General features: G+C 39.9%; 2 protein-coding genes across 3 annotated transcripts in view; both read left to right on the forward strand.

Annotated features, from left to right (window-relative positions):
* cacng3b (calcium channel, voltage-dependent, gamma subunit 3b) overlaps nucleotides 1–1,154 on the forward strand; it is a 51,688-nt gene extending 50,534 nt beyond the window's left edge. Inside the window, exon 4 of the mRNA XM_017485323.3 lies at nucleotides 1–1,154. This exon is cut by the window's left edge and continues 4,166 nt beyond it. The gene's annotated coding sequence lies outside the window, so the exon portion shown is untranslated.
* Nucleotides 1,155–27,775: 26,621 nt separating this feature from the next.
* Nucleotides 27,776–48,479, forward strand: rbbp6 (retinoblastoma binding protein 6). Of its 2 annotated transcripts, none has more exons than XM_017492322.3 (17): nucleotides 27,776–28,693; nucleotides 30,134–30,233; nucleotides 30,987–31,023; nucleotides 36,277–36,318; nucleotides 38,942–39,030; nucleotides 39,290–39,386; nucleotides 39,705–39,847; nucleotides 40,073–40,245; nucleotides 40,501–40,604; nucleotides 40,741–41,096; nucleotides 41,368–41,437; nucleotides 41,538–41,604; nucleotides 41,946–42,000; nucleotides 42,662–43,033; nucleotides 43,261–43,356; nucleotides 43,447–45,285; nucleotides 46,445–48,479. In XM_017492322.3, the coding sequence occupies exons 1-17, from the start codon at nucleotides 28,528–28,530 to the stop codon at nucleotides 47,910–47,912; spliced, it is 5,274 nt and encodes a 1,757-aa protein (XP_017347811.1). In that variant the 5' UTR covers nucleotides 27,776–28,527; the 3' UTR covers nucleotides 47,913–48,479. The 2 variants fall into 2 exon arrangements, with proteins under 2 accessions (XP_017347811.1, XP_017347820.1); XM_017492331.3 differs by having other exon boundaries at nucleotides 39,708–39,847.
* Nucleotides 48,480–60,948: the final 12,469 nt, after the last annotated feature.

A 60,948-nucleotide genomic window follows, 5' to 3' on the forward strand; every position in this document is an offset into this window, starting at 1 on the left:
TGTTCTTCTTCTATTTTTATATGTCAACCAGTAATTTGCAGGTAGGAACTAAAGTTATGAGTGAGGGATTGAATAAATTTTGGACCACACAAGCCATAGGGTGCGGAATCATTCAAGGTAATCATTTGGATTTTTTCTCTTCGCAGCATCTAACCTAATTTGCATAGAATTCAGAAAGTTGCACTATCACTTGTCACTGAAATCACAGGTGCATGTTGTGCACGTATATAGAAATAAATGGGCACATGTTGCTTTGTCACTTCCTAGTGTGAACGCAGGGTAATAAATATTATTACCCTGAGTTGTTTTAGAAATTTTCAACGTTCAGTTGAGTGTGAAATGAAAAGATTGCTAAGATATCTGTAAGGTAGAGCTAAAGGCCATATATTGTATGTTTAGTGAACCTATAGGTACACTGAGAGTGCTATCTCATGTTAATCTTTAATTACCCTATTAGCTAGCTATTACAGTATAGGAACATTAAAGCATTCTCTTTTCTAGCAACTCTTTTTGTGTAGTAGTGTTTGTGTACACCATCTAAACCCATACATTCTTTTTATTTATTTTTTCCACAAAATCCTTTAGGTACTGGGGTTCTGTTAAGTAATCTGATACTCCAAAAATGACTGCGGGTATACAACCCTGTTCTAAAGCTTGCCATGACTATTTGGGTTATTGTTGTGCACTGTTATACACTGATGATATGATTTCGTTTATGTTCTTATAGTTGTGCTGTTCAATATGTAACCTAATGAGTGTGTAATGAGTGTGTTAAAACCTTCCTGTAGTGTGCACTTCGTAGCAAAAAAAAATATTTAACTTGACACTTTTAAATTGTTATTTTGAACTGAACAAAACAGGTTAACACATCTCTTCATCATGTCTAAACCTGTAATTGGACTGTTATTACTCCTGTAAGCCCCACCTCCACTCCCCTGGCTCTACCAATCAGGAGTTTGTGCCATGCATGTGACCCTTTCAATGACTTTTCGGTCTCCATTTAAACATGCTGTAGAAAAAGCACACCTTTTGAATACTGTAGTTGAAATAAAATTATAGCCAGAGATATTTAAAAATAGATAATAAAGTACATTTAAAAAATTGCACTTTTATTATCTCTGCTTCTTTTAAATGAAGATCCGGAAGGTGTATACTGTACGTCTAACACAGTAGGAAGTTGTGAAACCAGGGCCGTTTCTGGCCATTTTGGCACCATAAGTGAGATTCCTCTTGGTCAACCTCCCACCCCCATGGAAAAGCCTTCTAAATCTCTATCCAGCTAACAATTTTTAGCCAGGAACGTTTTCTTTATGGAAATAGAAAGATATTTTTAGGTTTGCAGAACGTTCCCCTTATGTTCTCTTAACGTTTCCCTAATGATTTCTTAACATTCATAATAATTTCATGAATAAGAGTTGAAAACTACTCAAAGTAACTGAGTAAATTTTCATAATCTGTTTGTAAAAACCTTGCTGATGGACCTATTTGATATGATCCACAATTCCCACCTCAATGGTACAGGTAGTAAAATGGTACAGGTAGTAAAACTTGAGAAAAATAATGGTCAGTTCTCCAGCTCAATGTTCTCAGCTAGCTAGTAGCCTAAAGTCGTTTTTTTTTTTTTTTTTTTTTTTTACAGAAGCTGTGGTAATTTACCTGTCAGTGTATGACATGATCAGACAAAAAGTTGGATTTATCATAAAACTTGCGTTGGGTGTTATCACTGTTTGCAGGACTACCAGAACGATAAAATATAAAAACCTTTTGGCTATCTAATATGAGACTAGGATAGTTTAGTGTCACTAGCCAAGGGGAGGCACAACTAAGCTATAATTATATGGATTTAGCTGCTACAGTGCCATGCAAAGTACATTATCTGTCCTTGTGCTCTGCTCATATCATGTTCACCTAACTTGGAATTCATATAGACACATACAGACTTTGTTTTCATGCTCAGCATGAGAGAATATTAGTGTTTCAGTTTCAACCCCTTTACTAGTCCAAAATAAATAAATACAAATCAGTGTATTTCCATTTTTCCATCACACTGACTGTGTGAGCTAATGTTTGGCAGACCCCGTCTGATTGGTCTTAACTCCGTTCACTGATGATAAAATACAGCACTTCATTCGCTGAAGATACAAAATTACAACACTTCAGTCTTCTTTTACTGACGTTCAGTTACTTGGTGACAAACTGCTCACTAAGTGGATTATTCACTACTAAATTATTCGGGACTAAAGAGAACATTTTTGGGACTACAGCCCCAAATGCCCAGGCCACGTACTGTCTGTCAGGTGGGGGCGTTGGCGTTTGGACGCTCATTGGTGCCCTCAAGCTGGCGGTGCCCTAGGTGGCCGCCTAGATCCCCTATACCTAGAAACGGCCCTGTCTGACCCTAAATGGTTCCATCTCAATCAAGGAATACCGAAACTTTATTATTATATACATACTATAACATAATAATAACCAAGTTGAAGAATACATATAAGTAATAAGATGGGCAGGGACCCTGGAGCACAAGAAATGGCCTGGTGGCCATTATCTCATCTGCTAATCTATTATTGCATCATGTAATACACTTTACATTTTATTTAATTTGATCAAACGCTTTCAAATCAATTCAGTCCGATGGCAAGGAATTGTCTGCAAAAATGTGATAGCTGTGAAGAAAACTGCAAAAACAATAGTCAGTGACATCACTAACAACCTCCACAGAGCAGGGGTAAAGATATCACAATTCACCACTTAGCAGAACTATAGAAACCATACCACAAGATGCAAACTACTCAACAGGAGTAAGAAACAGAAAGACTGCATGTCAGTTGTTTGTGTAAAGAAACAAAAAGAAGCTTAATTTCCTCGCTATCTTTTCTCAAAATCTCAGAACTTTTCTATCTCTTTAAAAAAAAAAGAGAGAGAGAGAAGAAAAAAAAGGAATGAACGAGAGAGAAAAATATGACTGAGTGAATTCAGAAAGTGCGTTACAGCTTGCTCCTGTTTCATCACGGGGAATAGTGCACACTTTCTGGGTGAAGTGTTTAGGAGTGTAGCATGCGATGGCGGCCTCGAGAGGCTGCGCATGGTAATGCCTACATTAAGCAGCTCGGCTCGCGGCTCTCGCTCTTCTCGGAAGCCGAAGCGAGTTGGGTTTCGGAGCTTCGCGGATTTGGGCCGGCTGCTGGCGAGGCAGCTAGCCATCTCAAGTTCGGGGGATCTCTTATGGATCCGGAAGAGGAGCCAGAGACGAGCGCTGCTCTATATCTTGCTCTGTCTTCCGGGTTCGGCTCTCTGCTGGATTTTGTAGCTCGCGTCGCGACTCCTCCTTCCGCTATGGAAAGCCAAAAGGGGGAAAAAAAGGTGGGAAAAAAACCACACACAAAAATAATAGTAATAATTCCTCTCTGACTCAGAGGAGCCAGAAGGATGTGCTAAAAACTGAGAGCAGCATATAAAGAGCTGCTTGAAGTGATTACTAAGGCTGGATGAGCCTTTTTCTCCCCAGTGAAAGTAAATCCCTCACTCTGCAGAAACTACCCTTTCTTCCAGAAGTGCATGACAAAATATCAGCCTTCTGGAGGAAAACCATGCATAAGCCATATTTATAACCCCAAGATATTGGATTATCCATTGTGGGGAATGAACGGCATGGCTATTTAGCTATGCTGAAGGTGGAGGAGGTGCTTGCGAGCTACCTCTCTGCATCGACGGCAGGTAATTTAGGGGGGCCGGCTTTGCCATTCAAACCACCGTGTAAGGCCACCGTGGCATTGGTGGGCAAGGCCTATGCAGTAGTAGTCTTGCTTGTGGGTCACTGCAGACAATGACAGTGTTGCAGGCCTACCAAGCAGACCTGCTGAGTGAGCTCGACATATGGCGGCATTCAGGCAGTTCCTTCCCTGTTGTCTCGAGCTCACCCAGGCATCCACGAGTGGAGCCCAGGCCAGCACTAGTACGAGGGAGGCCCAGAAGGTGAGTATGGCAGCCCTCCAACCCCCGCAGACAGCCAGGGGAACTAGGCAGCCACAGTCGCGGCCTGCTACTAGGCCTGATCTGAGAATGGTCATAAAGGCCAAGCAGGAAAAAAGAGCGGTCCTAAGGGGCCGTGGAGGGATGTATCAGGGGACATGAGGAGGTTAGGGCAGGTAGCCCCCAGTGGTACTGTAGGGCCTCCCCTAGCCAAGGCGGTCCCCAAGTTTCCAGTGTTCTCTGGTCAGCGAGCTGTCACAGGGCAACGAAAATCTGATGCCTTCCCTCCAATAGAATGTGGAATAGTTAATGTCACTAAAAGACCATCGGGCAGTGTGGAAATTACAGCCAAATGTGTCTCCATGGGTTCTGTCTACCGTAGAAAAGGGTTACCTGGTCCAGTTTATAGCTCGACCCCCCCCCCCCCCCCCCCCCCCCCCCCCGATTCAGAGATGTGCTCACCCCAGTAGTCAGCACAGACCAGAGCCTGAAGTTAGTGCAGGAAGTAAGATCTCTCTTGGAAAAGGGGGCCATGGAACATGTACCTCATTCCCTGAGGGAGGATGGTTTTTACAGCCGTTATTTCCTGGTCAACAAAAAATAGGAGTATGCGGCCAATTTTAGATCTGCGTGATCTGAACTGTACTATTCGTACATACAGGTTCAAGATGCTGACACCCAAACTTATCATTCCACAGATTCAGTTTGAGGACTGGTCTGTGATGATAGATCTAAAAGGTGCATATTTCCACAAAGAAATATCACTAGCTGTATCCCCTCGCACCTTCACAAAGTGCATGGATGTCACTCTGGCTCCATTGTGACTCCAGGGCACCCGTGTACTAAACTACCTGGACGATTAGTTAATTCTAGCATGATCCAGGGAACTGGCGGTTCAACATCGAGATGTTGTTCTCGCCCACATGAAGAGATTGGGGCTCAGGTTGAATCTCAGAAAAGTATGATTTCCCCAGTGCAGTGGACAACTGTTCTAGGGGTTATAAGGATTCTACTACGATGAGGGCGTTTCTATCCCCAACATGCATAGGGTCAATCCTATCAACACTGAGCAAGATAAAGCTGGATCTTGGGAGACTATTGGCGCTTATAGGCCTATTGTACAGGAGACCGTTCAGTGGTGGCTGAGAAGTTGGGGGTTTCGTCCAAGGACGAAACCTCGGAGAATAATCAGTGTCACGCAGTGATGCCTACGTGCTCTGAGAATTTGAGTGTCCCTGGGTTCTAGGCTTGGGTCACACTCTAGGGGTGTCTCCTTAGTGCAAGACGGTAATGGCAGACACCTACCTGTGACTGCGCAATAGCTACAGTCCTGGAGTTCTTACAAGAACGTTTCTCAGCGGGGTGGGCTCCTTCTACAATCAGGGTTTAGGTGGCCGCCATTTCGGCCAGCCATGCCCCTGTTGATGGAGCCTCTGTGGGGCAACATCCTCTAACTTTGAGGTTCATGCATGGTGTCAGGTGGCTGAGGCCCATCTGCAGGCCACGCATACCTTCCTGGGACCTTCTGTGGTCCTGGAAGGTCTGTCAGGGACCCCATTTGAGCCCTTAGGGTCAGCCTCTGAGAAGCTTCTGACTCTAAAAGTAGCTCTTCTGCTGGGCCTGACATCTCTCAAGCGAGTAGGAGACCTACCTCTCCGTTGCCCCTTCCTGCCTTCACTTTGCCCCTGGATTAGCCAAGGCCTTCCTGTATCCTATGCCGGATTATATTCCTAAAGTGCCTACATCGGCTGCCCACCCAGTGGTGTTGCAGGCTTTCTGCCCTCCTCCATTCCCCACATTGGAACAACAGAGAATGCACCTGCTGTGTCCAGTAAGGACTCTCTGTACTTATGTCCACTGCTCCGGCCAGTGGCGTAAGTTGGAGCAGCCGCTAGTCTGCTTTGGCGGCGACAGGGGAGGTGATGCTGTGTCAAAGCAGCGCATCTCTAATTGGATAGTGGAAGCAATCTCTATTGCTTATGAGGCGCACGATCCCGCTACGCCTCTGGGCATAAGGGCTCATTCTACTAGGTCGGTCGCCTCCGCGAAGGTTTTGTCCAAAGGGGTATCCTTACAGGATGTGTGTGCTGCTGCAGGGTGGTCTACGCCACACACATTCATTCATTATTACAGCCTGGATGTTCATTGGGTCTTGCAATGACCCTCGGGCTTGGGTCTTTTTGAACAGGCGGTACCCTCGGTATGACAGAGTGAGTATTCTCGTTCCCATAGTGTTATGCTAAATACAATGTCGAAGTTCCCTTTGAAAGGGAACGTCTGGATTACGCATGTAACCCTGTTCCCTGAGAAGGGAACGAGACATTGTGTAGCTTTGTCATACCAGGGCAGGCCTGTGATTTGCGTCTTCACTTCAGATAATAGTGGCTGATGGCGCGGTTCACAGGTGCTATATTTATATTACACAACGCGCTTAACTGCCATGTCACCTGATCATGGCAGGCCTATAAATAGGCATGATTTTACACAAGCTTCAGATACTGGTCACGCGCGAGAGGCGCTTCCCATAGTGTTAGCTAAATGCAACGTCTCGTTCCCTTCTCAGGGAACAGGGTTACATGCGTAACCCAGACGTTTCTATGCATCATTCTCTAAAAATTCTATAGTACTTCTGTTTGTACAAAGAGGGTGAGAGAGAAATGAGACAAAAAATGATGTGAAAATTACCCCATTTGTATTTTACAAAACTTGGAAGTCAAATGTTAGGATATCTCAAGTTCAAATCCTGACAGTACAATAGCCATCCATATCTAGGAGATTGAGAGAATTTGACTGGCTCTGGTTTTTATGGGGAAGAATAGCATTTCTCTCTTCAATCAGTGGCACTTGCTACTCGCAGACACCTGAGGTCATGGAATAGGGCAATCAGCACTATTTTCCACGTGCATTCAGCTGATCTATGACATTGCATGAACAGCAGCATGTTAACCCTCAGTCTCTCAATGGGAAGAACAAGCTAGTGTGTGAAAATTGGCAATGACTACATTGGCGAAAAGAAAAAAGTACAGTAGTAAAGAAAAGTAGTACTAGTAAAGTAGTATGTACAGCTTTCTGGATTTAAATGCATGCTTATAACCTGACATCCTCATATTACTAGAGCATTCTGACAATGTTCTTTAAAAGATTCTGACAATTGTCAGGACTGATTTTATTAACATGTACACGATAGCAGAGATGACAACACAACCAGGGGAGCCCCCTGAACCAATACATCTAGATTGTGGGGAGTGTTTTTGTTTTTACAGTGGAATGTGGAACATGGCCCAGCAAGACCCCATGTTTAAGTCTGCATTAACTGCACAGATTTGTTTGCATATGTTTAAAGTTTCAATCTGCCCAAACAAAAGAGAGATGTGTAATCTAGTAATCCAGCCGCTGCTCATCATCATGTAATTTCTATTATAGACCCAAGAGATTCATAAAATTCAGGACTATACTTTGTATTTGTTTGCCTTGTAGGTTATAAAACTTGGTATATGGGGCCACAAACACTTGTTGAGTCTGCTGAATTGCAGAGATTATAAAAAATGTCCTATGTGATCAAGGGGTTTGTACTATCTATAGTGTAATGTGGCTTAGTGGTTAGCACATTCGCCTCACACGTCCAGGGTCGGGGGTTCGATTCCCACCTGTGTGTGTGGAGTTTGCATGTTCTCCCTGTGCTGCTTCCTCCCGCAGCCCAAAAACCTGCATGATTGATTGTCTGTAGTGTATGATTGGGTGTATGTGAGTGTGCCCTGCCTTGTGCCCGATGCTCCCTGGGATAGGCTCCAGGTTTCCCTGTGACCCTGAAGGAAAGATAAGCGGTATAGAAGATGGATGGATAATGTAATGTTAGTTACCTAGGAAACCTAAGAAATAGGCTAGCGTGTGGAGTCTACAGTGATTGTATCAAGAGGAGACAGTTAGCAGAACTAGATTTAACTTTCAAGAAAATTATGTAAATGGCTATAGAATCTGGTAACCAAAATGGGAAAGTTTTGAGGCGAAATTAACCATAGCAAGCAGTAGTGTATGAAATGTAGTCTGAACACAAAAATGTGCAGATGTGCAGGAGAGTGATCCATCTGGCCCTAAAATTAAAACAATGATGTCCCAGTCAGATACGTCAATCATCAAGGTAATATCCTAGCAGCACTGTACAATGGTGCACCAGTCATGCTGTTGTCCCCTGGGAGAGTACTATCAAACACTGGCAAAGGCGCAGGTGGACTGTTTCGCTAATGGCAAGTCAACCCATTGACAACTGTGTTTGGTTTTCCTTAGCAGAGCTGGACAGACTGCTCAGACAGGATACACTGTCCCTTGACTGGCCCCTGCACCTACTGTTTGACTTTCCACCACTACCACTGATTCTTCTCAGGTTGCAAAGAATTTAGCAACTAGTACACAAATAGGAGTCCTATTTGTGATTTTGCGATGGCTGGGAAAGGCTTGACTTACACTGCTATGTTTTCTTGTGTTTGGTACACTATGGCAGCTTCTTCCCCAAGCAGATCTACTATGCCCAATGTATGGAAAGATATGGCAGCCCCAGCCAGGTCACCTGAACTTGTTATTTTATTTAGTTTGGCCACTCTGTATAAATCCCCTAGCAGTCCTGGAAACTTCCTCACGGAAACTTCTAAGGCCTTGTATGCCCTTAAGTAAAAACTGTTCTGCAAATAGTTTGTACTTCATCAGCTAGATCTGGTGTACTGTTCAATTCCAAAATAAAAACAAATAAAGGTGTAAGTGGTGGCCATTGTGACACATTACAGATATGTGGATGGGATTTCGCTGGGGACTTATAAACATATTACTATCTTTCTAAATGGGGACACCTCCATCAATCATGATTCCCCAAAAGCCTGGTGTGGATCTCCTATTTGTGCTGAAGTTCCTTAAGATCCCTCCTCATGGTCCTATATAAGATGTCTAATTGAAATGAGTCCCTTTAAAAAGTGCCTTTTTTAACTTCTCTCAGCTACAACTGGAGCAGAATCAGTGCTCAAGTAAGCCAACCAGTTTGACAGGGAGTACTCAGCACCCACGTCGACAACATAAACAAAGACAGGGTGAGGTGAGCTGTGGGCTAGGCTAAAGCTAAATCCTCACTGACCAACACTACCTGCCATCTTCCTCACCAAGGTATGGTCTCTGGAAAACAAAATAGAGAAGCTACTGCTTTGGATTATGTGGAAAATGCTCATGATATTTTATTTTTTTTGCAGGAACTTGGCTCAATGGTAACATTCCAATCAGTGCATTGTGTAGTGCACCTTCAAGGCTGGCAAACAGTTGTGTTTGCATCTTTATTAAGGCCTGGTGTATAGACACTGTTGTTACTGAGACTTACTGCCGATATACTGTCAAGTTCTACATTATAAACTATAGACCCTTCTACCAGCCCTGTGAATTTACATGTGCCATAATCACTGCATTCTATGTTTCGCTAGATGCTAATGCTAAGTTAGCCATGAAAGAACTCAGTGTTGCTATTAGCAAGTTACAATCAACACATCTGGATAGAGCCTTTATTGTTGCTGGCAATTACAATCATGGCAATTTGTACTCCCCAAAAGCCAACTTAATGTCTCCTGTCCCATGCAAGAGACAAACACATGGATCACCAAATTTGGATGACCTCAAAATTAGATTCCTATCAATTGGCCTACTGCCCCAACAGGTCAATAGAAGACACCATCACCACATTACTCCACTCTGTCCTGACCCACTTGGATAATAGAAACTCCTACATTAGCATGCTATTAATCAATTCAGTTCAGCTTTTAACATTGTTAACCCATCCAAACTGATATCCAAGGTCACTGACCTTGGCATCAGCACCCTCTGTAATTGGACCCTGGGCTTCCTTACTAACAGATCAGAGTCTGTTGACAGCCACACCTCTTCCACCCTCATATGAACACTGGCATTCACAGGGCTGTGTACTGCCTAAAATTCATCCCTCCATCCCTTCCTGACTCCTCTGAGTGTTTTATTTATCAGGACAAAATTCATCCACAAACCAATAAAATACAGTTTGCAGAAATGAAACTAGTGATTGGACAGCTGAGAAATAACAAAAATCAATGAGAAGCAAATGACTGTATGTATTAAAACTTGGAATGGAACACAGGACTGCAGCAGAGGTAAGACATTGATGAAATGTCACGTAAAGAAAGATGAGTGAAAGGCAATTTATCAAGCCCCTCTAGAAAGGGCAAGAATTTAGTATGCTAGAGAGGGCACAGCTTAGCACCAAACTGAGTTGTTAAATCAATAAGGGCCCTATTTACACTGCATGAACTGTGAAGTCCACATCTTCATCATCAATAGGGCATTAGTGTTTAAATCAGGACTGGACAGAAGATTCAAAACTGAGAAGTTACAGACTTCCAGTTCTGTGTACATCATTCATACCTAGGAGGAACAAAGGTAATAAAAGTGTTCAGTAAAAATTGGTTGGTGTTTGCAAAGCATAAAGGTTATGTTAATGATGTCCCTTCCACTCCACTTCTTGCCAACACTTTTGCTGAGCATGTGTTGTTGAAAAATCCAAAGAGGTCTCTGGGACAGTAAGATATAAGTTGTGTATGGTCTGGGACAATAGGATATAAGTTGTGTTGCATGTTTTTATTATTATTATTATTATTATTATTATTATTATTATTATTATTATTATTATATCATTTCATATCAACATTGTAATTGTATTCATTTTGGTATACTGCCTTTTAGTGTTTGATTCATTTCTGTCAGCATTTTATGTATGTGACCGTGGATTTAGATTTACCACCAAGAACACATTTAAAGGGTTTTTAGATTTTAATTTATTCAGTAATTGATCTGATAAGTTATTTGACTATAGTGTTGCTAACAAATTTAGCTGGCAGAAACAGAATAAAATTTACAGAGCTGATGAGAAAACCCTTAATTTCTCCCTCAGTTCGCTCTTTTTCACATTTAACAACCATATGTGCAATTCACAGTATCACTTCAACTATGCTGCACCATAGGTCAGGGTATATTATTATCACCAGATGTGGCAATCACAATTTAAACTATGCAAAGACCAAACCATTTCTACTAGTTACATCTGGCAATACGAGAGTGGGCATAATTTTATAAAATAAAATTAAAAGGAAACAAATGAATACATTCTTCATATTGCCCAATTACATCGTTTGAAAGAAATAAAAATGTAATAACACTCTCAAAATTAGGAGCTCCTGCACCACACGATACCTTCATTCCACAGGAGCTGAAACTCCCAACATTTTAGTTGTACACTGTATAAAACCACAGAAAATTACATATCACTAAAGATACTCAGAAAGCAATTAAAATTGAAGTGTATAACATCGAGAACTAGCAAAGGGGGAAAAAAAATTAAATAGCCTTGCACCATATGGCGTTGCATCATACCATCGCAGACACTACAAGTGATATAACTCTCTCAATATGATATTTCGTTGTCATAAAACAAGAAAACATACATCCAGAAGTGGTATTTAACCAAAATATTGTCATGAACTATTACATTTCTACTGGATGACATAAAATCTACCAAGTAAACCAAGTAAGCTTCTCTCTCACTGAGCATTGGTAGTGTATGTGTGTGTGTGTGTGTGTGTGTGTGTGTGTGTGTGTGTGTGTGTGTGTGTGTGTGTGTGTGTGTGTGTGTGTGTGTGTGTCTAGCCTCTTCAGTTGTACCTAACATCGCTACTTTCTGACACCTCCAGGATAAATTAGGCAATAACAGCTTTTCTTGCCTTTATACTTAGCTGGAAACGTTCGTCTGAACATGAACTAGATTTCATACAATGCAAGGAAAGAAACAACATAAGCAGACCATTTACCACGTGGTTACATTTATATGAACTGTATTTGTTAAATGAGAAATAATACATGGATATCTGCCTCCCTTTAAGTAAAGTAAAGTTTTTATAAGTAAAGTTTTACATCAGTGAAATCTGACCTATTCAATTGCTAAAATATAAAAAATAAAAAAAAAACACTTTTTTTAAAAATGTACTGTACCAAGCATTTTTGTAAAATGTACATTTACATTTTTACAATTACATTCTTACTTTACATTTTTCTTTCTGTTACATGAAAAATAACTCACACAGAAGCCAAAATCTGCATGTCCAACGCTTGCTTGCCATTTACTCAAATAGGATTAGCATTAGATTTGCATACCTGCAACTCATCACAGTAAAAGCTTGTGCTAACATTTTATAATAAAAGTAATTTAAACCTTGAACATAATAGGGTCTTTGTGTGTGTGTGTGTGTGTGTGTGTGTGTGTGTGTGTGTGTGTGTGTGTGTGTGTGTGTGTGTGTGTGTGACATACAATATTATAAATTCCCCTATTTGCTTTAACAATTATTATTGAAGTATTTCTTCACCTTTCTAAAATTTGCAAACCCAGATTGTTACTAAAAATAAGATTAAATATACATTTATTTTCAGTGTACTGAGTTTTGAAATATTTAGTATAAAGTAGTAAAGGTACGCAAAATTCTAGGTCAGAATTATCCACACATGTGAGACATGTCTCATAACTCAACTCTGAATACAGATCCAATACTGAATTTTTTGGCCATGAACACCATCAGCTTGTTTGGTGAAAAATGGGGACTACATACAAAGAAAAGCACCCATTACTATAAAACACTAAATTATTGACATTCTTTGTTTTACCACGGGTGGCTTCAGGGTCATTGTGGAAATCTATGGCATTATGAAGTTTGCTTTATGAAGTATTAATATACTTTATTCCAATACCTGGTTAATGACCACAAACATAGATTGAAATCAAGAGTTGGTTGAGAAATAGTTGCAGGAACTGAATATCGTTTTTTTGACATGGGAATCTCAGTCTCTGTATTTGAACCCTATTAAAACCTGCAGTAGTATCCTGGGATAGTCCACTGTAACCATGACCAGGATAAAGTTGTTACTGAAGGTGAGTAAATGAATGTCATTATGGGCTTAAACATATGACATGCTTTCACTCACTACAATCAATAATTGTGTAGACATATAAACAGACAGCACATTATTTTTATGAAGTAAGAAAAAGAGCAGTGTTCCAAATCCCACAGTAGCACTACAGCAGTGACAATAGAGATAGAAAAAAAGATATAATTTTTATTGCTATAAAACTTTTCAAAGGCCAGAGCTAAAGGAGGTCTTTGATGTCAGTTTCACAGAATAAATATAGCCCTTTCCCTCGGTTTGTTTGACTAACAGCTGCAGGGGATTTTTGATTTTCCCCCCCTTTTATTTATTTATTCAGTTTCTTTATCAGAGGCCATTAAAAAAAGCTGAACATGAATTTCATTTCAAATGCTTCCTCCTGCAGTATGAGGGAAGCACTTATAGCAGCTTTTCATAACGTCAATCACACTGTGTGACGGAGATAGGGGTGCTAGGAAGTTGCACAGTCAATTGGTGGAAACAGATAATGAGAGAGCACACAAGGCACTTAATACACAAATGAAAGAGTGCAAGCGCTGTCAGCACACTTTCCGGGATTAATAAAAACACCAGAGAGAAGACAGGACTGCTCCAATACTGCTCACACACTGTTTATTTCATCTGTGCATGGCAATATATGTTAGCGTTTGAGAAAATGCTGAAACAGTGCCTGATAACTGAAATAAAAACAGCTCTTCACAGTGCACTTAAAATGTTAGACCTGACTGTACATTGGAAGATCTGTAAATATTGTTAATAGATATGGTGAGTGGAGCGCTGAAGGAATTCATCTCCATCAGAGCTAGGTCAAATAATGAAAACAGAATAACTATGGGGAGTGGGTAGGCTAGGTTAACTAGGTAACCAGGAGTATAGGAAAACTATGGGGACTAGGAAACTAGAACTAGGGAAGGAAACATGGAGACTAGAAAGCTAGGGCTAGTAACTAGGAGATGTAGGGGAACTAGGGGAATCTGGGGAAGATGGAACTAAGAGAAAATGTGAACTACAATACCTAGGATATGTAGGGGAACTAGGAAAACCAAAAACTGGGGAAGGGGAACTAGAAGGGAATAAGAGGATAAGAATTACTCAGAGTGCAGATACTGCTCATATTTCTTATGGAAAATAAGAACCACTCTATGTTGCCACTGGACAAATGTCCAAAAGTGACACTGATCTAAGTGCCACCCAAGAGGTAGACATAGCGTGTGTCAATTGACATTCAATGAAAGAAGGCATCTCTGCATTCTGAATTCAGGTATGTGTGATACACACAAAGTATGTACACAACTGTTATGTGGGTTTTTTTTGGTATGGTTCTCAGTTAACAGACTTAACAGTCTTTATTTTCGCTATACAGTGCCGAGTTGTGAAATGTTGAGTGTGTAATGATTTGTATGGACAATACAAAAGGGACTTTTATTTTGAATACCGGATGAATTAAAGGAGAGAACAGACAAAGTAGCATTACTGTGCATGCTTCCTCATACCATCAGAGGAGCTATGACAGAGCAGATGTGATTCCCCTGCTTCTTCATTTTCTCCTGTTCTTACAGCATTAATTCTCACCTGTTGGCTCTGTCTCTGGCCTGCAACTTTTGCTTGTGCATTCACTTCCTTTACACATTGTACTAATCTGGCTTTATGTCTTGCGGTACTAAGAGGAACCAGAATCAAAAGGGAACCCATCCTCATTTGGGTTACACAGGATAGTGTAATTATAAATAATTTCCCCTCTATAACTGTATACTATATAGTCAAAATGTGCACTTGTATAAACGGGAACTTATGAGCTCATGAGCAATTTATGAGAATGAGCATTAGAGTCATTTCTAAATTCATTATAGTCTAATGTAAAGTCTATTATGTTGAAGTTATCAACTGTTCAATGATGGAGGCTTGAGTGCAAAACTGTTTGCAGTCCTTTGCAGTCCTGGCTATCCAAGGAAGAACATCCTCAGCCATCTTTATGTTTCTAAGTGGTATCATCCACAGTAATCTCGTGGTGCTCTTTAGATTGTCCATTTCGAACCATCCTCAGCAGCAGTGATTTTCAGGTGATGAGAACTCCAAAAAGAAGTAGGGCAACGGGATCAATCAGGTAGGTCTGGAAAGGTCAAGCAACAAAAGCAAAGGAGACACAACCCTGATCAGAGGCCAGTAATAGGTCATTAACACATTAACCAGCACTTTCTCTGTGCTATGATGAAATCTACAGTGCTATGAAAAAGTATTTGCCTGATTTCTTCTGTTTTTGTGTATATCTCATACTAAATAGTTTGAGATCTTCAAATCAATTACAACATGAAACAAAGGCAACTTGAGTAAACACACAATACAGTTTTTATTTATTTACTTATTTAAGGGGAAAAAAGAAAAAAAAAACAGGTTATTACCCATGTGAAAAATGAATTGCCCCCTTAAACTTAAAATCTGGTTGTGCCACCTTTAGCAGCAATAACTGCAACCAAACGCTTCCGATAACTGGAGATCAGTGTTTCACTTACTTAGCATGCTTTGGATCATTGTCTTGCTGAATAATCCAGTTGCTCTTGAGTTTCAACTAACAGACCGGGCATTCTCCTTTAGGATTTTCTGGTAGAAAGCAGAATTCATGTTTCCCTCAATTATTGCAAATTGTCGAAGCCCTGAAGCAGCAAAGTAGCCCTACACCATCACACTCCCACCACCATGCTTGACCATAGGTATGATGTTCTTTTTGTTGAATTCAGTGTTTGGTTTACGCCAGATGTAACAGGACCCCTGTCTTCCAAACAGTTCCACTTTTGACTCATCAGTCCACAGAACATTCTCCAAAAAGATTTGAGGATCATCAAGGTGTGTTTTGGCAAAATTCAGATGAGCCTTAATGTTCTTCTGGGTTAGCAGTGGTTTTCACCTTACCATGCTTCCATGGGTGCCATTTTTGCCCAGTGTCTTTCTGATAGTGGATTCATGAACAGTGACCTTTAGTGATGCAAGAAAGGCCTTTAGTTCCATTGATGTTGTCCTTGGCTCTTTTGAGACTTGCTGGATGAACAGATGTGCTCTTGAAGGAGTTTTGGAAGGTCAGTCACTACTGTGCCAAGTTTTTTTATTTGGAGATAATGGATCTCACTGTGGTTCTTTGGAGTCCCTGAGCCTTTGGAATTGCTATTAAGTATTGCTATCACCTTCTTCCTCATCACTTCTGGAATTTCATTTAATTTTTCAATTGTGTTACTGGGTAAGACCTTTTAACCAACTTCATGCTGTTGAAAAAGTTCTATTTAAGTGTTGATTTGACTGAACAGTGTTTGCAGTAATCAGGTTGCGTCTAGTCCAGCTGAACCAAATTATGAATACAGTTTCATAGATTTGGGGAATTAGTAACAACAGGGGCAAATACATTTTCATACAGGCCTAGCTGTTATTGGATAACTTTTTTGCTTCAATAAATAACTATCATTTAAAAACTGTATTTTGTATTTACTCAGGTTTCCTTTGTTTTATCTTAGATTTTGTTTTAATTTCTGAAACGATATAGTATGAGATATACACAAAAACAGAAGAAATCAGAAATCAGCTCTGTAAATCCTGACTGATAGAAAACATAAATGTTATTCCTATATAGGTATGAGCATAACTGTTGTGGTACAATCTTTTCTATTATCTTGGAGAATAAGGGAAGGTTTGATATTGGCCTACCTGTATAGTTGATATATTTTTAGAAGAGGTACTATCTGTTTGATGAACTATGTAGGTAAGGGATCTAGTACACATGTTGATGATTTTGATGAGGAAATTAGTGAAACTAGTCTCTTGAAGGTTAGCAAGTTCGCCTCACTCCTCCAGGGTTGGGGGTTCGATTCCCACCGTGGCCCTGTGTGTGCGGAGTTTGCATGTTCTCCTCATGTTGCGGGGGTTTCCTCTGGGTACTCCGGTTTCCTCCCCCAGTCCAAAGACATGCATGGTAGGCTGATTGGCATGTCCAAAGTGTCCGTAGTGTATGAATGTGTGTGTGAATGTGTATGTGATTGTGCCCTGCGATGGATTGGCACCTTGTCCAGGGTGTACCCCGCCTTATGCCCGATGCTCCCTGGGATAGGCTCCAGGTTTCCCCGTGACCCTGAAAAGGATAAAGTATAGAGGACAGATGGATGGATGGATGGAGTCTCTTGAAGCAGAGTAAACCATTTTAATCGCAGATTTGATAGGTCTGAACAAATCGCTGATCTCTAGTAGATCATTTAGCAATTTAACCAGCACTGTCTCAGTACTTTAATGAGACCTAAATCCTGACTGAATGATTTTATGAATGTTATACCTATGCAAGTATGAACCTAACTGCTGTGCTACCACCTTCTCTCAGAACTTAAGAGATAAAGGGGAGGCGTCAAGAGTTGGTTTCTTAGTTGGACTGCTGACAATCTTAAAGGTTAGTTTTTTGGTCTTCTTCCTGGTTAATTTTTATGCTATATTAAATAAAAATGTAGGCTTATTTATGTGATCTTCTATTAAAGTGGAGAAATAAGCTGATATAGCAGCATTAAGAGCCTTTCTATAGCTGAGAAGGCTCTCCTTCCATACAATTTGGAATACTACCAATTCAGTTGGACACGATTTACATTCTAAATTTTGTGTGGTCTGTTTTAACGTGCATGCATGATCATCATTATACCAAGATGCAAATTTTTTCTCCCTAATTATTTTCTTTAAGTTGGGCTGAATTATCTAGAGCAGGGGTCATCAATCTTATCCACAAAGAGGCGGTGTGGCTGCAGGCTTTGATTTCAACCAACCAGAAGCCACACCTGATTTCACTTGTTTAATCAGTTCACTTTAGTCTCCCATCAACTATCAAGTGTGCCTCCAATTTGGCTGTAATGAAAGCCTGCGGCCATACCAACCCTTTGCAGATAAGATTGAAGACCCTGATCTAGAATGTAGTGGAACATTAACTCTAAGCTTTCAGTCACTGATTTAGTTCTATGGGGTCAGACATTGAAGCAACCAAAGTCGACAACACTGGTAGATTTTCAATAAACCTTTGTACAGTAGCTGACATGAACATACACTTAATGCAGTACTGTGGTCAAGTGCATATGTATATTATGACTAAAACACATTTTAAATGAGATGAAATAGCTTCAGTCTGGACTCTTCTTCTTGTTCTATTTTACATGGCTTCCAGGCAGTTCTCTTCATTTTAAAAAGCATAATAATTCTAAATAATCTTGGGCAAGCACCATATGCTAGAGAGATCAGACCCCCTTTAGGGGGTTTCCTGGTATAGCATTGTACCTTTCCCATCTCTGATTTTCATTAACTTAGTCTCAGCTTCCAGGAGGCCTGAAAACTCCTTAACGTCCCAACAATTGCCTGCCTTGACTGTCCTTTATCTAAGCCTCTGTGTGCATGTTGCCCTGGCATCCCATCCAGGGTATATTCTGACCTCACAACAAATGTTCCTGGGATAGGATCCGAATCCACCATTACCCTCACTAGGATAAAGCGGTTACTGAAAGTCAGTGAGAGTGGGGGAGTTACGCTCGTCCCTTGTCTCTACTACAAAAAACTGGTCTGCCAGTTTGGAACATCAGGAAATAGAGCTACGGGAAGTGGAATGTAATTAAAGAATTGTGAGCACAAATAATAGGATCACCAGAGAACCACAGTTAGGCCCCTGAGCATGGCCTTTATCCCTTAACTGCTCAAATGCTTGGATTATATATTATCTTGCTTGTATATGTCCACTGATGGAGTAATGCATGACATTTTTTGCTGATGTCAGGTTGTGAGGCAGAGCTTCACAAGGCAGAACATCTGGATGAAGCATCAACATAGTGTGTGTGTGTGTGTGTGTGTGTGTGTGTGTGTGTGTGTGTGTGTGTGTGTGTGTGTGTGTGTGTGTGTGTGTGTGTGTGTGTGTGTGTTTATTGCTTATGGTACCTCGCACTGGGCCAATTCTTATCCTGTCTCTTAAAAGTTATTCCACCAGCCCCCTCAACCGACACACACACACACACACACACACACACACACAAACTGCAATCAGATGCTTTTCATGACTACATAAAGAAGAGAAGGTCCCGCCTTGAACATCTGTCTCTCACTCACTTTGATGTTCTAATTAACTTCCTTTCATGGCTTTTTCTGTCATTTTAAAACTCTGAAACTTGAAGCAATGCAAAAAGACTGTCGATTAAATCTCCTACTGGGTAAATTCCTGTAATGGGGAAAGTGTGTGGCAGTTTTATTTCAAGGTGCTTAACAAGAGGACCAGCCAGTGTGGTATACAGCTACATGTGCCTAACTGAAATCAGTTGAAAGTTTTAATTAATTAATTAATTAATTAATCTTCAGTAACCTGAGTGGCGGGTTGTGTGGTAGATATGGAGCCTATCCTCGGAACACAGAATGGGAAACGGGAATACACCCTGTATGGCACGACACCAGTAGGGTCACATTCACACATTCACACTCACATTGGGCATGCATTCTGGGGTGGCTGTGGCTCAGATGGTAGAGCGGGTTGTCCACTAGGTTGTCCGTAGGGTTGGCGGTTCGATTCCCAGCCCCCACATGATTCCACATACTGAAGTGTTCTTGGGCAAAACACTGAACCCCAAATTGCTCCTGATGGCAAGTTTGCTCTGCTACCATTGGTGTGTGTATGGGTGAATGAGACACAGTGTAATATGTCTTTGGATAAAAGCACTATATATAAGTGCTGACCATTTGGTAGAAACCGGAAAACCTGGGGGAAACCCACCTGGACATAAGGAGAACATGTGAAACATCATAACCTGAGGATCCTACCAGGGACCCTGGAGCTGTGAGGCAGCAACACTACTAGGATAGTCATACACTACACTACACATACTTATGATAGTATCTGGAATTGTTGATCGTTTCCGGCTATCAAGTTAAATGTTTCGAATGTCTTTTGAAAAAATGTTGTCTGCAGCTTTAAGATCGACAAAAATACATTTGTACAATACAGTGTTGTGTCTTGTAATGTGTTTCCTTTTCACCTAGTTTGTAGTCCTATACAAACCTTAATAGCCCATGTTGCCTAACTGTGGAGCAGAGTAACAAAACATCTTTCTCTGATACATCCCTTGTCCATGCTTGCCAAACAGATAAAGCAGTGAATGTCTTCCCTCATAAAACATGAATGGAGATTTAAATAAGAGAATGAAACAAATGTTATCAGGGCTACTTTGCTATACTAGAATTCAATAGGTATCTCTGTAGAACACAGAGCATATTCACATGTAGTTGCATAACTTTATTTAAAATGTTATAATGACATAATAATAATAATAATAATAATAATAATAATAATAATAATAATAATAATAAAGGACCCAGGAGGCCTGGCTGAGGTCAAGAGGGCCAGCAAGAGGAGCAGCGCAGCCGAGGAGTTCCTCTTCTGAGCTCGACGTCGTCTTCGTCATTGTCCACATCTGAAAGCAGAAAGAGAGAGAGGCGAATCATTCACCTTGCTTATGGAGCTCGAACTGACCACACCGTCTCTGCCGCGCCCATTCATAGCTGCTCCTCTTCTCCCTGACAGTGAGAAAACGCCGCTCCAATCATTGGCTGCCGGCCGTGTGTGTTTCTGCCACCCTACAGCCAGGTCATAACAGGCTGCCAGATTTTTTCACTGTAATGAGGTAACATGTAAATGACACACATTACATATGTCTGGTCACGCCCCCTTATTTTCCCCCTCAGGGCCTTATTAGGTAGTAACCCTAATCCTAACCCAGGTGGTATGGTAGTGTAATGGGTAGCATTGATGACTCAAAGCTCCAGGTTCCTGGGTTCCATCCTCAGCTCAAGTTACTGTCATTGCAAAGTTCTGTGCATGTTCTCCCTGTCTTCACATAGGTTTCTTCTGGGTTCTCTGGTTTCCTTACATCAACATGCCAGTCGGTGAGCGGGAAAAAATGTAAGAGAAAAGATGAGTGTGAATGTGCATGCATGGTCCCCTCTGATGAACTGGCGTCCCATCCAAGGTGTATTCCAGCATTAGCTCCAGTGTAACTGGCATAGGCTCTGGATCCACCACGACCCTGACCAGGATAAAACAATTACTAAAAATGAGTGAGTGATTATTACAACAATGGCAGCCCGTTGTCATCATAACTCACTAGACTTAGTTAACCATAAATAACTACCAAGCTAAAGAATTATTGGTGCATTTCATGAAAATAAGTCAAAATTGAGCATGATGATGCATGGATCTGGAAACTGTGATGGCCATTGCAAAACATTGATGTTGTGTTCCTGATTTGATTGTATGCTGTAGCTTGAGTTGAGTTTCTTTGTTGGTTTGGGTTTCTTTGCTATTTGTCACTGCCATGGCTTCTCATGGTTAGCTATTTTCCAATATATAGCATTGGCACAGTAGCTATGCTATGTAATGCACTGTTGTGCAGCCAGAGTCTAAGTTTCCTGTAAGCCAAAAACAAAACCAACAATGTGTCCACTGCCACTGACCATCCAGTTTTGACATTCCCTGCACTGACTGTGCAGCCATGCTGATACCAACATGGCATGCCTGGTTGGAAGCTTCAGAAGCTGATTTGGAGTTGATTCAAAGGTGTTTGCTTTAGTGGAGATATAAAGCTGTCATCTGCGTAACAGTGAAAATACACTCCATGATGCTTGAGAATATGTACAAAGGGAAAAAAGTATACGATAAAGAGGAGTGGTCCCAACACTCTTTGGGACACCCTGACTAACCAGGGCCAGTTCTGACCAGACATTCTTGATCCGAACAAACTGTTTTCTGTCAGTGAGGTGGGATGAGAACCAGAGAAGTGCAATGCTGATAACCCCAATGTCAGCCAGATGCTCCAATAATAGTGAATGGGAGATGGTATCAAAGATGGCAATGAGGTTGAGGAGGATGAAGATGGTCAGAAGGCCAGAGTCAGTAGCACAAAGTAGGTCCTTAGTGATTTTAACAAGGGCTGTTTCAGTGCTGTGTTTGGGAAGGAAACCAGATTGAAATGGCTCATAAAGATTATTGCTTTGCAGGTGAGTCTGCAGCTGAAATACTACTGTCTGTTCAAGAATTTTTGCAATAAAAGGAAGGTTAGGGATGGCCCAGTAATTATTAAAATCATGAGGCTCTGCAGCAGGGTTTTTTTTTTCTTCAAAATTGGTGTAATGGACGCAATCATTAACGAGAAGGGAATAGTTGCAGTCAACAGCGAAGAGTTAATTATAGACGTGATAAAAGGTGAAATTGAGGGAAGGCAGGCTTTAACCAGGGTAGTAGGAAGGGGATCCAGTGAGCAAGTAGATGACTTGGACTTGGTAATGAGTTCCATGATATCCTTGACTGATGACGGTTTGAAGGTCGAGAGAGTGGTGGAGGGCAGCAGTTTCAGTGTATTCCATGAGGGGGAATAGCTCATCACAGAAGTAGAAGAGGCTAGTTGTTGATGAATGTTAGTTATTTGAGCTAAAGAATTTCAGAAAGGCAGAAAATTCACTAATGGTGTTGAAATGAGAAGAGGTATTTTCTATACAGAAATACACACAGATGCTCTGATTTGTCTCTGTGAGTTCAGAGTCATTTTACATTTGTCTGTATATGAAAATGCAAGAGGGAAATCAATCATTGATCTTTCATACCAGTCTTTTTACCTATATAATTGTCTATCTGCATGTCTATATAAAATATCTACATATCTGTCTGTTAGAGACACTGTGCAGAGTATATAAAGCTTAAAGATGAAACTTTCATTTTCAGTATTTAGCTAGAACAAAAAGGGTTTAATATTTTGGAGTGAAAAGATTTAACACATGCTGTAGTGTGGTCTGTAGCTGTGTTTGCATCTTACTAGTACAGTTAGTGTCATTATTATTCATTATTCTGTACAGATTGTACAGATTAATGCCACAAGATTGGCCAGCAAAGCCAGTAAAAAAAACTATTGCATATGATGGAATAAACTACAGAAATCTCAATAATAGGAACAAAAATAATTAAATCCAATGCTAATTAATGGATGTTAATTTGATCTGCCTTGCAAATGACAACAATTAAAAACTCAGCCAAGAATTACACATCACAGCCACCTAGTGGCCATGAAGTAGAAAAATAACAGGGAAGAAACAAGCTTTGATAGGCTTGACAAAAAATCTTAGAATTAACTGAATCATTGAATATTAATTTAAATTATATTTTTGGTGCTATCATGACAGTTATGGAGTTTAGTTAGTGAACAGTGAGTAGGAAAAAGTATTGTTTCATCATATCATGTGATCATTTCATCACTGTACCTATTTTAACACATCCTACTAACAACTGTAATGTGTGGCACAAGTGTGCATTTGCAGGACAATCTGCACAAAAGTCAACAAAGGCACAAAAAAGGAACAGTTTGACCAGTTATATGATTCCCAGATGTACTCAAGTAAATATCTGCCAGTACTAAGGCAATACACACTTCCTGCAACCTGAGCCTAGGACCTCCTATTAAATGCTCTCTACGAGGTGAAAATTGCTGTTTAAAAGTAACTGTGCAGTGGTGGGAAACAACACTAAATTGGACATGCTAGTTTGATTAAAAGGGGGGGGGGTTAATGTGTTAACATTGAATTTCTCATTAAATGTCAGAAAAAGTAAAGGGTGAGGAGGGCATTCATAAGGATGATATGCAATTTAATTATTGAAATGGGAGTCTCTAAAAACTGCCGTTTAGTTAAATATTATTTTAGCAAAAAGATTAGGAGAACTGCATGCCTTGGTGTCCAGATAACTCAGTGATGACCTTGTGGATATACCTAGAGTTTCTTCCATGGTCATATCACTCAATTTTGTTTCCAATGGAGTGAAGTAACAATATTAGATGAAGGGGAACCTTCAGTGTGTTTCCTTGTAGTGTCTAGTATGCGCCCTACTCTTTGGACCAAACAGGTTATTTAATTCTCGGTTCCACTGTAAATCTGTCACAGACAGAAGACACATGGAGCTCCCCTGTCTGAACAGAGACTAGGCCACTGGGTGATGGATGTCTTCACCATGGGACATAGGTGGGCTGAGCTCCCAGATATCACCAGACATACCTAGACATCACTGTGCACCTTCTCTAGGCTCCTCCCAGAGGTAGGAGTATGGAGGTAATTTCCAAACACTTTTCCAGTCAGTTGTGAGGTGTCTCAGGTGGTATGTAGGCTTGATTGGCAAGGGTTACATTGCCATGGTAAATTATGCACAGCTAACATGGGGCCTGTCTCATGAATCATGGTTCACATAGCTGTGCAGCATTAGACCATGGCAACATAAACTGGTAAAAGGTAAACACACATGATAAAACAGGTGATCTAGGGTAAGATCAAACTAAGCTCAAATATTAGATAGATAGATGGATAGATGGATGGATGGATGGATGGATGGATGGATGGATGTACTTGGATGGATCGCACCCCAAGGGGTAAATTTGTAGATTTTATATACCACTTATTAAACACAGTGTCAAAGGGGAACCTGGAGCCTATCCTAGGAAATTTTGGGGCACAAGGCGGGGGACATCCTGGACAGGGTGCCAACCCATCACTGGGTATAATCATACACACACACACACACACACACACACACACACACAAGTTAAATCTCACACGTGAACTTCCCAAATTCAAACAGCACCTTACATGCCAAACCTGAGACAGGAACATACTGGATCATTGCTACACAACAATAAAGGATGCATATCGCTTTGCCCCTAGAGCAGCTTTGGGACTCTCTGATCACTGTCTGTTTCATCTTCTTCCAAGATACAAATATATATATAGAAATTAAAATCAGCCAAGCCTGTAGTAAGGAGTTGACCAATTAAGCAGAGCTGGAATTACAAGCCTGCTTTGATTGCACGGATTGGAGTGTTTTTGAGGCTGCAGCCATCGACCTGGATGAGCTCACTGATACTATTACATCATATATCAGTTTCTGTGAAGATATATGCATTCCTACTAGGACTTATTTAATGTTTAACAATGACAAACCATGGTTTACAGCAAAGCTCACTCAGCTTCATCAGGCCAAAGAGGATGCTTACTGGGGTGGGAATAATGTCTTGTACAATGAGGCCAGGAACATACTGAATAAGGAAATTAGAGTGGCTAATAAGCTCAAAAATAAGTTTGCAGCTAATGACCCTGCATCAGTGTGGATTTGAAAGGCCCAATCTCACAACCTACACCTACTCTGACCTTCACTTCACACAAACACCAACACCTCCTACAACCCACCTCCTCCCCCTCCTGATACTCAGCCTGCACTTAATATCTGTGAAGAAGAGGTGTGCAATGTCTTTTGAAAACAATAGTCTAGGAACGCTTCAGGCCCAGATGGCGTTTCACCCGCGTGTCTCAGATCCTGTGCTAACCAGCTGGCCCCCACCTTCACACAGATCTTCAATACATCACTGGAGCAGTGTGAAGTCCCATGCTGCTTCAAACGCTCAATCATAATAATAATAATAATAATAATTCTTCATAAACCCCGCCTTGTTCCCCATGCTCCCTGGGATAGGCTCCAGGCTCCCCCGCGACCCTGAAAAGGAGTAAGCGGTAGAAGATGGATGGATGGATGGATAATTCTTCACATTTATATAGCGCTTTTCTAGACACTCAAAGTGCTTTACATTGTATATGGAGGGGAAATCTCCTCAACCACCATCAGTGTGGATGATGTGACGGCAGCCACAGTGCGCCAGAATGCCCACCACACACCAGTTATTGGTGGAGAAGAGAGGAGAGTGATGTAGCCAATTCAGGAGATGGAGATTATTAGGGGGCCTTGTTAGATAATGGTCATTGGGAATTTCGTCAGGACACTGGGGTTATACCCCTACCCTTTACATGAAGTGTCCTGGGATTTTTAATGACCATAGAGAATCAGGACATCAGTTTAATGTCTCATCCGAAAGATGGTGGTGTTTTTTTTTGCAGTATATTGTCCCGGTCACTATACTGGGCATTAGGCCCAACACAGACCACAGGGTGAGCACCCCCTGCTGGCTGCCCTGATTCACACTTCGATCAGCAACCTTAGGTTTCCCCAGGAGGTCTCCCATCCAGGGAGACCTACTGGCCAGGCTAAACCCTGCTTAGCTTCAGTGGGACACCAGGCGAGAGCTGCAGGGTGATATGGTTCTGGCAATTCCTGTCCCAAAGAAACCAAAAATCACAGAACTTAATCACTACAGACCTGTCGCCCTGACGTCTGTGGTCATGGAAGCATTTGAGAGACTGGTGTTGACCCACCTGAAGGACATCACTGGACCCTTTCTAGATCCCCTTCAATTTACTTATCAAGCAAACAGGTCTGTGGAGGATGCAATCAACATAGGATTCCATTATATCCTGCAACATCTGGACAGACCAGGGACATATGCAAGGATCCTTTTTGTGGCCTTCAGTTCAGCGTTCAACACCAGCATCCCAGCTATACTCCAGACCAAATTACAACAGCTCTCTGTTCCCACGTCTATCTGTCAGTGGTTTACCAGCTTTCTGACAAACAGGCAGCAGCTTATGAGACTGGGAAAATTCACTTCCTGCACCTGTACAATCAGCAGTGGTGCCCCCCAGGGATGTGTGCTCTCACTATTACTCTTCTCCGCTCCTGAAGTTTGCAGATGACACCACTGTCATTGGCCTCATCCAAGATGGCGATGAGTCTGCATACAGAAGAGAGGTTAAACAGCTGGCTATCTGGTGCAGTCAAAGCAACCTTGAGTTGAACACGCTCAAAATGGTGGAGATGATTGTGGACTTTAGGAGGAACACCCCAACACAGACCCCCCTCACCATTCTACACAGCACTGTGACAGCAGTGGAGTTATTGTCCCTGAAGTGGGAGACCCACATTGACTCCACTGTGGAAAAAGCCCAGCAGAGGTTGTACTTCCTTCGCCAGTTGAGGAAGTTCAATCTGGCACAGGCGCTGCTGATACAGTTCTACTCAGGAGTCACTGAGTCCTTCCTCTGCACTTCAATAATTGTCTGTTTTTTTGTTTTTGTTTTTCAGCTACAAACTTACTCTGCCCAGTACCTTTTTGAACTGTTGCATTATGGCTGATGCTTCTGAGCTCTGAGCACCAAAACTGTCAGGCACAGGAACAGTTTTTCCCTAAGGTTATCCGTGTCATGAACAGATAAACTGCCCCAGTGAGCAATAATTATGTGCAATACACAGTTTAGTCTTTTCATATTTATACAACACATCCAACCTTTTCTACCATTACATTCCATTCTCTTGCACTGTATATAACATATCTGTATTAGATATGCACTAGATATATATATATATATATATATATATATATATATATATATATATATATATATATATATATATATATATATAGTTTTATTGTGTGTTGTATTTATACTTTATTACGTTATTATTTATGGATTTTACTTTTTTTGCCTATTCCTTGCTGTTGTTTTGTATTATTGTACCGGAAGCTCCTGTCACCAAGACAAATTCCTTGTATGTGTAAGCATACTTGGCAATAAAGCTGAATCTGAATCTGAGAAGCCTGTTGCTCACAAAAGACAAACATGGCAACTCGCATGCACGGAAGTTCAAAATGAACTCCGAATTCGAATTTCCGAATTCGAATTTCGATGTCCCATTTCCCACTTCCGAGTCCAGCATTTGTTTACTGATTATGCCTTTTGTTTACCGTTGATGCTTTGAGCAGCCATGTTGATTTGATTTTTTTTTCCTAGTACGAAGTCAGAAATGTCGAGTTACGAGTTTCAGACGAATGCCGTGTTGGTCTCATATTTATGACGTTGTGCCGTTGCCCCTGCGCTTCTCCCTGGTTAACCCCGTTGAGTGAACGGCCTGGTTAACGAAACGCGTATTCACAACTAGGATTTTTCTCTTTGAAATGTCAACAATGGCGCTTGGAATTACTACATAATTGGTTTACTTGTTGTGGGAATAAAGACGAAGCAGGATATTGTATTTACTCTTCGTGTTTTTTTTTTGTTCTTCGTGTTTTAGACCGTTTCGCTTCTAAGCTTGCTGCTAGTTTGCCTAGCCGCATTGCTTTAGGCCTCTCCCGCTTTGTTTTCTTTATATTTTTTGGATTTCCCATCGGAGCGTCTGCGGAGCAATTAATCTTGGGTGATTCTTGATCGGGACTGCGTTTTTCTCCATCACTTGGACTACATTTGGAAATCTCTGCATTTGTTTAAAAAAAAAAACCCGTTGTCGAAAGTGGACGTTGCGGGCTGACGCCGTGAAGTCTGCTCAGGCGTTCACACGGACGTTTTAATGAACATTGACCTCCCCTTCACCGGACCCTTATTTTTCGTTGTAATATCTTTAACTCCGGACTGATTGTAGTGTTTGGTATTCATTAACCTCCTCTGGATCCATCATGACATCCTGCGGGTTTTCTTTAGCTGCTAATTCCGCTGCTGTTGTTGGGCTTTGGGCTGAATGGGGTTTGTTGGCCTTGGCATAAGAGAAGAAAGGGAGCGTTAGCTCATTGTGTTGATAGTAGATAATCTGATCTGACAGGAAAGCGTGTGTGTAAAAAAATGTCTTGTGTTCATTACAAGTTTTCCTCTAAACTTAACTACGACACGGTGACTTTCGACGGGCTGCACATCACCGTGAGCGAGTTGAAGCGCCAGATCATGGGCCGGGAGAAGCTGAAGGCCGCAGACTGCGACCTCCAGATTACCAACGCCCAGACTAAAGAAGGTAAACTCAACCTCACACACATCTGTTAACTGTCTCTGGTCTGGCCAGCAATCAGAGAAACCTCGTAGTTACACTAAAGGTTAAGGTCTTCTAGGTTCGAGCAATAACTTGCACAGTACACCAACTGGTCACTTTAATAGGAACACCTGCTCATCCGTGCAGTTTTCCAATCATGAGCATGTTCATGTGCACATAAAACATCAGAATGGGGAAAAACATGGTTGTGGGTGTCGGATGGGCTGGTTTGAGTATTTTAGAAATGACTTGGGACTTTTACACACAGCAGTCTGTAGTGTTTGCCCACAGAATGGTGCGGAAAAACATCCAGTGAGTGGCATTTCTGCGACTTTTCTGATCACCGCAGTCACCAAACTGTGTTTAACCGTCAAGATTAGAGGTGGATCGATATTTATTTATTTATTTACCAATAACCAACTTGGGCAGTACATACCTGCCGATTAATCAACCGGTAGTTGATACTGAATGGAAACATAACGCTCAAAGTGAAATATTGCTGAACTTTTATTACAAAAATAAACAGTACTGATTGCACTGTGAAAATGTACTGTAGTTTTTAAAAGGAAATGAGTATACATATATTAACTATTAATACTTAAAGCAAATTTAAAAAAAAAAACGTATATCTGACCTGAACTTAAAAGTAACACTTCAAATAACATTTTATAAATAGATATTCAGAATAACTAAAAATACTTCAAATAACACAATTGATCAGCGATTGTTTTATATTTCGCCTCTAGAGGTCGCTCTCGTCCTGTATAATGACAGCAGACTCTTCTCAGTTGCTCCTGCACTGGGAAAAATGATGGGTGTGGATTTTTGCCCATAACCAATCGTTCCAGTGATCGATTATCGGTGCCAATCAATTGGTCGACCTCTAGTCAGGAAGGCTACGGTAATGTCATAAATTTCAGATGACATTTTCCCCACTCTGATGTTTGATGTGAACATCAACTTATGTGCTTCTGCCACATGGTTAGATAATTGCATGAAGGTGTGCAGGTGCGCTTATAAAATGGTTGGTGTCTGTACAGCGATTTCTCTGTTGCTGAAAATCTGAGGGATTGACATCTGATCTAGATATTATAAATATGTTAATGAATGTAATTTCATTGTATGCTGATTGAGCTCTAGACAAAATGTGTGTGTATATATGTGTGTGTGTGTGTGTATATATATATATATATATTTTTTTTTATTATTGTTTGGTTTGATTAGTAAAAGTAACATCTTGGTAGTGTGATCACTTCGAAAACTGTTGTCTGCTCTAAATTGTTTTCATTTTTACTATTAGATAATTTATTGACGTGCATAAGTTAAAACCTTTATAATTCATTTTTATGTTTCAGCAGTGACCATGTTGTTGTTTGTTGTTGTCCAGTCATGTTATTAATTATTCTTTGCTTCTTCTTCTTCCAGAATACACTGATGATGGCGCTCTAATCCCCAAAAACTCATCTGTCATCATCAGGCGTATACCAATCGGTGGTGTAAAGGCAGCCAGCAAAACATTTCTTATGTAAGTCATCTTTTTTGTGTGTCACCATCACTAATCCCAAACCTCAGACTAGGAGTGTGCACTGGGGCTGCATCTTGCTAGAGCGGGTGGTTTTTACCTTGCTTGTAGTCAGATATGAAGCTCACAGGATAAAGAAAAGCTATGTTCGTTAACATGAGACTGTATATGGTGCTTGCGTTATCCTGCTGGTTTTGTCCTTTCGTTCATGTAGGTGCAATTAATATTTGCTGCGGACAGGATTGGTCAAACTTTCTGCAGAAGAGGGCGGGATTAGTCAGAATTCCTTCAGGAGTGGGTGGGAATGGGATGAATACAGTCTTGTGTACACCTCTACCTCACACTCTATTCACTGTTTGGGTCAGGTACACACTAAAGAACAATAATTTATTCTGAATATTATGTACCTTCTGTACCTGCTTGGAAACTAACCTGTTCCATTGCATTGTGGGAAGCGCAGTAGATATTTTTCTCTATAATTTATACAGAGATAGACAAGAAAATATGTTTTTAGACACAGATTCAGACAACTAGACATGTAGTTAGACCAGTATGGAAAGTTACATAGACATGCATGTAGGGAGGATGCATTCACAGATGGACCTACTGCAGAATCACACTTGTTGCTTATGTGTGTGACAGTTATTTGTTTGATACTTTTTGTTTACATATGTTTCTAAATTCTAACAATTTTAATGAACAGTAGTAGTGCTTGTGTTGAAACCCACTCTGATTATCATTGTGTTTGTGTTGCAGTGATCGATCTGAACCATCAGTTGGATCTTCAAAAGCCGTATGTAACACCAGCTCATTTATTCTAATCTTTCACACATGCACTACACACCGTTTTTCTCTCACCCACTCGTGCCTTGTTCTTTCGTGTCATGTGTTGTGTTGAGACTGGTAATTACATTGATCCATGTGTATGGAAGTGTGTGCACTTTCTGCTGCACTGTATTACACACTGATCACACACTGGGGCTATACTGTACAGTTTGATGTACTGTCTGATCACACTGATCTTTATAAGATCTTAAAAAGTCTGTCTGTTGTACTTTGTACAATCTGTCTTTGTTTTATGAATAAAAAAAGTTTGTTTATTATTTTTTTTTAATTTATTTTTTTTTAAGTTTACCAAACAGCTTCTCTGTCTGTTTAAATAATTTATGCTAATTGTCATAACAGTTAATGATAATAGTAATGCTTAATATTAATGCTCAGGTGAAGGTACCTGATTGTCACTATTTTATTAAATGAAGTATCTAACTTCTTCCTTAAATTATATTTAATAGTGCACTTTATGAAACACTTGTTTTCATGCACATTTTGAATGTTGGTGTAAACATTATGGTGTGGATAAACAGATGATGATGTGATGAACGGGGATTCTGTGGAATAAATGATGACGGAACGAGTGTGTGTTCCTGTCTCTCCATGACTGCGTCCTCAGTTACCGTCCTTGTATGTTCCAGGCGCAAAAAATACCTGAAATCCTTGATGTTCTTGACTTTTGATCAGCGTTACAGTGTATAATCTCGACATGAACAAAAATGTTCAGCCGAATCCCAAATGATTTCTGACCCGCAAATTATACAGGCTTTCTAGAATGTAATATAATGGCCTAGTACACCCTATGTAGTGCACCTTGTGAGATTCAGACACAGAAAATGTGTAAAATTGAATTATATTGTTCTTTACGTGTTTACTTTGGTAAGAATTTGGTGTAAAATTGCTTTTACAGTTTTTTTTTTTTCTTTTTAAGCCATTAATACTTGGGCACGTTTTATGCAAAATTGAAACTGAATTGCCAAACTAGAGATGTGCCTCTATTTTCAGTCCTTTTCACATACCCCCCCCCCCCCCCCCCCCCCCCCCAAAAAAAAAACTGACCTGGCCGTGTTCACTGTTTTCAGTCTTATTGTTATACATGTAAAAGTATCAACACTGCTGTTTTTGTTTTGCGGTTGTAATCTAATGAGTGTACAGCACAAGAAAGTCACTGCTGTTGTTGGCAAATAAACCAATTTTAGTTTCCCCATTCCCAAATTTATTATCACAGCCCTTCAGTGTGTTCACTATGGAAACTCGCATGTCAATAATGATAAAATGTGATTACAGGGTTTTCGTGGGGTCTTAAAGTCTAAAATCTAATCATCAGAATTTTAGGCCTTAAAATGTCTTAAATACCATTTTGACAGGTCTTAAAAATTGTTTGGATTATGGAGGTAACATTACTTTTCTAAACTTCTAAAATTCAGTCTCACTTTTAAATGTGTTTTTGAGAGAAATTTGTATTGATCTCACTGTTACAAAATAGAACCAATAACCACTCATTCAGACTGTGCTGCCCCGTCAGAATTTCTGAGCACGCCCAGTGTGTCGTGATGTGGCGTGTGTGGGCTAACATGGATGTGAAATACGTCTTAAAATTGCATTCAAAAAGGTCTTAAAAAGTCTTGTTGAAACCTGCAGAAGCCCTGGATTAGTAGTGCCACCTCAAGTCCCGATTATGAAAATATGGCATGTAAAACAATTCGTAATTCGCTAAACCCAAGAAGCAATTACTTCAGTCACTGTGCTGAGTAAACTAAAGGAACACCCGGCTTTGCTGACTATCCCGTGACTTGATGGTAAACAGCTGGCCACTTGTGTTTGGATCGCCCCCGAGAGGTAGCTGTTAACACCTTATATTTTTCATGTTTCTTGAATGCATTTTATCTGACCACTTGATCATATTTCATCATTAGCAAGGTTTTGAGATTTGGCAAAAACAATTTGATTCAAGTTGGATATTATTTCAAAATCAACCACCATCATACTAGCCAATACCCAACATAAACTAAATTGTAATGTTTGTCATCAAATGTCATTTCCTAAGGGAAAACAAGTGGGTTCTTTGATTTTTTGATAAACGTTATTCTCATATTATCATTTTAATAATTCCACAAAGTAAAGACTGAAATAAATTGTGAGTTGCGTACGTACCTTTAGTCACTGCATAGCAAGAGTGCCAGCATGCACTGTTTTGAGTTTGAGGAGGAAAAAAATCCTACTTCCTTAGCTATTTCACGAATGCTTGTGCGTGCTAATGTTCTTGTATATTTTTTTTTTTGCATGTATCAACTAAAGAATAGTTGAGAATAAATGGCCAAATCACTGACACAAATAGTCTATATTCATGCAGTAACAAATGGAGCTTAAGTTGAAAACAGTACAGGTGACGAGTCTTTGCAGGACCAGTATACACCGATCAGCCATAACGTTAAAATCACTGACAAGGTGAATAACATTGATTATCTTATTACACGGTCACCTGATGTATTAGGCAGCAAGTGACTGAAGGCTAGTTCGTCTGGACCAATCAGACAGAAGAGCTACTGTAGCACAAACTGCTGAAAAAGTTCGTGCTGGATATGATAAAGGTCTCAGAACACACAGTGCATAACAGCTTGCTGCGTAGCCACAGACCGTTCAGAATACCCATGCTGACGCTTGTCCACCACTGAAAGTGCCTACATCGGGCGCGTGAGCATCAGAGCTGGACCATGGAGCAATAGAAGAAATTTTTTCTTTACATCTTGTGGATAGCTGCATGCGTGTGCATCGCTTACTTGAGGAAGAGATGGCACCAGGATGCACTATGGGAAGAAGGGAAGTTGGCTGTTGTGATCCTCTGGGCAATGTTCTGATGGGAAACCTTCGGTCCTGGCATTCATGTGGCTGGTATTTTGACACATACCACCTACCTAAACATTATTTCAGACCAAGTACACCCCTTCATGGCAACCTTATTCCCTAATGGCAGTGGCCTCTTTCAGCAGGATAATGTGCCCGGCCGCACTGCAAAAATTGTTCAGGAATAGTTTAAGGAACCTAAGTGTTGACTTGTTACTTGTTTGTCCAGCACATCCCAAGTCCAAACTACGGAGGCCCCACCTCGCAGCTTGCAGGACAGGACTTGCTGCTAACATCTTAGTGCCAGACACCACAGCACACATTCAAAGGGAACAAGATTAAGGCTGATCGGTGTACAGTTCTAATATAGCAGTTTAGGTAATTTTTGCAAAATGCTTAAGCCGCATACCACAAATCAACCCATTGCATGCATCAAAGTCGTGGCTCATTAATTTAATAAATATTCATAAATAGCTTGATTCAACATGAACATTGTTAAGATGACAGCAGGGGTTACTGGCCAGTTTTTGATGTTGGGGGGTGCATTGTCTTCACAGGTGGTTTGAGTGATGTGATCCCAACCTGAATTTAACCTCATTCACACTGTATTTATTTCTGCACGTCATCCAAGACAGATGTTAACATTAAGTATCAGGGAATATTATCATGCAATGACATGAGTATCAAGTGGCTGCTGTGATTGAGAAGCCCCAGTTTGGGCAGAAGAATCTATTACTTGGGCAGAAGTAAACGGGTCCTTTAACAGTAAAACGTAATTCCTTCATATCTTCTATGAAACCATTTATTTTTTATGAATGCGCTTTACCTAAATTTATTGTTAGCTATTTTACTAGCTCTCAGCAGATAGTTTAGTATGATCTCCCTAAACAACAAAATCAGTATAACAGGATAACAGAAAATTATCAGGATTGTATAAGGCTTAGGAAATATGTGATTTATTTCAAAGGTGTTTTACTAGAATTGAGGTTTAATTGCTCTATTCCTCAGTGTTCAGACTTTCCCAAATTTGCAACTTCACACAAACCTGAGATTTTGTCCAACTTGTGGCTTCTTCTGTATCTAGATTTTCACCACCACAGAGTCATTTGGCAAAAGAGCTAAATTAATTCCTGTGTGTGTATATATATATATATATATATAGAATATAAATGAAATGCATACACACAAAAATACTAATTTATTAGTTTTTGTACCAATTAACATGAAGTTTTATGTTGTTTAGCAGATATTGCTCCCTGTAGTTTAGTAAAGATCTCAAATGATCAGCAGTTATTTGACTCAAAATGATAAATTGTGTAAAAAAAAGCATTACCTTATTTACAAACCCTTATACTGCTCTCACACGCATATTTTGTGAAGGAGGTGATACAAGTGGTATGAGCTGATTGGTCTTTTAATGTTAGTACCAGTTGGGGTTGGTATTTACATTGTTTCCCTTTTTTCTTCTTTTTAAATTTTCTATTGGGGGGGTCGGATGTATTTTTGCACTATTTTTTTTTATTGTAAAAGCTTTTTATATAATAATTTTGTAAATGATAAGTATGACACATTATTATGTACAGTAATGCATCTAGCGTTGTTTTGAACTTATTGCGATCATGACATTTGATATTTTAATATATAATTATATATTTTTTCTATTACTGGATTGAGCTGTGCTTGTCTCCATGGTAACTGTACATGGTCATTTTTTTGTGTATGATGACACTTGTCAGTCACGTTTGTGCAAATGTTGCATTTTTGACAAATATTAATTCTAATTTAAATGTTCTGTTTATACTTTGTCATGCTCAAGTGATATTTATAATTTGCTACACTTGAACAAAATGGCTAGCCGTAAAAATCTCATCCAGTATTATTTTTATTAAATCGTCTTGTGTTCAAATTTGCAATGATGTCTCATCAGTGCTCACAGTTCCACTCATTTAATTTTATTTCTGACCAAAGTAAGTGTTTGTATAATGCTGAACAACGTTGAGATTTATCAATAAAATCCCTGCGTTTTAAAATGTTATAACATCATTCACACGGCCTCGTGTTTTCACTTTTTGTCCTGAAGTTGTGCCAAAACGAGGATCTTTACATTACGGTAAAGTCAGCTGTGGCATTATTAACATTTTCAGCATGTTTTGATGGATGACGTGGCGCTAATTCAACTAGCGAGGACAAAGCACTTTTGTAAAATGGTTTAAAAGAAGTTTTTGTTTATGGCTGTATAAAATTTGTGCTTTCTTTATATTCAATACAAGTTTGTAGTTGAATACATTGTGACTGAGTTTGGAGCCATTTCATTGTTTGATGTCATTGCAATATAATATCTTGTGCAATATTTTGTTTTTTTTATAAACAGATTGATGATTCTCCCTCCATTTCTCTGGCCCAGCTCTCTAAGGTACATTTAATTTGTTTGTGGTGTTTGTAAATTGTGTGTAAATATAGTGCATGTCAATATAGCTTCTTTTTAGTCACAATATTCTGTTGAAGGACGACCTGTTTAAAATAAGCATTGTTTCTGATTGTGACATTTGGTATGTTTTGTGACATCGCATTGAATCTTTGACAAATTCCTGAACAACTTAGAGGTTGATTTTTAATTTATTTTTTTTTTAAATTTGAATGTTAAATAAGTATTGTCGTGAGGTGAAATAGTGTTTACCGTCACGTTCTAATGTACTTTTCTTTAAACTTGCCAACTATTTTTAAAATGACCACAATAATACTACTGTGTGTTGAAAATTGTGATGTATATGGCATAACTAATTCAGCACATGCCCATCATGATTGATGTGTTGTCAGTAAAGCACAATGTGGTTACGGTTACTACAGAAATGACAATTTGGCTTTCCACATTACGGGCATCAGGCGTCTACGTGTAATTACCAACTTCTCTGCATGTGTTTGATGTATTGGATGTTTAACTGGGAAGAATTAGATTTTTGTGTTAGTATTACCTTTCTGGAGGTTTTTTTAGGTAAATTATTTCGAGTGAGTCTAGGTGACTTGACTGGTGTTTCAAACAAAGACATTTTTCTGCTCATCTTTATCATGATGGGAAATTTCCCAGTGTTTAACCTCATAAGACTGATGTGACCTAAGGGTTTGGAGATTTTGTATACATTTTTCAAAAAAATCTGTTCATAGTTAATTCTGAATTGAATTTGGACATGCATTTTAACAATGTCCTCTTATCACGTATGTTGTAGCAGCTGTCTAGAACGATCCTCACCAGCCTTTTTTTGTTCTCTTAAAGAATGCAGCTTGTCATGTTAGAGAAGCCACAAAGCCCTCGGTTTTTTCTGAAAGTCTGAAGACTTTCCGGTTTTGAAAAATTAAAGAAACCGCTTTACTTCTGGCACTGGCGACTCCTTCCAAAAATAGCGAATTAATGTTCCCTCACGTAAAACTTCGTCAGTGATGTACATATTTTTAACGCATTTATGTGGATTGTCTGTCATATAAGTCTTTCTGTAAGTTATTACAGAGACATAGCGTATTAGAATGAGCAGATTATTATAAACCTGTGAATTGCCTTGCAACCAGAACTACTGTAAAAACTGCTGTTATAAAAGATGACATGAATATTTAGATAATCAGATCCTTCCTTCTGTCCAGAAATGGTTTGTTGTGATTCTGATCTGATACTGTGCCAAATTGGAACATTTCCATTTATTTGCATTTATTCATTTAGCAGATGCTTTTATCCAAAGCGACTTACAAATGAACAAGCTATTTCTGTGTGTGGAAGGATCCGAGACCACTATTATCTACTTCCAACACTGTTGTAACATTGTTGAACACCTCCAGACTTTCATGTAGCGTGGCCTTATCAAGATTTGACAAAATAAATGAGCAGAGAAACGAATGACATTAAAACACAAACGAGCTTCGACACGTTTATTAGTTATAACAAATGATATGAGATTAAGATTGATGTTAGCACTATAATTATAAATTACAGCCTGTATATTCTATAATGCTGGTTATTGATGTAAAGTGTGTGAGCCATGAGAATACTTTATGCTGTAAAGAGGGTGCTCTCTGTCTTTAGCGCTGTGACAGGGCATGCACTAAAAGTCTTTTATTTTTCCCAAATGATGTTTTATGAAACATGGACTGTTTTACTGTGAAGATTTTCTCAGATATGGACTTTATAATGGCACCAGCCATAAAGCATATTTTTCCAATATGAGAAATCATTTCTTCTTGCTTACTGGAAAACTGGATGATCCAGCTGGAATATAATGCTAGCTAGTGACTTGCACACCCTGCTCGTCAGGTCAGCTCGTTTAGCTTGCTAAACGTAAGCATGGAGGTCTGTCTGGTAATGTAACTCAAATGAGTGTTGATCAGAAATGTTGCCGAGACTTATTGTGTCCCTCATTAAGTCATTTGATCTCAAACCTGTAGTGCACTTCCTCAAGACTGTTGTCTATTATAGAAATGTGTGCAGTAGTTGCAGTAAATTCTAGAATTGATCAGAGCAACAACACTACGTGGGTATTTCATGCAACAATATATTTCAAAGTATAACAATAATCAGCTCATGTTACCAGTGGGCTGGATAACAGCAAAGTGGATAAACTCCATCATGCTTAACTGTGCATTTGCAAATGATTGAAATATTATGTTAAACTTAACAAAGCCAGGGTTTTTTTTTTCTTTAAGATTGTGGTAACTAAATGTGTGATGTGATGATTGCGTAAACCTTGCAAAATCAGAATAACGTAAATAATTTTGCATATATTTATCCAGTCCTCATTTGCCGCTCTTTTAGTTAGTGTGCTCGTAACTAGTGTACCTGCGAATATATTGGATTACTCATTTACTGTAAAGCACTGAAAGGGAAAATGTTTTGTGGCTTACGGTACTCCCTGTCAGATATTTCTCCAGCATTTTTAAACAAGTAAAGCAATGGAGCAGCTTCTCTTTACAGCCTGAAGGATCTCTGGTCTCTTTATAAGCGAGTTAAAGTTTTATTATTAATGTGTCATCATTTGAAAATGCCTATTGAACAGACGGCGAATCTTGCAGAGGCGAACGCCTCGGAAGAAGACAAAATCAAAGCAATGATGTCACAGTCCAATCACGAATACGACCCCATTCAGTAAGTATTAAACATTACATATATCACTTTTATTCTAAGCGATTATTGAAATATGTTGTCCTGTTAAGTACCACTCTTCCACCTTTTTTGTGATGATCCCAGCTTCAAGAGTAATCCCTTCTATCCCTCCTTCCTTCCTTTCATCCCTCCATCACCTTCATAATCTTCCAAGCCACAGTATTTACTTCAGAAAAGTGGTTTAGCTAAACTTAATTACTGGAAAGAAATTAGTTTTACATTGAGATTTTTCTCTTCTCAGTTACACAAAGAAGCCGGTGGGTCCTCCTCCTCCAAATTACACCTGCTTTCGCTGTGGGAAAAGTGGACACTACATCCGAAACTGCCCGACCAATGGGGTAACTGGGTTTTCATTAATAGTAATAATAGTGATCTTCATCATAATTGTAGCACTTTTCATATGGCCCAAAGTACAAAAAAGTGACTTTGCGCATGTTTTTTTTTTTTTATAAGTAGGTAGAACATGTGCAAAAGTTATAATATTTGTTATAATATTTATAGAAAGGAAGTAAACTAATTTGAATGAATCTATATGAATCTAACATCAATTCCCATTTAATATGATAATTAAAAATCTAAAGTATTGTTAAAAATACGAATAAAAATAATTGAAAGTGATTTTCCTTAATCCTAATTAGACCTGACTGTTGTGTTAGCAGGATAAAAGTTTTGAGGCGCCTCAGCGGATAAAAAAGAGCACAGGGATTCCTCGCAGCTTCATGATGGAAGTGGACGATCCAAATATTAAAGGCGCCATGCTAACCAACACTGGCACTTATGCCATTCCCACCATTGACGCGTAAGCACAAACTCTCAAAACATTACACTAGCCCTGTATTCAATCAACTGCTGGTTGTTGGTTAAGCAATATGTAATGTGATCTTTAACGTGCACGATATTCTACTATCCAAACTACAATGTGACCAATGATCAGCACATGCCATAGTGTTCCTTCTCTGATGCCCAGTCCTTAGTATTTTGTAACTGCGTTCAATTTGCTCATGCAGTTTTTGTGCTTTAACAGTGAAGCTTATGCAATTGGAAAGAAGGAGAAGCCACCCTTTGTCCCTCAGGAACAGTCATCCTCCTCTGATGATGAAGATCCTGTTCCAGATGAGCTGCTCTGTCTGATCTGTAAAGACCTCATGGCTGATGCCGTTGTGATTCCCTGCTGCGGAAACAGTTACTGTGATGAATGTGAGTCAGTTCAACAATCACAGTTTCTTGTTTTCTCAAATGTACTACATTGCTTTAAGCTAGGTGAGGATTTCACGTCATCATTGTCAGTCCTGTAAGAAAAGATTTTACTGAGCAATGTATTGAGTATTAACACAACAGTAGGTAGGGAAGTGCATCTGTATTTGGTTCGTAAAAGTTAGAGATTTCGTTCCCATCAAAGAACGACTTATTCACTAGTGGCGTAAAAATATTTACCATGTTCACTATCTACAGGTATTCGAACAACTTTGTTGGAGTCAGAGGAACACGTTTGTCCCACCTGCAACCAGTCTGATGTTTCACCTGATGCTTTAATTGCCAACAAATTCCTACGTCAAGTAAGAATGTACAAGCTGTGGATAGAAACACGGGATAGCATTTTAGATGTATTTAAAAATTTAATTAGCTCAGGTAACATGGCTACATATCTACGCTTTAGACTACTACTTACAAGTTCAACTTTTAATTGTTCAGGCTGTGAACAACTTCAGGAATGAAACCGGCTACACCAAGAGAATTCGCAAAGCTTCTGCTCAGAGTTCTGTCCCCACACCCCAGCCTCAACCCCGCGTCCAGCGCCCTGTTCAGCCCCTCAAACTTCTAAATTCCCGCCAGCAGGATCCGCTACGCGCTCACACGCCACCCCAGAACCCACCTGCTGCCGTAGCCCCACCCCCTGCCATTACGCCACCCATTACTGTCACTCAGCAGTCTTCAGCGACGCCTCCTGAGGTTGATGCTTCACCTGTGGCCGTGAACAGTAGTGCCTCCCCCACAGTGGCTCTTTCTCCACCACAGCAGCCCAAGCAAGATGATGTTGTCATACCTAAGTAAGCAACAGTATTTTCTGCTGCATTGTTGTTTAACATTGCTGTTTTTCAGCATTGGTGCTCAAGTTCTGTCCTGTAGTATTGTTATATTCTTCTGAATTGTTTGCCAAGTTCAGCAAAATCATTCCTGTATATTGTGGCAATATTGTTAAATTCTGCTACACTGATATGAATAACATAACGGATTAAATAATTTAAAGTTGAAAGTATCGGATTTATTGCTTTATATGTGTTTAATGCAGAGTATTTGTTGTTGTTTTTTCCCCCACAGAGAGCCAGAAACACAGCCAACATCTGTGATAATATCTGACAGTCTGCTTCCTACTCCAGTTATACCAAAAGTAATGCATATGCTCATGGGCTCACAGTCTGACATTTAAAATTTAATAAGGTCACTTTGTATGTGCATCAGTGACATTTTATGTTGTTTATATTCCTTAGGGGCACCACGTTCCAGTGATCAGCCAGCCACATGTGCACACACTTCCTCTCCCCATTCCCAGATCAGGTGAGGCTTTGTACACTTATATACACAGCACAACACAGACATAGTATCTGTCAGGGTCTGATCGTTTGGCTAATAAAATCAGATTTATGAGGGTCAGCAGAAATGCTGATAAATTGTGATATGTCTTTAAGCATTTAATGTAAATTTCTTTAAAGGTTCTACAGGCAAATTGATTACATTCATTATAATGCATTACAATGTGTATGTTAGCATATTGAAAATCTGAAAGCAACAGTGCTTGAAGAAACATAATAAAAAGGTAAATTTTTTGGAAAACCCATTTTCTGTGGAAACTTCTATCTGTTTTCTTATTCTGTCATGCTGAATGATTTAATTCTTAGGACCGTTGAGGCCTGGCGCCCCAAGACTGCCAGCACCCCGGCCTGCATGGGATCCGTGAGTATTGTTGCATGTTACAGCAGTTATTGCTTAGTATTTTTAGTGTTAGAAAACTGAATGTGTCTGGCAAAAATGTCTTGTGTAAACAATAAAGTCCTCAGTGTAAGCACATTCTAAAAAGCTATTAAAATGTCTATGCTCTAATGCTAGTTAACAAAAATACATTCTTGTTACAAAGGCTGTTAGAACAAATGTCACTGTTTGAAAACATTCATAATATAATAGATTAATTCAAAGGCAAAAAAAGTACAAATTAAAATGTATAGCATCACATGAGCATCAGTTAATTCATTTCGAAAGTGTGCTTACAGGGAGCACTCGCCTAGAGTTTTGTGAGGAGACATAATTTGTGATGAAGTTCCTAGCAGGTGGCAGAACAGTTTGGGAATATTTGACTGTCCTTCTTCTAATGACGCACAAGATAATTGCCTAGTTTGTCAAAATGAATGGGCCGGAACAGTATAAATTTTCAGCCTCTTTTCAATTGGGCATTCATACACAAATCCATTACCCTGGCACAGTTTTGTCAAATCACTGTGATCAGTAATAATTGATGCGTATCTGTAGATATGTTGAATCCTAAAAAAAAATATATTCAGAAATGAAATGCTTTTGGGGGTTTGTTTTTGGTAAATTTGTCTTTTTACACATTTTTTAGGTCCTCAGGCCGAGGCCGGCCCCTCCTTAATGATCGGCACCCAAGGACACTAGTTCCTCCAGTCCAACCTCCTCCTGTTGCTCCAAACCTTTACCCTCCCTCTCTGTTCCCTCCCCCTCAGCATACTTTGCCCCACCTGCCTGGTGTTGTGCCTCCACAGTTCCCAATGCAGTTCCCTCAGGGGCAACAACTCCCCCCCCCTTTCAACATGCCTCCCCCAGGTTACCCTCCTGCCCCAACAAATGTACCCAGTCCCTGGGTTCCGCCAGGTACTCAGCCCCCACTCACAAACCCTCCAGTACCCCCAATACCAGCAGCACACTTACTGTCCAAGGAGGAGTTCTATAGACAGCAGCGTCGACTGAAGGAAGAGTATGTAAACTGTAGCTGTTTTTTATTCGTGAATTTGCTAAATTATGAATGATGACTTTTGCCTTGAACTCAGAATATGCCTTATTAATATTTTGAAATGTAAATGGTCTGCGCTCATGATCTGCACTTAGTAGACACCATATGACTGCTAAACTTCATTTTAATAATCCGGTTTTATTTCCCTCCTTGTTTTTAAATAAATCGTTCCCTTTTTGATTTACTGTTAGGGAGAAGTCCAAACTTGAAGAGTTTACCAATGACTTTGCCAAAGAGTTGTTGGAGTACAGAAAGATCCAGAAGGAGAGGAGGCGGTCCTATTCCAGGTATGTATTGTCTAACCAATGTTTTTTTCCAACTGAACATAAATTGAATTGAGACTTGATAATGAAAGCAATCTATTATTTTCCCTACAGGTCAAAGTCTCCATATCGATCCTCCTACAGTGGCTCATCCTACTCTTACTCAAAGTCCAGATCCCGTTCTCGATCTCCACGTTCTTATTCACGCTCCATATCACGATCTCGCTCTAGATCGCGTTCCCGTTCTCGTTCCCGATCCCGTTCTCGTTCCTACTCTCCATACTCCCGAAGAGGCAGAGGTCGTAGCCGCAGTTATCGTTCTAGATCACGCACACCCCCATACCATCGCTCCCGAACACGCTCTCCTTCCTATAGAGGGCGGGATGGAGGAGGAGTAAGTGGAGGTGTCTATCGATCTCGCTCTAGGTCACCAATCTATAGGGCCCAAAGTCCTGGCAAGAAACTGCCTCCAGCTTCTCAGGTAGAGGACCGCAAATATGGCGGAAGGTACAGAGAGATTCCTCCATATGATGCCAAAGCTTACTATGGCCGAGTGCTTGATCAAAGCGATCCTTATGAAAGGGAACGGTATCGCGAGTGGGAGAGAGAGTACAGAGAGTGGTATGAGAAGTATTTCAAGAATTACGAGGGGCCACAAGGTGGTCAGATCAGAGGCCGTGGTCCAGGTGGACGAGATCCATATTCTCCAGAGCGTTTCCCACCTCACAGACCTAGAGACAACTCGCCGTATGGCAGGGGTCGCCGGGAGGACTATCCACCCCATGGCATCCCACCAAGAAATCGTCCATTGACTTATCAGGAAAGGTGTGCAGAAAAGTACGGCCATCTTCATGTCAACAATATGGCAGTTGGAAGAGGGATAAACAAAGAAAGCCTGAAACCCACCAAAGAGCGAGAGCCAACCACAAGCACTGCTGTGGACTCTAAGGGCCTGAAACACAAGAAACATAGGAAAAAAAGGAAAGGGGAGGAGGGAGACATGTTTAGCCATTCTGACTCAATGGAAGAATCTAAGAAAGATGAACGTAAGGGAGACTCGATGCTGATGAACTCGAGTCGTGATGATGCCACACCAGTCAGGGATGAGCCCATGGATAGTGCCTCTGTGCCCTACAAGAGTGCTTCAGACAAGGAGAAAAAAGATAAAACCAAAAACAAGACCGAAAAAGTTAAACGCAAGACTGAGAGTGGTACACAAAAGAAAGAAGCTCCGGCAAAAAGCACCAAGCCTGCCAGAGAAAAGGATGCAGATTCAGGGCGGGAAAGAGTTGTTCCCACTGAACCAGCCATTAAAAGGATCAAAGAAGAGCCTCCTCAGAAGACTGATGGAAGTAAACCACATACTTCTGAGAAACTCATGCTTCCTCGCAAATTGGCCCAATCTAGACCGGTCAAACAACACCAAGAGCAAAAAGCAGTCAAAGATGAACCTAAAGATAAAAAAGAACCAGTCAAAGACTCTACAAAAGTTGAGAAACCTCCTGCTAAAGATGGAAAGCCCAAGTTGGAAAAGCCCATCAAAGCTGATGAGAAACCTGTCAGCAAAGCAAGTGAGATGAAGGGGGAAAAAAGGAAACGAAAAGAGGAAAAGCCACTTGTGAAGGAGTCAGAGTTTATGCCCAACAAATCTCCAAGGGTGGAAGTTGCTGAGATTGCCAACGTCTCGCCCAAGCCCAAGCCGAAGGTGGAGAATGAGAAGCCGATGCAGAAGGAGAAGCCTGCCATTCCTTCTCTGATGGATATTAAACCTGAACCTGTTAGAAAGATCAAACTCAATCGTGAGATTGGAAAGAGGATTGTGAGTACTGAGCGGCTTTCTTCAGAAGAATCTGGTGCTGTAAAGAACAAACTAGACCAGAAGTCAAAGGTCAAGCTACGACGACAGGGGCATGGCACAGACCGATCTGGATCCACATTGGTTGATTACACCAGGTAAGATGAATCTATTTCTTGTACGTTAGTTTTATAAATTATAGACATGCACTCAATGCTTATGAAAATTAGAATCTGGTTTTATTTCAGAGACAGTTAAGACGTTGTGATATTTGTTTATTTTCAATATATGAACATTTGAGTGGAACTATTATCATGCTATTAAGCAAAGCATATACGCTCACCTGCCACTGTAATAGGAACATCTGTATACCTGCTTATTCATGCAGTCAGTTATTATGTCAGTGACACAATGTGATCTCAGTGACCCTTGGTGACTGTGGCATGGTTGTTGGTACTAGACAGACTAGCTTGAGTAGTTCAGAAACTGATGATCTCCTGGGATTTTCAGTCTCAAGAATTCATTCAGAATGGTAAAACAAACAAAAACATTCAGTTAGTGACAGTTCTGCATTTGGAAGAGCCTTGTTGATATGAGAAGTCAGAGAAGAATGGCCAGACTGGTTTGAGCTGACATAAAGGATATGGTAACTCAAATAACTAGGTGAGGTGGCAAACTGTAGCCTCAACTTTCTCTTCTTGGTTCACCGCTCTTTACAATAGTGGTGAGCAGAAAAGCATATCTGATTTTACAATACGTTGAACTTTGAGGTGGCTGGGCTACAACGGCAGAAGTCAACATCAGGTTCCGCAACTGTCAACCAAGAACAGGAATCCGAGGCTACAGTAGGCACAGGCTCACAGAAACCGGACAGTTGAAGATGGGGAAAAACATTCTGGTTGTTTGAGTAACGGTGGTAGCCGCCTTGTCAGCTTAAACCAGTCTGACCATTTTCCTTTGACTTCTCTCATGAACAAAACTTTTTTTACCCTAAGAACTGCTGCTCACTGGATATTTGTTTTTCACACCATTCTATGAAAACACTAGAGACTATTGTGTGAGAAAATCCCAATAGATCAGCAGTTTCTGAAATACTTCAAACCATCTCATCTGGCACCAAAAACTATGCCAGTCAAAAGTCACTGGATTCTTTTTTTTTTCTTTTTAAAAAAGAAGTTTGCAAAATTATTTACAAGTTAAATTGTTGTGATTTACATAAGTATTCACCCCTGACACCCCTACTCCTCTTCATGATATGTAAAATAATAACATTTTGTATGTGGACATTATACACTAAAGTCCATTGTGTCTTGACAGCACCAGCTCGACTGGCGGTAGTCCCATCAAAAGGCATGAGGAGAAACCAGACCTGAAGAAGACTGTAGTGAAAACGCTGGAGGAATACACCAATGATAGCTCAACACCTGCTGAGGATGAAATAGTCATGATCCAGGTACCTCGCTCCAAATGGGAGAAGGAAGACTTTGAATCTGAGGAAGATGAATCCAAGGTCACGAATGCCTCTTCTGGAAATGGAAATGCTTCCACTGCTAATACGGCTGCTCTTGCTACTTCACTATCTAGCGACAAGGAGACTAGTAAAACACTCCATGACTTTAATGATGTTCAACCTGAGGCTAAACCTTCCAAGGATCTGTCAAGTGATAAGGAGAAAGACACTGATTGGGAAAGGGAGCGTGATAGAGGCAAAGAACGAGACAGAAGCAACTCTGATCGTGATGCCTCAGACAGAAAGAAACCTGGTACGTTAAATCAGGACCGGGAGCGAGTACAGGAGAAAGGAAGTGACCATGGAAGCGAGAGAAGCTCCTCATCTCAATCTTCCAGAGACAGACAGAGTGATAGGACTGCATCAACATCCAGGAAGCCATCAAGTAGGGAAAACAATTCAAGTCTTGGTGACAAGAAACAGGACAACCGCAGCAGCACAAAAGACCACACAGATTTTCGTCAGAGAGACACGAAATCAAGAGAACAGCTCAGGAAGAAAGACTCACCATCTCCACCTTCAAAAATGCCAACAGACACCACTAAAAGGGTGCCTATTGCTTCCCAGGAGTCCAGGATGTCTGAATATAGTCCTTCTGCAGAGAGGAAAGTATTGTCTCGGGAGTCCAAAAGGGCTTCCTCTGAGGACTCTAAAGCAGACAAGGCAGTACACAGAGAAGGAACAAGGCACTCTGATAATCGGATCGCAAAGGACAAGGAGCAACACAAAGTGAACCAAAGCACCACATTGATAGAGCCCAGGAGTGACGCTGAGAGAAGTGATGCTCGAATAAAGCCTCCTTCCACCCGTTCCATGCGTTTGTCCTCAGACTTGACACGGGAGACAGATGAGGCTGCCTTTGTCCCAGACTACAGCGAGAGTGACAGCGACGCATCAGATCCAGATAACAAGGCGGAGCCAAAGGAAAAGGGACAGGAAAGCAGTGTAAGTCCTGTCCACAGTAGGAGTGCAAGCCCCACTGGAAGTCATGCTAACAGCAGCAGCCCAAGCTCACCAGGTAGTCAGGACAGCAAGAAAAAGAAGAAAGATAAGAAGGATAAGAAGGAGAAGAAGAAGCACAAAAAGCACAAGAAACACAAAAAACACAAGAAGCATATAGGCAACGAATCGGAGTCTGATGCCAAGGGACAAAAACACAAGCATAAGAAAAAGAAATCAAAAAAGAATAAGGACAAAGACAAGGAGGAGAAAGACAAAGATAAAGAGGAGAAAGACAACAGGACGAAGGATGGACAAAACGAAGCACCTGTTTAAGGCCTTGACACTTCGTGCGAGTTGTTTTATAAAGCTCGATGGTACAGCGAATAAACATTTCTGCATATTATAAAGACTACTGTTCAAGCTGATTATTTTGTTTGTGTTCCATAGAAATTAATGATTTAACCATGCTAAACTCTGCCACATGAAGAGAGGAGCCTCCTTTAATAATGAAGGCTGATGTAATAATTTGCTCAGAATTTTTTGATGCATATTTTGGATCTGTTAATTGTTTTCTGATGGTTTTGGCATTAACTATGTAGAGGCTGTAAAACAGGCACTTTAGATATGTGAATAGAAATGTGCCCTTTTTACATCTCCCTTTTGTTTTTCTAATTGGAGGAGGCTGATCATTAACAGTATAATAAATATTGTTACTGTTCCAACTGGATATAGCATGGGCGGTGGGCACAGCATGTAATGATCTGCTTCAGAGATGTTTGCACTGTGAATATTTTCCTCTACTCTTGAGTTTTTATGTTACATCACATTCTCATGATGGTTAATTTAAATTACCAATTGAAAAGGTTTTGTTTAAAGTAATAAAATTGAGCAAAAATCCAAGTCATTTGTCTTCCTTGTTCAGTTATTTGAATACAGTGACCTCTGTAGTTAGATTAATGACACTACATTCCAATATTGATTTTCATCTTTTATATTTACATATTTAAGTGAGCTGAATGAAGTTTTATAGGAGTGTTAGATGAATTGAGTTCTCATTGTTGACTTCAGGAGCACAACCGACAGTTTCTTTTTCTTTTTTTTTAAAATGGTGTACGGGGCCAAAACTGACGAAGACCAAAAGGATGATTACCACAAAGGGCATGAGAAAAGATCTATAATTGTTTTCCATTTAGCCCTTGTGCGTCAATTAAGAAATGCACACATGGTTACAGTTGCAAACTGTCATAAAAAAAAATGTGTGTATATATATATATATATATATATATATATAATTTTTTTCCCCACTTTTTCATTATGACCAAACATTCATTCGTTTTCAGAATTGTAACCCTTTAAATGCTGGTTTGTTTACATAATGCCACAGATGGTTGGGGGTTTTTTTGGAAAAAAATAGAAAAATAGTCATCATTTTCCATATATTAAATGCTAAGTAGAATTCTTTTTATCTTTGATTATTACAGTCTTTGATACGTCAGTGATTAACAACAACATTAATTTTGGTGCGTTCACATTTTTTATGCAGTGTCAAGGTTTTAAAAAACTACCACTCAGTTCCATAAAGGACAAAAATGTCCATGTCAAAAATCTGTCATAGAAATATTATATATTAATATTTTTTTCCACTTTCACTAACCTTAGATATTTTTTTTTACCAGCATCAGTTCTGATCATAATTACCAAACATTCATTCATTTTCAGAATTTAACCCTTTAAACGCCGGTTTCGTTACATAATGCAAAAATCTTCAAAGCTCATGAACCTTCGTTGATTCATAGACATGTAGTGGGATTTGTGATTTCCACTACAATATCATTTCTTTCTTGCAAACTGTTCACTAGAGATGGGCGATACGGACTTAAAACTAAATCATGATATCTTCTGGTATTTTACTGCGATAACGATATCCGTGACGATATAAATATAGTACGATTCGCCACTGTTTTTGGCTACAAGTGACAGCTGCACGCAGTCTTGAGAGCCTCAGAAACACAAACATTGATCTAAAAGTAAAACTGGTTTTCTGTAACCAAACCAGTTCCAGATTGTAGAGGTACAGTAACTCCTCGTTTAGCGATAAGCTTCATGTCCGCCTTCCACCATACTTGTTTTTGCTCTGCACGTGAGCTGCGAATGGGTCGCACACAGAAATACATCATCAACTGGGCGTCATTGTTATAATCACCGGAAGACTAATTCTTATTGTGGGGAAAATTTCTACCGGTATATCACAAACGATATCGCCCATCCCTACTGTTCACACACAAACTACGACTCTGATATTCATACAAACACACCCACACAATTATAGCTGCATTGTTTATTCAGTTGGTCTTTAGCGCTCTATAATACAGCAGAATCAGTAAAAAGTAAAATAATGTATTTTCACCCAAGGCAAAAACTGAGAAAATATTACACATTTCAGAAAATTTTTAAGAAATTCAAGGTTTTGAAACCTTGTCAACAAAATAAAAGCCTATTAACACAGCAAGCATGCAGTTAAAATAGATTTATGAAAGCAAATGAAGGTGAAATGTTAAAATTCCAATAAAAATACACACCTTTTGAAAAAAAAAAAAAGAAAGAAAGAAAAGGACACAAATGGCCATAAGGACACAAAAGGGTTAATGGGTTGGAGGTGCAGTTGGTGCACTATATTCAGTAAATCCCTGTCATAGATATACATGGAAAATAGGTCATGATAGGTCATTTGATAGGTCATTTGATGCTCTTCAGCCTGAAGTTACTTGAAGCCACCAAACAGGAGCCCCCATCTTCACCGCGTATGTCATATAAACTTGTTCCCCAAAATTGCTCAATTAAAAATGTGCTGAAACAAACAGTTTAAATGTTATCAATTAAGGGTAGATATTGTGTGCAATTATATATGATATTTTTTTAAATCAAATTCTGCTTGACCTTATTTTAAATCAGATTTTACAAAGAGCGTTAATTGTATTAATTACAAATGTAGCACAGAATTCTGTACTGTGCTCTCTGGACAAATGATTAGGGCAAGTCTTTGTCCTGCCCCACCAAGGTGTGACTTGATGCAGGTGATGCATCTGTTTATTGGAACTGCCTTTTCCTCTATGATGCCAACCAAGACATTTAAACAAGGTCCCTAAGTGATTGAAGGTTCAAATTCAAAATATGAAATTATATATTTTTTAAATGGGAAATTGTACATGAAAAGTAAGTATATTAACATTGATGAGAGAAAATTCAATTGTGAAAAATAGCATAGATATGAAACTGAAATGGGGGGCACTGAAATTCATAATATTTATATTTACTCTATGGCTATTGATTTAGGTGTATACTTGAGTTAAGCAAGTGAGGCATAATGTAAAAATAAATAAATAAATAAATAAAACTGCATTTACAAGTGTAGAATAGAAAGAATATACTTTTCTTATCATTTAGATCTCCAGAATACAACGAGGCGAAGCAGGCTTGGTTCATGTCAAGGACAGAGTTTGCCAAATTAAAAAAATATGTACATTATTAAATTAATTGGTATAATATTCAATAAATAACTACATCAATGCTTTAATTAGCAATTGTGTGTTGGTGTGTGGCTGAATTCTGGTGAACAACCCAAACTGTTTTGGCCATGTTATGTCTACTGTAAGAAAAGTTACATTTATTTTACCCAAACAGTGTAGAAATATTTAATTTACTTTCTAACCTTGCCTAGACTTTCTGCAGAGATCACATTAAGTTTAACCAACCCAGTTGTAAAACAGTCTCTCTAAACATTTACATTTAGCAGACGCTTTTATCCAAAGAGACTTACAAATGAGGAAATACAAGCAAAACATGCTTTAATTGCTAGCTTACACAAGCCTTGATTAAGCTGTTGATTGGATTATAGCAAAATGGACTTAATCCTAACCAATTCTGTTTGTAAATGGTCTAAATACCAACCGTCCAATTATCCACAAAGCACACCCTAGTTTACATAGTAGTGATGGCTGCAGACAAAGTTATATTTTTTTTTAATACTAACCATAAATAGAAAATGGAATGGAATTTTATCCAACAAAGTCCACAATCAAGCATTTCGTGATGTCCATGGACTCCAGACTTTAGGCAGTCATTGATGGCAAAGAATTTGCAACCAAGTATTAATATAATCCTTGTATTTATAATTAGGTTGGTTTGTCCAATTACTTTTATATTTTTTGTGAAACTCCTTGAATTAAAGCTGAAAGTCTACACTGTGGTGGTGTACAGAGGCAAAATTACGAAAATTGTGTCACAAATTGTGTCCAAATACTTATGAGCCGAACTGTATAATGAATTCTAATAAAATGCAGGTAGCATTGCAGCCTCACAGCTCCAGTGCCCCCAATTTAATGCTGAACTCGGGTTACTACAGATTCACATTTTCTTCCTGTGTATGTGTGGATTTCCTTTGGATTCCCTGGCATCATCCCATCTCCCAAAAACTTCACTGGATTGCATACACTAAATTGTCCCTAGGTGTGAATGAGTGTGTGAATGTAAGTATACATGGTGCCCTGCGATTGACAAGCATCCAGGATGTATTCCCACCTTCTTCTATCTATTGCTGTCATGAATGTGTTTCTATGTTCAGTAAGGGCACTTACCTCTCATTTTCTCTCTACTGTCTGGTTTCTCGTTTGCTTTGTCTCTCCAAGTATTCCACATCTCCTGCCCAACTAGCGAGCCTATATCTACGTGCCAATAGAATGGTTGAGTGGTTGTCCATTTCCATACCACACATTATACACTGAGACTGCTAAGTTACCTGGATTTCCCCTAATACACAGCTCTAGGGCTATAGGTAATTTCCCTACAGACAGTGGACCCCTTGTTCTTTTCAAAAGGGTTGGAGGAGGGAGACCAGGCTTCTGCTTGATGGAGACCCAAGGCTCTTCTTATGGAACAGTTGGAGGTGGAGACTCATTGGATAGAGGTTGTCTGCATGGCATGTGGTCCATTTGTGAATGATCATAAAACTTCAACCACTGGGAACCGAGAATGGTCCATCTGGTCTTCACTTTCTTGCTTTTTTCATCTTCACCTTCTTACTAAAGTAAAACTCTTTTTATCTTTGTGTGAGTGATTTATGCTTTTGTACCATCTCGCTTAGATTATTGCAATTCGCTTTACTACGGTGTCTCTCAGTCTTCCCTCTCCCATTTACAGTTGGTGCAAAATACAGCTGCCAGACTTCTCATGGTTACTTGTAAATACAAGCCTGTTAAACCTATCAATTAATTTACATTGGAGGAAAGTGCTATCCACCCTCTTCTGCATACATGAGGTAACAGACCCCCATGATTGGCTAGTGTCGCTGTGATTCTTCAAATTATCTCTGTTGTGCAGGGCTTGTCATGTCCTTACAGGGCAACCTCATGCACTCTGCAGCTAGCAGGGATCCATGACAGCAGTCAAAATAACAATCTCCTAAAGGAAAAAAACGTGATGGTGCTCAGAATAGGCACATGGAATGTGCAAAATCTGATAAACAACATCAAGGCAGACAGAAGAGTAAGGAAAACTGCACAAGTTGTGAAAGAACTGACATGCAACAAGATGGACATCGCCTCACAGTAAAACATGTCTAGCTCTCAAGGGCCAGCTGACAGAGATCAGCAGTGGGTACACCTTCTGGGTGGCAGCAGCAAGGACATGAAGGAATGACCTGTGTTTGGTGTCGGCAATGCTGTCAAGTCCCAGCTTGTGTGTAAGCATCCAGAAGGGCTCAAAGTTCACCTGATGACCTTCCAGCTCCCACTGGGGAACAAGATGAATTAGGGCTGGAGCTCAGAAGTCACTGCTTTTAGCACAGGAGAAACAACACCACAGCTCTGTTTATGACACTGTTCATTTGTGAAACAACCAACTCAACACTGTAATTCCATATTTGGATACAATCTATTCATGCATACCAACTGTACACCTATACTACCATGATAGATCAGGGTTCTTCAAACCTGGACCTCGAGGTCCACTGTCCTGCAGAGTTTAGCTCCAACCCTAATCAAATACAACTGAACAAGCTAACAGTGCTCAGGATTCATAATAGGACCCACTCATAATGGTGGTCACACTCTTGACCTTATACTAACATAAGGATTTAATATAGAAAATATAGTCACATTTCTGCAGTCTGAAGCTATCTCAGATCATTATTTTATCTCATTTAAATTGCATCTTGATCGTAATATATGCACTTTACAATGCTACCATGTCAAACGTATATTCACGTCAGCTACTGCACAGAGTTTTATCATTAACCTCCCAGAGATATTAGCTATGATTTTATCAACGTCTGATCCCAATAAACTTGATCAGGCTACTGAATGCTTAGAGTCAGTGTTCCGCTACACACTAGATAAGGTAACTCCACTTAAATGAAAAACAATTAGAGGGAAACAGCTAGCACCCTGGTATAACAATCACACACGCACCTTAAAACAGATCACTTGAGCATAAATGTTGTCAAACCAAATTGGTATTATTTCAAACAGCATGGAAGGAGAGCCTCCTGAACTATAGAAAACCTCTTAGTGATGCTAGACAGACTGTTTTATAACTAACCCTGTAGATAATAATATAACAATACCAGATCAACAACTAGAATGTTTTACTCTCCTTTGAGAGACCAAATAAATTTCATTTCTTCATCAAAATCATCAACTTAGATCCCTTACCTACATGTTTCTTAAAACAGATTATTCCAGAAGTAATCAAACCCCTTTTAAAAGTAATCAATTCTTCCCTTAGCACTGGCTACATACCTAAATCATTTAAACCAGCAGTTATTAAACCCCTGATTAAAAAACCTTACCTCGACCCCTGTCAATTATCCAGCTATAGGCCAATATCAAATCTCCCATTTTTCTCCAAGATCTTAGAAAAGGTTGTAGCACAGCAGTTATGCTCGTACCTACATAGGAATAACATTCATGAAATGTATCAGTCAGGATTTATGCCTCATCATAGCACAGAGACAGCGTTAGTTAAAGTGGTAAATGACCTACTACTGGCCTCTGATCAGGGTTGTGTCTCCTTGCTGGTGTTGTTTGATGTTAGTGTAGCTTATGATACTATTTATCACACTATTCTCCTTGATAGACTAGAAAATGTTGTTGGCGTTAAAGGAACTGCCTGCTCCTGTGTTATTTGACTGATCGGTATCAATCTGTAGACGTAAATGGTGACTACTCTACGCACACTATGGTAAAGTTTGGTGTTCCACAAGGTTCTGATTTAGGTTCTGACTTTTTACTTTATATATGCTACCTCTGGGTCAAATTATTCATAAACATGGTATTAGCTTCCACTGTTATGCTGATGATACACAGTTGTATGTTTCAGCAAAGCCAGATGAACATAAAGTTGAGGAATGTATAAAGGACATTAGACACTGGATGCTTATTAACTTTCTTTTACTTAATTCTGACAAGACTGAAGTACTTCTACTAGGACTACAAGCAGCTAGAAGCAAGCTTTATGATTACATAGTGGATGGTCTTTCTGTTTCGTCATGTGCAGCAGTAAAAGACCTTTTTGTGTTTATTGACTGCAGTCTTTCATTTGATGCTCATGTAGATAATATTACTAGAATAGCCTTCTTTCATCTCAGAAATATTGCTGAGATAAGAAATATAATGTCACTACACGATGCAGAAGAATTAGTTCGTGCTTTCGTCACTTCTAGGTTGGATTATTGTAATGCCATACTGTCTGGATGTTCCAGTAGGTGCATAAACAAGCTCCAGTTAGTCCAGAATGCAGCTACAAGAGTCCTTACTAGAACCAGAAGATTACAATCACATCATCTTATCCACACAGCATTATAAAATACTATTATTGACCACTGATCTAGATATATAACTGGATAGCTCATAGAATTCTAAACTGCCAGCCGTAAGTGAAACCACCGGAAGTACTCTGTCAGCCATTTTACGATTCCCTACCGACAGAGGGCGCCGACCGCCAACAGACAAAAACTGTCTAGACTCTAGAGGACCCGATGTGCTGCTTTTAACTGCAAAACAACGATCTCTAAAGGATGTGGCAGAAGTGCCCACAGGCTGTAATTTATACAGACCATGTACCTATTAAGCAGAAATGCATTGTTATGCCCATGTACAGTGGTGACAACGATCATAATCTTTAATAATCAACAGTAAATATACATCAAAGAGCAGAAAATCCCCCTGTTTTAAAGCAAAAGTACCCAATAGACACATCTGCAGATTGTTACAGGAGGCAACGTTTCTCTGCCTTCAGAGTTTAAAAAAAGTTATGATCAGTGATAGTTAATAAAAATGACTAGCTTTGTGTTGATATGGTAACTAGAAAGTAACTTTTTAAAATAAATCCAGAAGAGCCAAATATATATATGTATTACACCGTATCTCACAAAAATGAGTACACCCCTCACATTTTTGTAAATATTTGATTATATCTTTTCATGTGACAACACTGAAGAAATGACACTTTGCTACAATGTAAAGTAGTGAGTGTACAGCTTGTGTAACAGCCATTAATGTCTAAACCGCTGGCAACAAAAGTGAGTACACCCCTAAGTGAAAATGTCCAAATTGGGCCCAATTAGCCATTTTCCCTCCCCGGTGTCATGTGACTTGTTAGTGTTACAAGGTCTCACGTGTGAATGGGGAGCAGGTGTGTTAAATTTGGTGTCATCGCTCTCACACTCCCTCATACTGGTCACTGGAAGTTCAACATGGCACCTCATGGCAAAGAACTCTCTGAGGATCTGAAAAAAAGAATTGTTGCTCTACATAAAGATGACCTAGGCTATAAGAAGATTGCAAAGACCCTGACATTGAGCTGCAGCAAGGTGGCCAAGACCATACAGCGATTTAACAGGACAGGTTCCACTCAGAACAGGCCTCGCCATGGTCGACCAAAGAAGTTGAGTGCATGTGCTCAGCGTCATATCCAGAGGTTGTCTTTGGGAAATAGACGTATGGGTGCTGCAGAGCTGCTCAGCATTGCTGCAGAGGTTGAAGGGGTGGGGGGTCAGCCTGTCAGTGCTCAGACCATACGCCACACACTGCATCAAATTGGTCTGCATGGCTGTTGTCCCAGAAGGAAGCCTCTTCTAAAGATGATGCACAAGAAAGCCTGCAAACAGTTTGCTGAAGACAAGCAGACTAAGGACATGGATTACTGGAACCATGTCCTGTGGTCTGATGAGACCAAGATAAACTTATTTGGTTCAGATGGTGTCAAGTGTGTGTGGCGGCAACCAGGTGAGGAGTACAAAGACAAGTGTGTCTTGCCTACAGTCAAGCATAGTGGTGGGAGTGTCATGGTCTGGGGCTGCATGAGTGCTGCTGGCACTGTGGAGCTACAGTTCATTGTGGGAACCATGAATGCCAGCATGTACTGTGACATACTGAAGCAGAGCATGATCAGTATGCAGTATTCCAGCATGATAACGACCCCAAACACACCTCCAAGACAACCACTGCCTTGCTAAAGAAGCTGAGGGTGAAGGTGATGGACCAGCCAAGCATGTCTCCAGACCTAAACCCTACTGAGCATCTGTGGGGCATCCTCAAACGGAAGGTGGAGGAGCACAAGGTCTCTAACATCCACCAGCTCCGTGATGTCGTCATGGAGGAGTGGAAGAGGACTCCAGTGGCAACCTGTGAAGCTCTGGTGAACTCCATGCCCAAGAGGGTTAAGGCAGTGCTGGAAAACAATGGTGGCCACACAAAATATTGACACTTTGGGCCCAATTTAGACATTTTCACTTAGAGTTTAACTTAGTAGGACATTATTGGCTGTGTGTTGAGTTATTTTGAGGGGACAGCAGATTTACACTGTTATCCAAGCTGTACACTCACTACTTTACATTGTAGCAAAGTGTCATTTCTTCAGTGTTGTCACATTAAAAGATCTAATCAAATATTTACAAAAATGGGAGGGGTGTACTCACTTTTGTGAGATACTGTATATATATACACTCAAGTTCATATGCAGAAATTAATTCCTTTATTTAAGAAAATTAATCCTTTCTTCAGTGGAATTATCCCATGCATCTGCATTCATTTATACATTTTTGGAATATGTACTTAACAGCTAGTAAGCATTTAATCATTGGCCAATCAATATTTCCACAATCCCCAGATCTATTAAATCATAATCAGTTTATTTTTTACATTTATGAACACTCAAGGAAATCATACATATATATTTGTTCAATAACTGAAGATTCCAAATACACACAAAAACTGACTATTAAACTGAACAATACAATAAAAATTCAAAGATGTGTGGGGACAAATCCCTCTGTTTTTGGTTTTATTTTTATGGTTAGAAAACAACCATATTTTTTCCCCTTTTCCAGTTAATTGTAAATGATCCCAAGAAGTGCTGTTAATCTTACAACAACCATTTTGTCCAATCATGTTCACCGCTGTTTATGTATAAGTAAACAAACTAACTTACTAACTTCATGTAGCTTTATATTTATTGTGTTCAACTCTTTAGATTTCCAGAAGACCCAGTCAGGTGGAGAGTATGGCTTGAGAAGCTCAGAAGACAAAACTACAGGCCATCTGCCTACTCCCACCTCTGCTCTGATCACGTCACTGCAGAGTGTTTTGAGAGGACAGAACAAACAGGCTTCGTCCAGATGCTGTGCCAACAATTTTAAATTTCCCTCCACACCTACAAAAGGTAGACAGGCAGACAGAATTACTTAAAGGTTCACCCAAAACTGGAAATTCCAGCCAACAGGCCAAGTTGTGTTCTGAAGATGAAGAAATGTCATACGTGTTTAGAAGGCCATGAACGTGAGCAAATGACAGAATTTTCAGTTTTTGGTGAACCATTCCTTTAAGTAGACAAGCAACATGATATGTCATGGTTTACTTTAAGTTACTCCTTTTGGCTTGTAGCATCAGTAATATACATTAACAAAACATTTTGACAAGCCACTGCAAAGTTATCCTTTCTATTTCTGGGTGAACTCTCTGTTTCAGCTATGAATGCATTCAGTGTATTTAAAGTGAATTCACTGTGTTAACTATACCAGAATTGTAGGGAAAGCCAGCTTGGCCTGTTGTCTGGAACTTTAAGAGGGTGGCCTTTGAATGTTGTGTCCTTGGCACATTAATTTAAATAATGTCTGCTGCAGAGTACAAAAGAGCAAGCTGATAGTCTGGATAAGTTTTAATACTGACAGGAGACAAACACACATCTTGTTTGTTCAGAAGCAGACCTACAGAAAGGCCAGTACAGTAACAGAAACAGAGACAATATTTGACTGCAGTGAGGACACATCTCATACCTCAACTCGCGCTCCTCTTGATGCCCCAAAAATAGATGAGCACAGCTAGTGCTTTGCCAGCCCAAAGACTCTCACTGGACGGCTGCTTAAAGCAATAAAACAAATTAATAAACACACGCACACAAAAAAAACAAACAGAATCTACAAAGAACAGAGCATTCATGCTTGAAAATTGCCCTGATGTACAACTAGAAATTCTGAAGTGAGATCAATTTTGTTGTGCACAATACCACCCAGCCCTAAAGTCATTTGCACTTACATTGCAGTTCTATTGAGCCAAGGCTTACAATATGTCAGGGAGACATTTAACATGGGGTTTCCTTAACTGGCCAGAAGGTGGCGCTATGGTGACCATGTTTTTAAAAAAGGACATAACTTTCTAACTGTTTTCACAGAACAGTCTTATATATATGGAATCCTTGGGACCAGATGATGAAACGTATATCTCCAATTTCATTTCTGCCTATAAAAGTTTTCTGCCATCTTGGACTTTTTGTAAAACTTAGTTTTGCGAACTAGTCCTAGGTTTTTTGTCCGATCGGGACCAACCCAGTGCCAAACGATTCTATGGAGTGTAAACATCCAAAGTTATCTAAAAAAGTTCGAACTTTCGATTTGAGGTAGCTACGGTATGCAAAAACACAGGAAGTAGGTGTGGCCACTTTTATGTAAATGGCTATAACTCTTGAATGAAATGAGATATCTTCACCAGATTTGGCATGTTTATGTTTGAGTCTTATGAATCTATGGTGGCCCAGAAAAGTTGGCGCAGTTTTGCCACATGGTGGTGCTATAATACAAAAAAATATCAAATTGGCTGTAACTATGGAACCATTGATCCAATTGACTTTTGCAAACTAGTCCATAGGTTTTTCGCTCAAAATGAGTTTGATGCATGCAATATGTCCCAAAAAGTTGGAACAGGGGCAATTTAGGACTAATAGCTATGTGACAAGTTGAAATAAGAAGGTGATGTGAAACAGGTGAGGCAATCATCTAATCATAGTATATAAGGAGCCTCCAAAAAAAAAAAAGGCCTAGTCCTTCAAGAGCAAGGTTTTGTCGAGGCTCACCAATGAAGAAATGCATAATGGATGAATGGGGGAGAAATCCCCTTGCTAAACTTAACCAACTGGCGACTTCAGTCAGCACCCAAACACTTAATAAGTGTTATTGAAAGAAAAGGTGATGTTACACAGCGGTAAACAGTAGACTGTCCCAACTTTTTTGGTGTGTTGCAGTCATCAGATTTGCAATGAGTATGCTTTCAAAAATAAATTCAGAAAGTAAAACATTAAATAATAATAATTATATATTATATATAATAATAATAATTTCAATATAGTACAGGCTGAACTGAATTTTCAAATGACTAATTTTGTTTGCTTTTTCACATTTTCATAGTGTCCCAACTTTTACGATATTGGGGTTGTACATGGCAATGTCATTCCCTAATAGCAGTGGTCTCTTTCAGCAGGATAATGCGCCCTGATACACTGCAAAAATGGTTCAGGAATGGTTTGAGAAACATGACAAAGAGTTCAAGGTGCTGACCTGGACTCCAAATTCCCCAGATCTCAATCCGATCAAGCATCTATGGGACGTGCTGGACAAACAAGTCTGATCCACGGAGGCCCCACCCTGCAACTTACAGGTCTTAAAGGATCTGATGCTAACATTTTGGTGCCAGATACCACAACATACCTTCAGAGGTCTTGTGGAATCCATGCCTCAATGGGTCAGGGCTGTTTTGTCAGCACAAGGGGGACCTACACAATATTAGGCAGGTTTTACAGTGAGGGAAAAAAGTATTTGATCCCCTGCTGATTTTGTACGTTTGCCCACTGACAAAGAAATGATCAGTCTATAATTTTAATGGTAGTTGTATTTGAACAGTGAGAGACAGAATAACAACAAAAAAATCCAGAAAAACGCATGTCAAAAATTTTATAAATTAATTTGCATTTTAATGAGGGAAAAAAGTATTTGACCCCCTCTCAATCAGAAAGATTTTTGGCTCCCAGGTGCCTTTTATACAGG

This window comes from Ictalurus punctatus, chromosome 2, assembly GCF_001660625.3.
Source record: "Ictalurus punctatus breed USDA103 chromosome 2, Coco_2.0, whole genome shotgun sequence".
NCBI lineage: Eukaryota > Metazoa > Chordata > Actinopteri > Siluriformes > Ictaluridae > Ictalurus > Ictalurus punctatus.

What these genes read in the sequence shown, in the direction of transcription:
- rbbp6 (XM_017492322.3), top strand. Translation starts at nt 28,528, where the DNA reads ATGTCTTGTGTTCATTACAAGTTTTCCTCTAAACTTAACTACGACACG. An exon ending in CACGAATACGACCCCATTCA is followed by an intron (nt 39,031 to 39,289) that starts GTAAGTATTAAA and finishes TTCTCTTCTCAG; the next exon opens with TTACACAAAGAAGCCGGTGG. An exon ending in TCTCCCCATTCCCAGATCAG is followed by an intron (nt 41,605 to 41,945) that starts GTGAGGCTTTGT and finishes TTTAATTCTTAG; the next exon opens with GACCGTTGAGGCCTGGCGCC.